Here is a 72,089-nt window from a genome sequence, read left to right as displayed (position 1 = left end):
AGACTTCACCCTATATAAATCTGCCCTTCTAAAATACAATTCATGCCTCCATGCTGCCAAACAAGCCTACTTTGTCTCTCTTATTAATAACTTGTCATCCAGTCCCTGTCGGCTCTTCTCAACCTTTAACTCTCTGCTTCGTCCCTCACCCCCTCTACCCACTAACTCACTCACTGCCCAAGAGATTGCCAATCACTTCAAAGACCAGATCGATGCAATTCGTGAGGACACCTCCACTGTGCGTACATCTCCCCCACCCAGCATACCTTGCCTAGCAGCACATTCGACACTCTCCTCTTTTGAATTGGCTACTACTGAAGAGGTTACAAAACTTTTCTCGGATGCCCACCTAACCAATTGTCCCTTGGATCCTGTTCCCTCACAACTACTACGGTCACCCTCTTCTTCTATCCTATGCTCCCTCACCCACATCTTCAATCTCTCCCTCTCTAGTGGCATCTTCCCCTCCCTTCTAAAACATGCGCAGATCACTCCCATTCTTAAAAAGCCCTCACTGGACCCTACCAACCTGAACAACTTAAGACCCATCTCATTGCTCCCATTCACCTCTAAACTTCTAGAATGCTTAGTCTACAACTGTCTTAGCTCCTACCTCAGTGAAAATAACCTTCTTGACCCCTTACAGTCTGCCTTTCGCTCGCAGCACTCCACGGAAACTGCCTTACTAAAACTCACTAACGATTTACTAACTGCTAAAACCAATAGCCAGTACTCCATACTCCTACTACTTGACCTCTCTGCGGCCTTTGATACTGTTGACCACCCGCTCCTTCTCAATAAACTACATTCCCTTGGCCTCCAAGATTCTGCTCTATCTTGGTTCCCTGCCTATTTATCACAGTGTTCCTTCAGTGTCACCTACAACTCTGTCTCCTCCTCTCCATTGCCCCTTTCTGTGGCGGTCCCCCAAGGCTCTGTTCTTGGACCCCTTCTCTTCTCTATCTACACCTCCTCCCTTGGTCACTTAATAACCACCCACGGCTTCTAATACCACTTATACGCTAATGACACCCAAGTCTATCTGTCTACTCCTCACCTCACTCCTTCAGTCCCCTCTCGCATTACTAACGTACTAACTGACATATCAGCATGGATGTCGCACCACTTCCTTAAACTAAATCTCTCTAAAACTGAGCTATTAGTATTCCCCCCCCCCCCCCGCCCATGCCCCCCTCCATGACTTTTCCATCAAAATGCAACCATTAGTCCCTCCCCTCACGCCAGGGTACTAGGTGTAATCCTAGACTCTGACTTGTCATTTCAGCCTCAAATCCATTAGTTGTCAAAAGTTTGTAGAATTCACCTCTGTAACATCTCTAAAATTCGCCCCTTTTCAACAAATGAAACCACCAAGCTCCTCATTCACTCCCTTGTTATCTCTCGCCTTGACTATTGCAACTCCCTTCTCATTGGCCTACCTCTCCATAGGCTATCCCCTCTTCAGTCTATCATGAATGCTGCTGCCAGACTTATCCATCTTACCAACTGCTCAGCGTCTGCCAACCCTCTACTCCAATCCCTACACTGGCTCCTAATCACCCAGCGAATTAAATTCAAAATACTAACCACAACATACAAAGCCATTCACAACTCTGCCCCGAGCTACATCACCAATCTTGTCTCCAAATATCACCCAAATCGACCTCTCCGCTCTTCTGTCCTCTCCCATTCTCTGGAACTCGCTACTTCCATCTATCCGGCTATCCCCTACTCTTGCTATCTTCAGGTGATCCCTGAAAACTCATCTCTTCAGGAAAGCCTATCATGTCTCCAACTAATCTCCTACCACTTCCAACAGCTCATTCCCCACAGTTACAACCTTTTGTACCACCTGCCCCACCCTATTAGATTGTAAGCTCTTCTGAGCAGGGCCCTCTTAATCCTCTTGTATTTTATTGTATTATAACTGTATTGTCTCCCTTTTATATTGCAAAGCGCTGCGTAAACTGTTGGCGCTATATAAATCCTGTATAATAATAATAATATATGTCCAAGATGTCTATGGAACTAAAACTTATATTTTGGAATATCCGGGGTCTAAATGACAAGATCAAGAGGGCTTTGATGTTCAAATATCGAAGTCATCACAAACCGCATATTTTGTTCCTACAAGAGACACATCTCCTGGGTAACAAAATTCTCGCCCTTCGAAGGTCCTGGGTGCAGCAGTCATTTCATGCAACTTACTCTAGCTATGCAAGGGGAGTGGCTATATTACTGCCCAAATCCCTTGCATATAAGGTTGTTCAGGTGGTAACAGATCTGGAGGGTCGGTATATAATTCTGTTGTTTGAAATTAAGGCGATTGTGTATGCTCTGGTCAATGTGTATGTTCCTCCTCCTTTCAACCAACGGGTCCTCTACAAGGAGACTTCAATTCCACTTTAGACCCATCACTAGACTCGTCTAATCCTAATAAAATCTGTACACCTGATTTGCTCCATTGGGCACAGGCCTTTGACTACACTGAAATTTGGAGATGGAAACATCACAATGACAGGGCATACTCCTTCTACTCCACTACTCATAAATCGGGATCCAGGATCGACCTGGTCTTTGGCAACACCTGCGCCTTGGCAGCGGTGGGGGAGGTCTCGCACCTATCTGCGGGCCTCTCTGACCATGCCCCTCTGGAGATCAGGCTGGTGTTGTCGGAGAACAGGAGTGAGAAATGCTGGCGTCTGGCAGCTAAGTGGTTGCAGGACCCTAAGGTTGAGGAGATGGTTTCCCCAAAAATACAACAATACTGGGACCTTAATGAAGGCTCTGCCTCCACACATGTGGTCTGGGAGGCTTTTAAAGCCAACACTAGGGGAGAGTACATTTCAGCTATCAAGGCAGTCAGATCTGAGCTGTCCTCTCAAATACAGCAGATTGAATCCAGAGAAAATGAGGCCGCTAAGGCTTTTTCTGACACCCCGGCTCCTGATCGTTTCAGCCAATTGATCGAGACGAGAAGAGCTTTGTCTCTGCATCTTACTTCGGCCACGCACCTAGATCTGGGTTCATTGGCTGGAAGCATCTTTAAGTCCGGAGACAAAAATGGTAAGCTTCTGGCAAATCTGGTTGCCTTACCTAAACTGCAAACGGTGGTGTCTGAAATCTGTTGCTCAGATGGCAGAGTCGTCTCTAATTCTGATCAAATCTTGCAGGAATTTAAAGAATTCTATGAAAATCTCTATACAGCTCTCCCTAATTGGCCTGCTGAGCAGATTAGGGACTATCTCCAGTCATTACATTTACCCACTCTATCGCAGGAAGATTGTGAGTTTCTGGATAGGGATTTTACTACTGAGAAAATAGAGGTGGCAATCCGCTCGTTTCCAGGCAATAAAACACCGGGCCCAGATGGTCTTCCTGGCGACTGGTACAATACATATGCAGCCCTAATTGCACCTAAACTTCTACAGGTATATGTCGAGTGTAAAACGCAGATGTCCTTGCCCCTTCTATGTACCAAGCTCATATTGTCTTAATTCCCAAACTGGGCAAGGAAAAGTCCTATTGTGCCTCATACAGGCAGATCTCTTTACTAAATTATGACTTAAAGATATTACCCAAAATTTTGGCAACTCGATTGCAGACGATTCTCCCATCACTGGTCAACATAGATCAAACTGGGTTTATATCAGGAAAATCGACAGACATCAACTTACATAGAGTTTTCACTCACCTGCAGTTATCATCTTCTGAGAACTCCAATAGGGTACTGGTGGCATTGGATATAGAGAAGGCATTTGATTCGGTGGCTTGGCCATATATGTCCTCAGTCCTGGAGGTCATGGGATTCTGGGGTGAATTCTGCAGGTGGATCGACATTCTTTATAGGTGCCCGACAGCACGGGTCAAACTAGGTGGCACCCTCTCGCCTCCCTTCTCCCTTCGGCAGAGGTACGAGGCAAGGTTGCCCGTTATCACCTGCACTTTTTGCCCTGGTGATGGAGCCACTTGCCTCAGCCCTTAGACATGCGGACATGGTCAGGGGTATTCAGGTCGGCTCCATACATGAAAAACTACATGAAAATCTAGCCATGTATGCAGACGATCTCATTCTATTCCTGAATGACCCAGGTCCTTCCCTTCAGGCAGCTCTAGGCGTTCTCTCCGGTTTCACTGCCTGCTCAGGACTCAAAGTTAACTGGGACAAATCCCAAATATTGCCGATTGACACTGTGGCAAATCTCTACCAGACCCTAATCTCCCCTTAATATGGGCCAACAAAATTAAATACCTGGGCATCTACATTTCCTCATCTACTGATGACTACTATACATTGAACCTAACTCCGTTGATAGAAAATATGAAAGTTAAATTGAAAGCATGGGCCCAGCTTCCCCTCTCCCTGATTGGACGAATCAATGTGTTCAAAATGAAGCTCTTGCCTGCTTTTCTCTATGTGCTTAGACATTCCCCTGTGTGGATACCCAAGAAGGTGTTCCGCTTGATAAATACTACCGTGCTTGCTTTTCCCTGGGGCACAAGCCAGCCGAGAGTTAAGTTGGCGGTGTTGCAGAGACCTTGGAAGGAGGGGGGTTTGGCGTGTCCCCACCTACATGAATACTTCCTGGCAGCCCAGTTGTCACACGCACACAATTGGTTAGTTTCTGATGAGTCCAACGCAGCAGTGGTTCTGGAGGCAGCATGTTTGGGCTCCTATGAGGCGTTGCGGAACTTAATCTATCGTGTACCCTCTGCACCTTTTCAACTAACAGCGGCCATGCAAACTGTCCTGAGAGCGTGGTCAGCGGCCCTTTCTCTGCACCCCATGCCTTCTGGACATATCTCACCACATACTCCCCTGTGGTTTAATTCTTCACTGTCAGAGTTTATGTCAATTCCAGATCCTAATATCTGAGCTATTAGGGGTATTAAATATATAGACCAGATTTGTGCCGGGGGTCGGTTGCAGACCTTTGATGAATTTGATGACCTTTGAAGTGCTCAATTTGAGAATTCCCAAGTGGCTTTTTATACTTCGTCTCTGGAAGACTTACTCAGAGACGAATCTGTAACCAAGCCTCTGTCCAACATATACAAAGTAATGTCACCTAATATACACACTTGAAATTCTTAAGGCCAAATGGGTGGAGGACTTCCCAGGCATGGATACAGAGGACTGGGAGGATGCGTGGGAATGTTCCTTCACACAATTGGTTTCGGCAAGAAACAGACTAATACAATTTAAGATCATGCATGGGGTGTATTACACACCCTCGCGCCTGCATAAAATATACCCGTCTGTCCCAGGTTCGTGCTAGAGGTGTGTTCCCCCGTCGGCGGATTTTATTCATATATTCTGGTCCTGTCCTCAAATAAATCATTTTTGGAGGGAGGTAGCTATGGTTGTCTCCATTGTTACCACCATCCAGATACCGCTGATGGTGGAGGTGTGCATACTGGGTCTTGTCGAGCCTCTGGCTCATAGTCGAGCAGTCAGAACCCTCCTGGGATTATTAGTCTACTATGCACGCAAGGCCGTTGTACTCCGGTGGAAATCTTCTGCTGCCCCATCCGTCAATCTCTGGAAACGATTAATTAACTCTGCCCTCCCGTTGTAGGCCACTTACATGTCTAGAGGATGTGCTAAGAAATTTCACAAAATATGGGGCATCTGGGTGGAATCCCCGTCTACAAATGTAGACTCTTTAGATGACCAGTAAATATTCCGTACAATAATTCAACCATCCTTAGTTAAAGGAACTTTGAATTCTTGCTACACCTGTCAGGAATTTTCTGGGTGACTAGAGTCTGAGAGAAGGACTATCTTTTAAGTGGACCTAATTCTGAAGTTTAACTGGACAAACATGTGTGTTCGCACTGCATAGGTGGTCCGAGCGTACCCTGGGGGGTTCTTTTTGTTTTATTGATTGTGTTTTTTTTTTCTCTATTTTACTTTCTTGTTTTAGCTATGTTTGCTGTTCTACATCCGAGCGGGGTATGCCCAATAGGCTCTGTTCTGTACCTAAATTGAAATACTGCAATAAAAATAATTTTCAAAAAAAAAATTTGGTGTAAATTTCAGAATTCCTTCAAAATGGGGCAGGCAAAAGCTTGTCAGTTAGCACGCCTAAAGTGCAGATAGCAGCATTGGGAGTTTTTCTGGAAAGACCAGTCTCTTCTGAGCCCTTAGTTAAAAGATTTTTTCAAGGCGCTTACTAGATCCAGACCAGCTCCTGCTAAGCACTTTCCCAATTGGGATCTATCAGTGGTCCTACAGGCCCTCACAAAGGAACCTTTTGAACCACTACAAGAAATTTCACTAAAGAATCTTACTCTTAAAGCGGGGTTCCACTCAAATTTTTAACTTAATCTTACCCCCTTCAGTTAATTGCATAGATGTTCAAATGCTGCACAAAAATTTTTTTTATCGCTGTAATTACCTTTATATTGTACTTTATTGTGGCACTTCCTGTCTCTCCTCCCATGGGAGTAGGCATGTTTATTGCCTTTCCCTGGCGCCGCACTGTCTCCTGGGAGCTTAGTGTCAGGCTTCCCAAGATTCAGTGCGGGAACAATGATCATGCTTGTGAACAAGCTGTGAATGAACAGCATTCACCGCATCCAGGAAATCAATGCTTGTGGGCTTCACATGCCCACAAGCAAGATGGAAACAGCCAGCATCATATTTTTAAAGTTATTCTTCAGTACGAAAACAGACAGAGGCAGAAATTTTACACCCAAACTGTGAGTATTATTTTGGGATTAGCAAAGTGTCTCAATGACCTAAGAAAAAAAAAAGATTGGTCGCCGGACTCCCACTTTAAGACTTTATTTTTGGTTGCAATAACATCGGCAAGGAGAATTAGTGAGCTGCACGCCCTATCTGTTAAAAAACCCTTTTTATCCATCTACACAGATAGGATTATACTCAAAACCGATCTGGGGTTTTTGCCAAAGGTAACGTCAGCCCACAACAGGTCGCAGGAGATCATCCTACCAACCTTTTGCTCAAACCCTTCAGGGGAGAAAGAAAGCCAATTCCACAATTTGGATGTAAGAAGGACTTTATTACATTATCTTGAAGTAACAAAGAACTTTTGGTCTTCGGACTCTTTGTTTATACTTTTTTCTGGAAAAAAGAAGGGCCACCAAGCATCTAAGGGGTCAATGGCTAGATGGCTCAAATCCGCTGTTCTGGCAGCCTACTCTCAGTCGGGGGTATCTCCCCCGGTGCTAATTAAAGCACATTCTACCAGGGCTCAGGCCACTACATGGGCAGAAATAGCTAGCTAGCCACCTCAGATCAAATTTGTAAGGCAGCTACTTGGTCAAGTTACCTAACAATTGACGGTCATTACAGACTGGATCTTCTGTCAGCAAGCGAGCAGGCTTTTGGCAGAAAGGTCTTGCAGGCTGTAGTCCCTCCCTAGTGGGTAAGTCTCTTTTATCCTCTCAAGATGCTGTCCTGAAAAACGTTAAGGGAAAAATCGAGTTAGACTTACCGGTAACTTGTTTTCCAGGAGTCTTTCAGGACAGCAGCAACCCGCCCTTATTGTTTTGAATTATTATGCTGTGACTAACCATATTCTGATTATGTGTTCCAGCTTGGGCCGGAGGTTCTCTACTACTACTGATAAGTGGGAAGGAGCCTCCTTTTAAAAGATTGGTGGAGGTGTGTTTCCTGAAAAGTGGGTGGAGCCACTCTCTCAAGATGCTGTCCTGAAAGACTCCTGGAAAACAAGTTACCGGTAAGTAGAGCTGCACGATTAATCGTCAAGAATCCTTATCGCAATTTTTTCCCCTTTGCAATCTTGAAAAAAGTGTTTCGCGATTCTTGCTATGCAAAGAATTCTCTCTGCTCTTCTGAAGCCACAGCCCTCAAAAGAAAGGAAGAGAAAAACTGGGCAGTCTGCCAAGAATTATAACATTCTTTATCAGTGAACTTAACTAGAAACATTGTAACAATTTGTCAATGAAATAGACTTTGTGTGTAAGTGAGGGAAGTTTAACCACTTAAACACTAAACCTTTTTTCTGACATTTGTTGGTTTCAAGTTAAAATTTTTTTTTTTTGCTAGAAAATTACTTAGAACCCCCAAACATTATATATATTTTTTAATAGAGACCCTAGAGAATAAAATGGTGGTTGCTGCAATATTTTATGTCACTGTATTTGCACAGCGGTCTTTCAATTGCAATTTTTTTTGAAAAAAATTACTTTAATAAATTAAAAAAAAACAAACCAGTAAAGTTAGCCCAATTTTTTTTGGGATAATGTGAAAGATTTTATGCTGCGAGAATCGTGAGAGAATCGTGATCTTTTTATTCTAAGCAAAAAAATCGTAATTCTCATTTTGGCCAGAATCGTGCAGCTCTACCGGTAAGTCTAATTTGATTTGTATGTACACATAAATGAGTTTAATGTAGTTTTAGCAAAAATATTGATAGATAAACATTTGCGCAAATATCACGCTGCTTTAAAAATCAGTAGCACCTTCTTTTTATTCTACTGGCCATGTGCTTTCAGAAAATGTATGGTTTGGGGGGTCTTTTTTACAAATTCTGAAAGCTGTAAGTGAAAAATGAAAACCTCCAGATTTTTAGAGAAATTTTTGGGTACGTTCGATTTTCACCATTTTGCAAAAGGGCGCAATGTACATGTTGGCATTCAGTGTTCCCTCAATGAACTGTAGCTCCCCACCATGAAACTCCCACCACCATGCTTGATTGTAGGCAAGACACACTTGTCTTTGTACTCCACACATGCTTGACACCATCTGAACCAAATAAGTTTATCTTGGTCTCATCAGACCACAGGACATGGTCCCAATAATCCATGTCCTTAATATGCTTGTCTTCAGCAAACTGTTTGCGGGCTTTCTTGTGCATCATCTTTAGAAGAGGATTCCTTCTGGGATGACAGCCATGCAGGCTAATTTGATGCAGTGTGCGGCGTATGGTCTGAGCACTGACAGGCTGACCCCCCACCCCTTCAACTTCTGCAGCAATGCTGGCAGCACTCATACATCTATTTCTCAAAGACCAACCTCTGGATATGATGCTCAGCTCGTGCACTCAACTTCCTTGGTCAACCATGGCGAGGCCTGTTCTGAGTTGAACCTGTCCTGTTAAATCGCTGTATGGTCTTGGCCACTGTGCTGCAGCTCAGTTTCAGGGTCTTCGCAATCTTCTTATTGCCTAGGCCATCTTTATGTAGAGCAACAATTCTTTTTTTCAGATCCCCAGAGAGTTCTTTGCCATGAGGTGCCATGTTGAACTTCCAATGACCAGTATGAGAGAGGGAGAGCGATAACACCAAATTAACACACCTGCTCCACATTCACACCTGAGACCTTGTAACACTAATGAGTCACGTGACACTGGGGAGGTAAAATGGCTAATTGTGCCCAATTTGGACATTTTTACTTAAGGGTGGACTCACTTTTGTTGCCAGAAGTTTAGACATTAATGGCTGTGGGTTGAGTTATTTTGAGGGGACAGCAAATTTACACTGTTATACAAGCTGTGCACTCACTACTTTACATTGTAGCAAAGTGTCATTTCTTCAGTGTTGTCACATGAAAAGATATAATAAAATATTTACAAAAATGTGAGGGGTGTACTCACTTTTGTAAGATACTGTATGTAAACGATTTCCTACACATTTGTAATTGTAACTGGAGGGTTTCAGACTCAGTTATGGAAAATGTCCCGCTTACCTTTTGATATATCACTTTGTAATTCAGGTATGCTGTGGAGGACGGTGTCTTTTTTGCAACCATACGTCTGTATTTTCTTTTTACTGGTTATTTGATTGCTGACCTGTATTTGTCAATGTCTGACTTTTCCTTTTTTTTTTCAATAAAACTCATTTAAAAAAAAATCTGCGCAAGGAGATCTAAAAGGGATTTAGTGCAGCAGCTCTTGCTATGGTGTAAGAAGACACTAAAAATTGAATAAATATGAAAACACTGTGCTATCACCAATCTTGTGTTAATTAACCGAATCTCGACTGGCTCACACAGATTTACTGCGGCACAATATGTACGGGTTTTCCTTTAAGAGCCGCCAGAGGGTGTGTGCGCGCCGCCGGCCACACACGATCGCGTGCACGAGGGCCAGCACTGGGATTTGTGTCTGTAAACACAGAAATCCCTGTGTTGTCAGGGCAGAGGAGACATGTCGTTTGTTCCTACTAAGTATGAATAATAATATGTCTCCTCCCCTAGTAAGTCACAGGATTTTTTTCTCTGCTTTGTAAATTTTTGCAAAAAGCTTTAATAAATATTACCTGATTCATAAAAGAAGCAATAAGATGGAAATGGGATGGTAAAAAAAGAAAATGGAAAGAAAGGTATGGTAATTGTTTTTATTATGGTCAGCAAGCTACTATATTTTTATTACTAAATGGGTCTTGATGACTGTCTCCCCCTCTTACTACCCACCCCCCGTGTTCTTTTTAACCCCCCTCCCTACCGCGTACCGCGCGGCAGGAGATTCAGTTTTCTGTTCCCGGCCGGCCGGACTGAAAGGAAGTGAGCACTCAGTGTGTGCACTTCCTGTCAGTCCGTCCGGGAACAGGAAACTGAATCTCCTGTACCACGCGGACTGCAGGAGGAAGGAAGAGGAGCTCGGCCACGCTACAGGCTGCAGCTTATAGGAAGCGGCGGCCGGTGGAGCGGCTGGGGCCCCAGGCCAGCTCGGGGCCCCAAGCAATTGCTTGTTTTGCCTGTCCTATCGCGACGGGCCTGCCAACAGGACTGAATTCAAGTCCCAAGGGTTCAGGGGGGACTTAACCGGAGGTTTTAAACCGCGTTACCCCCTGAATAAAGCTACAAACCAAAGAGTGTGAAGCAAGTGGTTGCTGAAAAAATACAGATAAGGCCGAAACCTGGTACTTGATAGTACTCAAGACTGGCTTTATTTCTAATTCCATCGGTAGAAAGTCAAGGATTCTACCTATAATATATTTCCTGGGGTGCCATCCCCTGGATTCACACCAGGAGACATATGCCTTCCAGACTCTATAATATATGACTCTGGAGGCCGGGTTCCTTGCATTAACCAGAGTAGACTCCACTGAACCTGACAGTCCACGCTTCTCCAGAATGTGGGTCTCAATAGCCAAACCCTTAAATTTAGCGTTTGTAAAGTAGGATGGAATACCAGACCTTGTGAGAGAAGGTCTGGCCATGGTGGTAGGGTCCATGGGTCCCTTACTGCCATCTTTATGATCTCTGCATACCAAGATTTCCTGGGCCATGCTGGGGGCCACAAGAATCACCGACTTCCCTTCCTGCTTGATCCTGTGAAGAAGTCGTGGAAACAGGCAGAATAGGAGGGAATGCATAAATCAGTGAGAACCGATTCCACGGGAATAGCAAGGCATCTGTTCCACATGCTAGCAGATCCTTTGTTCTTGACCCAAAGTTGTAGATTTCTTTGTTAAACCTGGACGCAACAGATCTATGTCTGGGATCCCCCATCTTTGCATATTGATATGAAGATATCGGGGTGAAGGAACCATTCTCCCGGGAAGAACTGCTGGCGACTCAAGTAGTCTGCATGCCAATTTTCTATTCCTGGAGTGAAGACACCCGATAGGTAAAGTACATTGTTTTCTGTCCAAGATAGGATATGATTCACCTTTCTCTGGGCCGCACAACTTCTTGTGCCCCCTTGGTGATTAATATAGGCCATTGCTGTGGCATTTTCGGATTGAATCCTGGCAGGACAATTCCATAAACTGAACATTCAGGCCCTCAGGACCAAGTGCTCTGCCTGAATTTCTAGAATGTTAATGGGCAAGGCCATTTCTGATCTGGGCCACTTCTCTTGGACAGTTGCCTCTTCCAGGACTGCTTCCCAACCCAAAAAAAGGTTGGCATATGTTGTTACCACTTCCCAGGTAACTGAAGAAAGGATTTTCCCCTTTGCAGATTTTTGGTTTTTAACCATAAACTGAGGCTCTGGCTCACCCAGCCTACAGCACCTGGTATTTCCAGGCGGTCTCCCATCCAGGCACTAACCAGGCCTGACCCTGCTTAGCCTCCAAGATCCAACAAGATTGGGCATTTTCAGGGTGATGTAGCCGTAGGCTTTGGAATCAGACACACTGGCAATCTAGAGCTTGAACCCTTTGTTCAAAGCCAATAGAATATTGTTTTGCAGCAGTCTCGAATGAAACTAAACACAAGGAACGGCCTCGAATGAAGCCACCATCTTTCCGACCAACAACCTCATGCAAAGCTGAATAGAAGAATTCATCTTGCTTCGACCACCTGAATCAGTTCCTTTTATGGCACTGATCTTTGCCTGGGGCAAGAATACCCTTTTCAGGGTGTATCTATGATCAGACCCAAGTATTTTAGCCTTCTTCATGGTTTTAAAGAAGATTTATTCTAGATGGGAGAATCCGACCTAGATATTCTAGGTAGTTGAATGTGGTGACCATACTTTGGTCTAAGCGGGCTACCGACTGGTCTATCAAGAACAGATCGTCTAGGTAAACCATAATCATTATACCTTGGGCCCTTAATCTGGCTAGAAGAAGAACCTTTGTAAACAATCAAGGTGCAGTAGCTAGACTGAAAAGCAGAGCTACACACTGAAAATGAAGATTTTCCACCTTGAAAAGTAGATATTACTAGTGCGCGAGGAAATAGGCACATGAAGGTATGCACCTTTGATGTCAATTGACGCCAGAAGTTCTCCTTGTAGGATGGAGATAACTGATTGGTTTGACTCCATGTGAAAAAAGAGTGGTTATATTCAGGAATAGAATTTAGATTTTTGAGATCCAGAATGTCCATTCGGTTTTGGAAAAAAAGGTTTGAACCAAACCCCAACCTCTGCTCTTACATGGGGACCACCATGATCATTTTTTGCCAAAAGATGGTTCAATGCTTGAGAGAAAGACCTCTTTTTCTCTGGATCCTTAGGAACGTTTGATCTGAGAAAACGAGGAGACGGGAACTCTTGGAACTCCAGTTTGTACCTTGGAGCTATTAAGGAAGTCCCTCATCTGTCTCGACACTCTTCCTGCCAGATCCTTGAGAACTGCAGAAGAATTCCCACTATTCGACTGAGCAGGGGCGCCTCCTCATAAGGAGGCTTCAGTATTTTGTAGGTTTCCTCCCCCAAGACCTCTTTTGCCCCTGGGGTTGACCCTGAGGATTACCTTTTGAACTTGACGGCCGAGGCCGTCGTGACTGCCTGGAGTTTTTAAAATGAAAATACATTTACTCCTTTTCTTAAATGGCAAAGGGGTACTTTTTCCACTACAATTTCTTTGGATGTATTACCCAAATCATCCCCAAATAGCTACCGCAAAAGGAAGACTAGCCAAGAGCTTCTTGCATGGTGCTTAGCGAAGGGCGCAAGGCCTGAAGAATAGAATCTCTCATAGTAACTATTGCAAACATAAAGCTGCTAGTAACTTGCCAGATCCTGAGCCTGCTGAGCAGGATAACCTTGAACACCTGTTTAAACTGGTCTCTCAACGATTAACCAGTTATTATCAGTGCAGGCTGAGACACTCAATCTACCAGAGAAAAAAGTGTTTTGTTTTTTTTAATAATAGGAATTCCAACTTTTTATCCGTTGGATCCCTAAACATTTGAACATTGTCTGCTGGACAAGTCAAACTCTTATTCCCAGAGGATATAGCAGCGTTAGTTGCTGGTATACCCCACTTTTAGTAAATTTTCTCCAATATAGGATAAAGTGTGAAAAAACTTTTTAGGAGGGAACAAAATGCTTATCTGGGTGATTCACTAAGATGCAAAAAAGCTTTTCCAGCAATGAATGGACAGGAAAGGTATGCACAGCTTGAGGAGGCTTTAGTGAACCCAAACACTCAGTTAAGGGTACATAAATGTGCAGTGCACCATCAATCTTACAGATTGTGAAAGCTGATCCACCCGCATTTGACACCTCAGAAGAGGAGTCATTAGCCTCACCACGGTCCCCTGAGGGAATTCATCTTCTCCTGCCCCTAGTTCCTCAGTTTGAGGGTCTTGGGTAATGGAAAGGAACCTGTCGCATTTTATCCCACACTGGGAAGCGACTAAAGCCGCTAACCTTTTTTTTTTTTTCAATCCTATCATGGCTGAGGAAAAAAGACTTTTTTAGTAACATAAACAGGGGCTGCAGTGTTGAAAACAGTTGCAAACATTTCATGGCCCCGATGCTCACTCTGACCAGCTACCCCCTCTCAGGGAAGGATGCCATTGTAGAGATGAGTAGGCTTTCCAGAGCTTGAGGGAGACCCTTTTAGCCCTCTTTTGGGGGTGTTTCAACCCCCCCTTCTGACCCGATGCACAAAAACAGAGGTACTATCAGAAGAAATCACATCCACTGCTTGAGCTATAGTTCAGCCGCTGCTATTAATGCTCAGCCTGATGCAAATAGTAAATGTGTCAAATAGCAAATGCCTGTGTCACCAAACCTTTCATGCCCCTCTTAGCTCTTGTGTCCCTCCGACAACTTGCAGCCAGCACAAAAGGAGTTTTTACAGCACAATCCGCGCCGGTGTTGTAGGACGCCAAAGCCCCGCCCCCTCCTTCCCATCGCGCCCCCCTCCTTTCTCTTTTAAAAAAAAAGTTTTCCCGCGTGAGCGCGGGCCTCCGGTCCGCCGGGATCGGCTTGTGTGGGAGGGAGAGATGGCGAGGAGGAGACCTGAAAGCCGCTGCAATGCTAGGGGCAGTGAAAGAAAAAACAGCATCGACGATCGTTCTTTAGCTCTCTCCTAATGTTCAGCCTCGTGAAGAAAGGGAGAGTTCAGCCCAGGTGGGGGGTGTCTGGTGAAGCAAAATCCCCCCCCGAACTTACCGGAGGTCTGCCTGCTAGCCGAAGGAAAAAAAGCCTGCTGCTTCTGTAACACAGCATGATCTCATGGGCAGCACAGTGGTGTAGTGGATAGCACTTTCGCCTAGCAGTAAGAAGGGTCGCTGGTTCGAATCCCAACCATGACACTACCTGCCTAGAGTTTGCATGTTCTCCTTGTGCCTGCGTGGGTTTCCTCCCACACTCCAAAGACATGCTGGTAAGTTAATTGGATCCTGTCTATATTGTCCCTAGTATGTATGAATGTGAATTAGGGACCTTAGATTGTAAGCTCCTTGAGGGTAGGGACTGATGTGAATGTACAATGTATATGTAAAAGTGCTGCGTAAATTGATGGCGCTATATAAGTACCTGAAATAAATAAAATAAATCTCTGAGCAAAGCATGAGAAGGTATGTGCTCCATACAGCCCCCAGTGGTGACACTTAGGCATGACAACATTTTACTTTCTAAAGGAGACATTTCATATAAAAATTAAAAAATTTCTTAGAAAAACTCCACTTACCTTTTCCGCCGCAGGGTTTTCAGTGACCATCCGTGATGGCTGTCAGAGCCGTTTATCAGTGCCGCCTCATCAGTGCCTGTTAGTGCAGTCTAATGAATGCACATGAGTGAAGGAGAAAAATTAGTTATTTACAAAATTTTATACCAGAAACTAAGAAAAACTTTTTTTTGTTTTGTTTCATTTTTTTTTGTTCAACAAAAAAAACCCCCAGTGTGATTAAATACCACCAAAACAAACCTCTATCTGTCTCAAAAAAATGATTTTGTTTGCATTACATGACCGCACAATGGTCATTCAAAGTGCAACAGCACTGAAAGCTAAAAATTGGCCTGGGCAGGAAGGGGGTGAAAGTACACTGTAGGCAAGTTGTTAAAATCCATGTAAAAAAAAGCAGTGACTGAGAAGCAGAATGGATAGCCAGATAGCAGGGTTGGCTTGTTTGGAAGATGCCAAAGATTGTCTACCAGAAGTTTGAGTATATCTACCAGGTTCTTCTGTGCCAGTTTGGTGCAATGAGAAGTGCCTTTTTTTCCCTCTAATTTGCAGAGCAAGGAATAAACTGCACTGCAGGAAAGTGATATATTAGTCAGAATGGCGTCCAGCAAATTACGCCAGTACTGCAAGATCCTTGGCTCTGGCCACAGAGACGGGTAACTCCTTGAACCTGGAGGCTAGGATGTCCGCTTCTGGAGTCCCCCATTTCTGATATAGGAAATTGAAGATAATGGTTCTCTGCCCAGGAGAGAATCAGGCCTATTTCTATTAAGGCTGCCTGACTCCTGGTACCCGTGATGATTGATCCAGGCTGCTGCTGTAGCATTTTCCAATTTTACCCTGACTGGATATCCCTGAAGGGGGGGTTCCAATGACGCAGGGTTATTTATGACTATTTCTCTGAGCCCCAGGATGTTGATGGGGATCTTTGCTTCCCTTGAGGACCAGATATCTTAAACTGTGAGAGATTGGAACACTCCTTCCCAGCCTATGAGGTTGGCATCTGATCTTATCACCTTCCATGAGCATGGAGAAAACTACTTATTTCCAAGGTTGGGTTGGAAATCCACTTTCCTTGACTGACTGAAGAGAAACATAGGAAGATCAATAGATGTGTGCTTTTTTTTTTTTTTTTTGCCTGGGCCATCTATAGAATAAGGCCTAAGTCTTCTAGACTAGTGGAAGGATGAAAGGCAGACTTTTGAAGGCTAATTACCCTGGCAAAGGCCTGACGAATCTGGATATTTTCAGATAGTTTTGATGGAGATAAATCCTTCACAAGAAGGTCATCTAGTTATCCTATGACCTCTATGCCTTGAGTTCTTAGGAGAGTGAGTAGGGGTACAGGTACCTTTGTAAATACTCTGGGGTCTGAGGATAACCTGAATGGGAGTTAGACAAACTGAAACTGTTTGTCTCCTACTGCGAAGTGCAGAAAGCTCTAATACTGATGCAAGATTTTGAGCTCCATTCACAGAACCAGATCACATTCGGTATTTATTATTATTATACAGGATTTATAGAACGCCAACAGTTTGCGCATCGCTTTACAACATGTGGGCAGACAGTACAGTTACAATACAATTCAATACAGGAGGAATCAGAGGGCCCTGCTCATTAGAGCTTACAATCTAGAAGGGAGTGTCAAGTGATACAAAAGGTAATAACGGTGGGGGATGAGCTGATGGAGAAAATGAAAATACAGTTGTTAGGTGTGGGTAGGATAAGCTTCTCTGAAGAGGAGGGTTTTCAGGGATCGTCTAAAAGCTAATAAAGTAGGAGATAATCGGACAGATTGGGGTAAGGAGTTCCAAAGGGTTGGAGAGGCTCTGGAAAAGTCCTGGAGACGAGCATGGGAGGTGACGAGGGAACTAGAGAGCAGGAGGTCTTGAGAGGAACGAAGAGAACGATTAGGTTAGTATTGTGAGACTAGGCTAGTGATGTAGCTGGGGGCTAATCTGTGGATGGATTTATAAGTAGTTGAAAGTATTATTTTGAATTTAATTAGTTGGGTGAGCAGAAGCCAGTGGAGGGATTGACAGAGAGGAAAAGCAGACACAGAGTGATTGGTAAGGTGGATGAGTCTGGCAGATGCATTCATGATGGATTGAAGAGGGGATAGACTGTGTAGAGGTGTCAGGCCTGGGCTCAGCCCTTCCTCCTCTGAGCTGGCCACTCAGCTGTCGGCTAATTGCCAGCTCCTATCTCTCCACAGTTACTCAGCTGTTGCTGATATCCTGCTCGTCAGTCTTATTTATTATTTATTTATTTCAGGTACTTATATAGCGCCGTCAATTTACGCAGCGCTTTACATATACATTGTACATTCACATCAGTCCCTACCCTCAAGGTGCTTACAATCTGCGGTCCCTAACTCACATTCATACATACTAGGGACAATTTAGACAGGATCCAATTAACCTACCAGCATGTCTTTGGAGTGTGGGAGGAAACCGGAGTACCCGGAGGAAACCCACGCAGGCACAGGGAGAACTCCAGGCAGGTAGTGTCGTGGGTGGGATTCAAACCAGCGACCCTTCTTACTGCTAGGTGAAAGTGCTATCCACTGCACCACTGTGCCGCCCTGTCTTGCCTACTTAAGCCGTCCAGTCCAGAGAAGCACAGCCTTCGCCTTAGTCAACATCACAGAGACATTCTCCTGTATTCCTGTTAAAAAACTTGCTTGGCTGACATCCCTTCTGGCTCCAGATCCTGCTTGCTGTTTTACTATGCTCATCTCCAGCTCCCTGACGTTTGGCTTATCTGACTATCCGTTCCAGTTCCTGAACTCTGGCTATGTTTTTACTACGTTTGTTCTATTTACTTTTATTATTAAACAAGTGTGATTTAACTATACTTCTGTCTCGGTCTGATTTCATGGTTTCTGACAGTAGGCGAAGGCCATGAATTCAGAAGATACAGTCAATCCACTTGTTGCAGGCCGTCCCTGCTGCTGAGCCAGTCTCTGTGCAGGCAGCCGCCTCGAGTATTACCTCTATAAGAGGTATGTCTGGTTCCGCTCCGCTTCCCCAGTGATTTGGGGGCGTTCCAGTTCAATACAGAGGGTTTCTCAACCAGGTTGAGATATACTATGAGATGCTGCCCCAGGCGTTTCCCATGGACAGAAGCAAAGTAGGTTTCGTGATAGCTTTGCTTTCTGAGAGAGCCTTGGCCTGGGCAAACCCTCTATGGTAGATGCAAAAACCTGTTGTCTTGAGTTACCCTGAGTTTGTGGCCTCCTTTAAAAGGGTATTTGACGTTCCCGCACGCTCTGCTTCTTCTGCCAAGTGCCTCATGTCCATCGAACAGAGTACAAGAACTGTTGCAGACTACCCCATTGAATTCCGTACTCTGGCAGCAGAGGTTGCTTGGAACAATGAGGCCCTTGTGGCTGCTTTTTCTCATGGTCTCTCAGATTCCATTAAGGATGAGATAGCAGCCTGAGATATACCCACTGAGCTGGAGAAGTTGATCACGTTTGCCATCCTCATTGACTTCAGACTCAGAGAAAGACTCTCTTTTAAGGAGTACTTGTGGAAGCCTCCTGTACATTTGCCTCCGAGCTTTGCAGTCCCACCTGTGCCTCCCTCACCTCCCATGCCTCCTGGTACCGAGTCGGTCAGTGAAGATGAACCCATGCAATTGGGCTTCACGCATCTCTCTGCGGATGAGAGAACCTTTAGGCAGAGGGAGAGATTGTGCCTTTATTGTGGCCAGGCAGGTCACTTTTTGAAATCTTGTCCTACCCATCCAGGGAATTCCCGAACCTTGAGGTCCTGTCACGGACAGACCTTAGGTGTCGTTGTTTCATCTCCAGTTATCCAGAAGGATAAGCATCTGGTTTCGGTTACCCTTTCTTGGGCTGAGTCGTCCGTCGAGATACAGGCTCTAATCGACTCTGGGGCTGCAGGTCTGTTCATTGATGCTGTCTTTGTATCGAAGCACTGGATTCCACTGCAGCTGCATGACACTCCACTTGCCATTGAGGCTCTTGACAGGAGACCTCTACAGCCTGCCCATGTGACTCATGAGACGGTTCCATTGTCCATAGCCATAGGGGCTCTTCACCATGAGATAATCCAATTCCAGTTTATTTCCTCATCTAAGTTTCCGCTGGTTATTGGTTATCCTTGGTTACAGAGGCACAACCCCTCTTTTGATTGGCTCCGTGCTGAGGTTCTCTCCTGGTCGCCACAATGCAGTAAGACATGCTTCCAGAAATCAGCCAAGGTCCTGTGTACCTCTTCACTCTCCTCCCTGCCAGAGGAGTACTGCGATTTTAGCAATGTCTTTGACAAAGGTCAAGCCGGTAGTTTGCCTCCACACCGGCCGTAATATTGCGCAATTGACCTTCAACCTGGTGCCATACCCCCTTGTGGCAGGGTTTACCCTTTGTCCGTCTTGGAGGAGAAGGCCATGGAGGAGTATGTTGCAGACGCACTTTCTTGAGGTTTCATCTGCAAATCCTCGTCCCCTGCTGGTGCTGGTTTCTTCTTTGTGAAGAAGAAGAGTGGTGAACTGAGACTTTGTATTGATTATAGGGGTCTCAAACTTTTCACAATTAAGAATGCCTATCCGATTCCATTGATTACAGAGTTATTTGACCGCCTCGAGGGAGCAACGGTTTTCACAAAGCTTGATTTGAGAGGGGCATACAATCTCGTGAGGATTAAAGAGGGCGACGAGTTGAAAACTGCGTTTAATACCAGAACAGACCATTATGAGTACCTCTTAATGCCTTTTGGCCTTTGTAATGTCCCGGCAGTTTTCCAGGAATTCATTAACGATGTCCCCTGAGATTTGTTGCAGTTATGTGTGGTGGTTTATCTCAATGATATCCTCATATTTTCCAAGTCACTGGAGAGCCATCACATAGATATCTGTCGTGTGCTGCAGAAACTAAGAGAGAACAATCTCTATTGTAAATTGTAGAAGTGCGAGTTCCATCGTGAACAGGTTAAATTCCTGGATTATCTCATTTCCACTGCTGGTTTTTTGATGGACCTAGAGAAACTTTCAGCAGTCCTCCAGTGGCCCCGACCCATGGGTTTACATCCTCTGCAGCATTTCCTGGGCTTTGCCAACTATTATCGGAAGTTTATTCATAACTTCTCATCTCTGGTCAAGCCCCTGACTGATATAACCAGAAAGGAGTTGGTCTCTGGAGTCCATAAAGGCCTTTGAGAGTCTCAAGGCTGCCTTTGTTTCTGCTCCTGTGTTGGCACATCCTGATCCTATGTTACCTTTTATCCTTGAGGTTGATTTTCCAAGAAATTGTCACCTGTGGAGTGCAATTACGAGATTGGTGAAAGAGAGCTGTTGGCGATCATTTTAGCCCTGAAAGAATGGAGACATCTCCTCGAAGGTACCACTGTGCCAATTCTCATTCTTACTGACCATAAGAATCTCACATTCTTGTCTGAGGCTAAACGCCTCTCTCCCAGAAGGGCACGATGGGCTCTTTTTTTGTCGAGTTTCAATTACATTGTCTCATTCTTACCCGGTACTAAGAATGTAAGGGCTGACGCCTTGTCACGACAATTTTCTCCCACTTCCGAGTTGGAGTCGGTTCTAGTTCCTGTTATTCCTCCTGATCGTATTCTGGCTAAGGTTCGCACCAGTCTCACTTCTATGCATGACAAAATTTTTGCTGCCCAGGTCCATGCTCCTCCTGAGAAACCTTGTGACCGCTGCTTTGTCCCAGAGAGCCTCCATTCTGCTGTGCTCCAGACTTACCATTCTCCCAAGGCTGCTGGCCACCCTGGTAAGAATCAACTCTTTTGGGCCATTTCCCAACAATTCTGGTGGCCTAGTCTACGTGCTGATGTAACTGCCTGTACCGTCTGTGCTCAGAGTAAGACTCCACGACACCGTCCAGTGGGCCTCCTACAACCCATACCCAATGGAGAGAGGCCCTGGACCCACCTGTCTATGGATTTCATTGTGGAGTTACCCAACTCCCAGGACAACACAGTTATCCTTATGGTGGTTGACCGGTTCACAAAGATGTGTCATTGTATTCCACTTAAGAAGTTGCCCACTTCTAAGGAACTGGCTTCCATTTTTGCTCGGGAGATCTTTCGCTTACATGGGCTACCCAAGGTGATTGTCTCAGACAGGGATAGTCAGTTTGTGTTCCAGTTCTGGTGAACCTTTTGTGCACAGTTGGGAATTCAGCTTGCTTTTTCCTCTGCGTATGACCCGCAGTCTAATGGGGCCTCAGAACGAGCCAATCAGTCCTTGGAGCAATTCCTACATTGCTATATTTCTGACCATCATAACAACTGTCATAAGTAAAAAAAAAAAAAAAAAAAAAAAAAAAAAAAGAGGGGAAGGGGTTCAACAAGGAACTCCTAAACGGACTTTAGAGGCACAACAAACATAGTCAAAATAACAAATTTTATTAAATGCATACAATACAAAGACATTGACAAAATGTAATAAAAAACCTTTTTGTCCATCATAATAACTGGTCAGACCTATTACCGTGGGCAGAGTTTGCTCACAATAGTGCCTTGAATTCTGCTTCCCGATTGTCCCCGTTTATGGTGAACTATGGTTTCCAACCTTCCATGTTGCCTGACTCATTTGTTCTGCAGAGTATTCCTGCGTTAGAGGAGCATCTCTGTTGTCTTTGTTCCACTTGGGCACAAGTCCAGGAGGCTTATCAACATGCTAATGATAGGTACAGACTCCATGCTGACCACAGACGCCTGCCTGCTCCTTCCTACCAGATTGGGGACAGGGTCTGGCTGTCATCTGGCCACCTCCGACTTCGTGTTCCCTCACTGAAGTTCGCCCCTTGGTTTATTGGGCCTTTCCGTATTCCTTGCAGGATTAACCCAGTGGCTTACGCATTAGACCTTCCTTCTAACATGCGTATTTCAAATGTATTTCATGTCTCCTTATTAAAACCTTTGGTCTGCAACCGCTTTACCACCTCAGTGCCACAACCTCACCCTATACAGGTTGCGAACCATGAGGAGTGTGAAGTACAGTCCATTGTTTCCTCCGGTAGGTTCCATAGGCGCATACAGTACCTGGTTCATTGGAAGGGGTACGGTCCGGAGGAATGCTCTTGGGTCTCATCCTCGGACATACATGCCCCTGTCCTCCTCCGTGATTTCCATAGACCTTTTCCCCTCAAGCCTGGTGGTCCTCCGAGGGGGAGGGGTCGTTGAGGAGGGGGTACTGTCAGGGCTGGGCTCAGCTGTCGGCTAATTGCCAACTCCTACCTCACCACAGGTACTCAGCTGTTGATGATATCCTGCTCGTCAGTCCTGCCTACTTAAGCCGTCCTGCCCAGAGGATCTCTGCCTTCGCCTAAGTCAACATCACAGAGACACTCTCCTGCATTCCTGTTAAAAGACTTGCTTGGCTGACATCCCTTCTGGCTCCAGATCCTGCTTGCTGTTTTACTACGCTCATCTCTGGCTCCCGGACGTTTGGCTTGTTTGACTATTCCGTTCCAGGTCCTGAACTCTGGCTACGTTTTGACTAAGTTTGTTCTATTTATTTTTATTATTAAACAAGTGTGATTTAACTGTACTTCTGTCTCGGTCTGATTTCATGGTTTCTGACAAGAGGTAAGCCAATAAGAAGGGAGTTGCAGTAATCGAGAGATGACGAGGAGCGAATTAAGAGCTTTGTTGCGGCATTGGTTAGAAAGGGGCACATTTTAGAGAGATTGAGGAGGCAAGATTTGAACAGTGATTGGACGTGGGGCTTAAAGGAGAGTTCAGAGTCCAGGACTACACCTAAGACCTTGGCATGCAGGGATGGGCTTATAGTTATGCCATCGATTTTGATAGAGAAATCGGGAATGGGCACGTTAGGGAGGAAAAAATTATAATTTCGGTTTTGGACAGACTGAGTTTGAGGTAGTAGTGTGACATCCAGACTGATATATCTGTTAGTAACAGTGATACGTGAGATGACGGAGGGAAAGAGCTGAGGGGTAGAGAAATAGATTTGGGTGTCATCAGCATAGAGGTGGTAATGGAAGCCATGGGAGGCAGTGCAGATTGAAATAGAAGAGGTCCAAGAACAGAACCAAGGAAGAGTACAGTCACAGAGACCAAAGGTGTGGAGTTTTGAGGAGGAGGGAGTAGTCAACCGTATCAAAGACAGCAGAGGGGTCCAGGAGTAGGAGTACAGAATAGCCCTGGGAGGACACAGAACTGAAGATGCTGCTGCTATGATATGCTCAAGCCGCTGAATATAGACGCTCTTCTGCCATTTTCCCCTGGAGTGTGGTATCTAAAATCTATCAGCCACTATAGACAACACCTTTGTGCGAATCAGCACAGGGATCAACCCCTCATTATGCACCAATAGTATCTCTCACACCTGGGGTGTTGTCAGTTGCTATATACCCGCTCGAGGAGTCAAGGCATAGACAACCCGAGTCTTCTGCGTCAATAGCTGACAAAGAGAAATTACAACACAGCTGACGGATGTGACGCCCTCTGTGTCTGGTCCTAACTTGCTGGCGGTCCTGGTTTTGCGGCGGCGGCGGCGCTGGTATTCGGATCTGGGCCCCGGTGGTTCACCGATTCTCCCCCCCGTCTGAGGTGGATGCCATACGGTGTTGACCCTGCAATAGCATGGTTAGGATATATTTTTTACAGATATACACCTTACCTCCAGCCCCTGAAGAAGAGGTCGCAATCCTTATATAAAGCCTCGAAACGCATTGGGCCTGCACTGTCAATTGGCTCCTTGCCGATACAGCCTCTGTGGGGTTTTGTGTAGCTCTGTCGACCTGTCGTGTATATCTTGGTTGTATTTTTCATTATTTGTTAATTCTGGCATCCATTGTTGTTTTTATTCATTATTCCCACCTTAGCACGTCTTACTTTTAAACTTGTGATATAATAAAATTTTGATAATTTTTTATATTTTTTCCTATACTTTTTTTGAGACTTCCGCCCTTTAAAATCCCACCTAAGAGGAAAAAGCATCTACCGTATATGCATAAAGGGATGCGGGCTGGTTGTCTCATTCCATAAAGCTCTTGTCACCACCAGTTTCTAGGAGTACAGAATAGTGTCCATTGGTTTTGACTATTAGTAGACGGTTTGCTCGTTTTAGGAGAGCAGTTTCTGTGGAATATTGAGGACGAAATCCAGACTGAAGGGTATCAAAAAGGCTATTATCAGCAAGGTGGCCCCTCAGTCGGTTGTAAACCAGATGTTCAAGGAGTTTGGATAAAAAGGGGAGCAAGGAGATAGGGCGTGAGGGCTTTTTAAGTATGGGGCTGACTAGTGCATGTTTTAGAGAGTTGGGGAAGATACCAGAAGAGAGGGAGCGATTGAAGATGTGAGTTAGAGAAGGAACAGGATCCAGAGGGCAGGTGGTAAGCTGGATGTTAGCAAGTAGTTTAGCAACCTCATCTATAGTGGTGGGGTTGAAAGAGAAATTATTGTAGCCGTGGGCATTAAGTGTAAAGCGTGGAGGATATCTGAACAGCAGAGGTCTCCTCACGAATAATATCAATCTTCTGTTTGAAGGGATTGGAAATCACCTGGGCAGTGAGTGAGTTAGAGGGTGGAAGACAAAGTAGAGAGTTGAAGATAGAGAAGAGTTGACGGGGACGGGATAAGTTAATGAGAGTGATTAAATAGGTCTGCTTGGCAGTGAGGAGGCTGGAATTGTATTTTTGGAGGGCAGATTTATATTGGTTGAAATCTAAGACTTAGTCTTTCGCCACGGGTGCTCATGAGCACAGCTATGTTTTTTCAGACTTCTAGTGTCATCCGTTTGCCAAGGTTGAAGGGTCGGGGCCCGCTTCTGTGTGTAGTGAGGGGGGCCAGTGTGTCCAGTGAAGCTAGAAGTGAAGTGTTGTAGACAGAAGTGGCTAGGTCGGTGCAGGATAGGGGTGAGATTTTGTCATATAGGTCGTCAGTAGAAGAGAAGGGTTGAGGTGACGTAGGTTTCTGCGAGTAACTTTTAGGCAGTTGGAAGTAGAGGAGAGGAAGAGAGTGAAACTAATACGGTTGCGATCAGAGAGAGGGAAAGGATAGTCGGAGAGGATGCACGGAGTGCATAGGTGGGAGAAAATGAGGTCAAGGGTATTGCCTTCAGAGTGAGTAGAAGCATGTATCCATTGCTTCAGATCAAAGTAGGTTAGACTGAGAAGTTTGGAAGTGGCAGGAGTGTAATGCCGCGTACACACAACCAGACTTTACGGCATACTTTGTCCTGCGAACTGGAGTCCGGACAATTCGATCGTGTGTGGGCACCAGCTGACTTTTTTTTCTCAAAAGTTTGACGAACCTAGAAATGAAACATGTTTCAGATCTGTCAGACGGACTCGAGTCCGGTCGAAAAGTCCGCTCGTCTGTATGCTAGTCCGACGGACAAAAACCGACGCTAGGGCAACTATTGGCTACTGGCTATGAACTTCCTTGTTTTAGTCCGGTCGTATGTCATCAAGTACGAATCCGTCGGACTTTGGTTGATTGTGTGTAGGCAAGTCCGTACATTCGGAAAGTCAGTCGTAAAGTCAGTCAAAGTACGGCAGTCAAAGTACGGCGGGCAAAGTCTGCCGTAAAGTCCGCTCGTGTGTACCCGGCTTTAGTATTAATAGGGATGTTGAATTCTCCGAGAATGATTCTCGTGATTTCAGAAGAGAGAAAGTAGGCTAGCAGCCAGGCAGAGAAGTCATCAAGAAAGGTTGATACCGGTCCAGGGGGGCCAGTAGATCACAGCTATCCTTAGACAAACTGGAGAGAAAAGATGAATGCAGTGTGCTTCAAATGAGGAGAGTGACAGAGGGAGGTGGATGAAGTACCTGAAAGGTGCTATGTGGGGCTAGAAGGATTCAGACACCCCCTTCCTTTACGTCCACTGGATCTGGGGGAGCGGGTCCAGAGAAGACCACTATGGGATAGGTCAGCAGAAGACGCAGTGTTGGCTTCATGAAGCCAGGTTTCGGTAATGGCGAGTATATTAGATTAAATTAGCAATAAAGAGGTCATGTAGAGAGGTGAGTTTGTTACAGAGGTATTTAGGAGTTTTGTCAAATACTGCATGCTGTCCTGAAAATGTCAATTCACTAATTGCCTTATGCTGTATTTACCGCATAAAGCAAAAATGCTCGGTAAATACAGCATATCACAGGAGTGAAAGTAAATGCACAAAAAGGAAAAAAAAAAAAAAAAAATGAATGCAGTAAATAAGTAGTGGTTCTAGGAACTGGCAGCCACCATCATCCTTAACCAGTAAACAACATGGTTGTTAAGGAGCTGGAGACCGCCGCATCCATAACAATCGATGAGTCCTCGGCTGTCAGCAGGTTTCCCCGCTGATGGCTGAATGTAGGGAAAAAAAAAAAAAAAAAAAAAAGCGTGCAGTCCCCCCCCCCCCCAAATCCATACCAGGTCCTTCGGGTTTGGTATGGCTGAGGGGAACCCCATGGCAATTTAAAAAAAAAAAAAAAAACTGTGCCCCCCCCAAATCAATACTAGACCCTTATCCTAGCATGCAGCCCAGGTGGTCAGAAAAAAAGGGGGGGCGGCGAGAGTCCCCCCCTCCTGAACCATACCAGGCTACATGCCCCCCAAAGCACCTTGTCCCTACATTGATGGGGACAAGGGCCTCTTCCCCACGATTATGGCACAGGGGTCTGAAGGAACAGCATGGCTGGCCAATCCTTCAGAGCACATGCGCCAGTGACGGGCCACATGTAATGTAAATACAGATTAGGAGATATTTACACTACCTGTAGGTAAGCCTTATTATAGGCTTACCTATAGGTAAAAGTAATGCGTGGAACTTTACTTCCACTTTAATTTCTCATTGCCGGCATTTTTTTTTTTTTTTTGTACATTTAGCGGTCAGCGCCGAACCCCGCTGATAGCTGATGACTCATCGGTTGTTAAGTACCAACTCATTTGGTGGAGGGGGGGATTATGGTGTGGGGTTGTTTTTCAGGGGTTGGGCTTGGCCCCTTAGTTCCAGTGAAGGGAACTCTTAAAGGCATTAGCATGACATTTTGGACAATTTCATGCTCACAACTTTGTGGGAACAGTTTGGGGATGGCCCCTTCCTCTTCCAACATGTCTGCGCACCAGTGTGCAAACAAGCTCCATAAAGACATGGATGAGCGAGTTTGGGGTGAACAAACTCGACTGGCCTGCATAGAGTCCTGACCTCAACCCAATAGAATACCTTTGGGATGAATTAGAGCGGAGACTACAAGTCAGGCCTTCTCGTCCGCATCAGTGACTGACCTCATAAATGCGCTTCTGGAAGAATGGTCAAACACTCCTAAACCTTGTGGAGACAGCCTTCCCAGAAGAGTTGAAGCTGTTATAGCTGCAAAGGGTCAGCCAACTCAGTATTGAACCCTACAGACTAAGATGCCAGTGGATGGCTCGAACCATTGGAGGTCATGCAGGGATGTTTCCCACACCGCTAATATGTGAACTTAGGCTCATAATCACGACAAGCCTGGGTACCCCCACAGCAGTGGTGCGAGGAATCGCACCGCATTCCTACTCAAATCTTATGCAGTTCTTTGCAGTGCGATTTGCGTACTTGACCGAAAGTATCGGTACTCATACTCAGATTAAAAAAAATAAAAAATAGAAGGGCATCGGTGCAGCCCTACAATAAATGTAACTGATCAGGGCATGAATTTTCTTCCTCAGCAGAAGTAGCATTATAATGTAAGCTGTAAATCCTGTACACCTTTCAGGAGGAATTACACATATTTAAAGCATATGAAACACTAAATAGCCCAATTAAGATTAAAAAAAGACCTATACATATTTTAAAACCACTTCATCATCAGCTTTGCGTAAATGTTTAGAATTACCAACAGGTTATAGCAATATATTTATTTTAATAAAAAAATTAGTTTAACATTTTAGTCTTTTACACTCTATGTACAACACAAACACAAAGGCTGCAAGAATATATATATGTCTCAGGTAAGGTCCATTTTGGAGCAGATGAAGGCTCCACTTCAAAACTATTTTTTTTTTTTTTTTAAATCACCGAATCTACATACCTCCAAAAATAAAATGGCCTAATAACTGTAATAAATTAATGTGTTTTTTTTAATGACTTTAAACACTATGGTCTCTACTTTAGCTTTTCCGATTAGTCTTCTTCCAGGACCACAATTTCCACATTATGCATTCCATCGTGGTGGCCCACTCCCAACACCTTTCCATCACCAAGCTCCATCACTTTGGATCCACCCTCCGGGTCTGGTGCTGGATCTATCTGAATGATTGTTTGTCCCTCTTCACCAACTCCATCCTGCTCAAGTCCTGAATCCATTGCAACAAGCTCCATAGGGCTCATGACCCCACTTAATGCTCCAGATTCCTGCATTTCTGCTGTTAAAACAGTAAGGGCATCCCCCTCTCCAGTCTTGCCCAACACTGTAGCATAACGCAAACCACCTAGAGAGAACTGCTGTCCAACGGGTGCCAAGGTGAGGGGAGATAGTACAGTGTACTGAGGCTGAGAAGTGTTTAAAGTGCCAGCAGAAGCTGGACGCTGAAGTCGTGGCCTCTTTGGTGGCTTGGGGGTGTTCACTGGCATCAACACAACATTCTGAAGAATAGGCGAGTGGTTTCCATCCTGCTTCCTTTGCTCTTCCAACTGCCGTTCAAGATCTGTTGAAAAATAAACAGAACTTTATAAACTGGGAAACACAATACAGATTAAACAATGCAAAGACCTCTTAAAGCACTTCTCCTTTAAAGTGATACTAAACCCATAACAGTAAAATCAGTCTGTATATGCAGTAAATCATGCTCGTTACACTCACTGTGGAACCCGAGGGGTTAACCCTCTGCATTGTGTTAAAAAGCTGTTTGATCCTGTCTTCTCTGATCCTCTTTTACTGTCCCCACAGTCTGCACATGCTCAGGTTTGGTGTGTATTGCTAGAGGTTTTTTTTTTTTTTTTTTTTTAGAAGGGTGCATGTGATCAACACAGGGCCAATCAGCACTGTCCAGACAGGGTTAGGGGCCATGCAGCCTCATAGGACAGCCAGAGAAGACTCAAAACTCCTACAAGCTTTAACCAGACACTGATAAAAGAGACTGCTATATACTGAGGAAAGATATTCAGCAGTTTATATTTACTAAAATAATTGCATTTCCATGTTAGGTGTACTGTGGAAATCCAGATATAGTAAATGCAGGGTCCTGGGTTTAGTAACACATAAGTCTGCCGATTTTAATCCTTTGATTGCTGGGGGGAAGCAACGGATTTTCTCTCAGCATGTAGGCTTAAAACTTGTTGGCACATTCAATGACAGAACACCAAAAAAATAAAAAAATAAAAATAGGATTTTTAAAACAGCTTACCTGTAAAATCCTTTTCTTTGAGTACATCATAGGACGCAGAGCATCAAGTAATTACTTGGTGAGTTATGGGCCTACCTTCAGGTGCTGACACTGGTATAACCAATACAGGAAGTTGACTCCCCTATATAAACCCTCCTCCTTCCAGGAGTCCTCAGTTTTTGTAGCCAAGCAATATAAGCAAAATACTCTCACCCCATAAAACAGAGGGGCGGGAGCTCTGTGTCCTATGATGTACGCCAAGAAAAGGATTTTACAGGTACAGGGGGTCCCCTAGTTACAAACATCCGACTTACAAACGACTCCTACTTACAAACGGAGGCAGACAACAGGAAGTAAGAGGAAATCTACCCCTATGAAGGGAAATTCTCTCCTGTAAGAGCTATTTTGGGGAAAAGGTACCCCCACTGATGCTTTATCACCAAGACTTGTTTCCACAACAACCCGAAATTTTCAAAATCCAATTGTCATTGGGACAGAAAGTGAGGTGAAATCTTCTGAACAGGGGCACACACAGCAAAACAAATGTTACAGGGGTGTTAACCCTTCCCTATGCTAACCAAAAAGCTTAAAAATATTTTTTTTGGCTGGAGCTACACTTAAAAAATGTACCTGTTCTGACTTACAGATTCAACTTAAGAACAAACCTACAGTCCCTAACTTGTTTGTAACCCGGGGGCCCCCTGTAAGCGGTTTTAAAAATCCTATTTTCTTTATCGTACATCATAGGACACAGAGCCTCAAGTAATTACTTGGTGGGATGTCCCATAGCAATGCTACTTGAAGGGAGGGAGACACAACCCATAGGGCACCCCCAGATCTTGAGGAATTATCCTGCTGCTTGCAGCACACTGCGCCCGAAGGCGATATCCTCATTCCATTTTACATCTACTTGATAAAATTTTGTAAATGTATGCACTGAAGACCAAGTCGCGGCCTTGCAGATCTGAGACATGGAGGCCTGGTGACGCACTGCCCAAGAAACACCAACGGCTCTGGTAGAGTGCGCCTTAACTTGAAAAGGGGGAATCTTTCCCTTTAAATCATAAGTTCGAATTATAACTTGCCGAATCCACTTAGCCACAGTGGATTTTGATGATGCCTGTCCTTTTTTAGGACCCTCTGGCAGAATAAATAAGACATCAATCTTACGAATCTGAGCAGTTTTCTTTAAATAGATCTTCACTGCTCTCACCACATCAAGACAATGTAGTGACTTTTCTTCTTTGGAACATGGTTTTGTAAAAAACGATGGCAGGACAATATCTTCATTCTTATGAAAGCCTGAAACCACCTTTGGCAAAAAGCCTGGACGAGGGCGTAACACCACTCTGTCCTCGTGAATAACCAACATGGTTTTGGAAAAAAAAAGGCAGGACAATATCTTGTTCAGGTGGAAACCTGAGACCACTTTTGGTAAAAAACCTGGACAAGGGCCCAACACCACTCTGTCCTCATGAATAACCAAATATGGCTCTTTACAGGAAAGAGCAGTCAATTCTGAAACCCTCCTTGCTGAGGATATAGCAACCAAAAATATTAGCTTCCTAGTCAGAAGGACTAAGGGAACATGCTGTAATGGTTCGAATGGCGGTTTTTTTAACACTGACAAAACTAAATTCAAGTCCCAAGGGCTTAAGGGTGATTTAACTGGCGGATTAATCCACATCACTCTTCGCATGAAACCCTGGACTAAAGAATGCATAGCAAGTGGTCTTTGAAATAAAATTGATAAGGCTGAGACTTGGCCCTTAATAGTACTCAGGGCCAACTTCATCTCTACACCTACTTGTAGAAAGGCAAGAATTCTGCCTCTAATAGATCTCCGAGGGTGCCAACCCTTGGATTCACACCAGGAAACATAAGCTTTCCAGACTCTATAATATATAGCTCTAGAAGCTGGCTTCCTAGCATTAACGTAGAAATAACTGCCATGGAAAGCCCACGTCTTTTCAGAATGTGGGTCTCAATAGCCAGGTAGTTAAATCTAGCATTCGTAAAGTAGGATGGAATATCGGCCCCTGTGAGAGCAGGTCTGGCCTTAGTGGAAGGGAAGGTCCTCCACTGCCATTTTTACGACCTCTGCATACCATGACCTTCTGGGCCATGCTGGTGCTGCCAGAATTACCGGTTTTCTTTCCAGCTTGATCCTGCAAAGAAGTCAAGGCAGCAACTGAATAGGGGGAAATGTATAGATCAGTAAAAGCTAATCCCACAGTATCATCAACGCATCTGTTCTGCATGCGAATGGATCCTTTGTTGTGGACACAAAGTTGACTAACTTTATGTTGCACTGGATGCTAGAAGATCTACATCCGGAGTCCTCCATCCTTGACAAACAGCCCGAAACATGTCGGGGTGATTAGACCATTCCCCTGGGAATAATCTGCTGGCGGCACATGTAGTGCGCGTGCCAATTCTCTATTCCCGGAATGAAGACTGCCGATGGGCACGGAATATTTCTTTATTTCTGCCCAAGTTAGAATATAGTTCACTTCTCTCTGCACTGAGAGATTCTTGGTGCCCCCTTTTGGTGATTGATATAGGCCACAGCTGTGGCATTGACCGATTGGATCTTGTCGGGACAATCCCTTAACCCGGAAGTCCAGGCTTTTAGAGCCAGACGCACTACCCGAATCTCTAGGATGTTGATAAGCAAGGCTCTTTTGGTTCTTGAACACTGTCCTTGGACAGTTGTCTTCTCTGTCATTACCACTTTCCAGAAAAGTGGATTGAAGTATTTACCCTTTAGGACATTCTTTAGTAACCACCAATTGAGGCTTTGGGACACCCTTGGGGACAGCCGCATTGGCAAGTCCAAAGCTTAGATCGTTTTGTTCCAAGAGAATAGAATACTGTTTTGCAACAGTCTCGAATGGAACTGGGCAAAGGGAACAGCTTCGAATGAAGCCACCATCCTTTCTAACAACCTCATGCAAAGGTGAATGGAGGGACTTCCTTTTGACCTGACCATCCGCACCAACTCTTTTATAGAGTGGCGGTTTTTTTTTGTTTAGTTTTTTTTTTTTTTCTGGGCAAGAAGACCTTTTCTGGGCTGTATGTATGATCAGACCCAAATACTGCAGCCCTTTTTTAGCGATTTTAATGGAGACTTTACTAGGTTGAGAATGCAACCCAGACCTTTCCAGGTAACTGGTTGTAATGCGTACACCTTACTCCAAACAGCGATTGGTCTATTAGCAATAGATCGTCTAGGTATGCCAAGACTGTTTAAGCCCTGTGCCCTTGACCTGGCTACAGGTGGGGCTAGCACCTTTGTGAACACTCGAGGTGCTGTAGCTAGCCCGAAGAGCAAGGCTATAAACTGAAATGCTGCTGTTCTACTTCGAACCGCAGAAACCTTTGGTGAGTGGGAAATATATGGACATGCGGATATGCATCCCTGATGCCGATAGGCGCCAAAAGTTCTCCTCCTTGCAGGATAGAAACTACTGACTTGATCGACTCCATAGAAAGGAGCGGATCTTCAGGAACTGATTTAGATTCTTTTAGATCTAGAATGGATCTGTTGAATTTCTGCGTGGCTCAGTACCTGTACAGGAAATGCATGAAAAAAGCAGTGAAGGTTCCAAGGAACCTAAGAAAAAACAGATCAGCTGACTCTACTGGAGGTAGCTTGAAAGAGGCAGAAATCATCTCTGTAAGAGGTTTGTACCAGCAATTTCTCAGATTGCGAGGCTGAAAAAAGTTCAAACTCTAGTACTCGGTTTGCCTTTCTTCCCGATTACCTGAGGGGAATCCTTCATCCTCTACCCACTGTCCCCTCGATAAGGGATCTCAGATGGGGGAGGGGGTCTAACACGCTTCTCATCCTTGGATAGCGGATGCGATTAAAGTCGCTAATTTTCCTTCTAGGCCCTGCACAGCGGAGGAAAAACGCATCTTCAATCATGTATACAGGGGCTGAATATTTTCTCCTCTTAGGCTCAGTTTCAACGATTGCAACCCCAAAGTTGCGTGATTTTACTGTGATCCTTTGCCACCGAGAATACGTCAGGGTGCGATTTTGATGCGACAGGAAACAATGCCTGTGTATTCTAGGGGTTTATGGACCTCAAGTCGCATCAAAGTGGTACCAAAGTATTGCAGGGACTACCTTGAAGTCGCACAGATCTGAACAGTATTTCTTGGAAATCATGCCCCAGAGTCTGACGGTGGAGGCCGTCACCACTGCCTAGAGGCAGCTGCCCCTGCGCAGGGGAAGGAATCTGTTTAAGTGACTTGTCCAAGGTCACAAGGAGCCAACTTGAAAACAAGGTCCCACGTCTTTCAGGAAGCCTCCCATGGCTACGATGGCCGTCAGAGTAGTGGCTCCTTCACTAGTGAACGCTGACATGTTGATCTGAACCCATGTCTGTCAGGAAGTCTCCCATGGCTGCACTGGCCGTCAGAGTACTTAACCTGTGAGCTGTTGTGACTTCACTTTAAATAAAAAGGACATTTATACCTTCTACTGGACAAAAGATCTTTACTGCTAGATATCATTTGGATGTATTTCACCAAACCTTCCCCAATGAAAAGGGAAACTAGTCAGACACCCCTTTTTTGCAAGATGCTTCGGCTGACCAACCCTTTTAACCACAGGGTCCTAAGCATGTGTTTTAGCACAAGCGCAAGGCGAGACGCCTGGTGGATAGGGTCTTTTATGGCATCTATGGCGAATCATAGCGCCATTGGTAGGAGGATTTTAACAAAAAAATTCCAACTCCTTATCTGTTGGATGCTTAAGCAATTATGCATCTTTATTGATGCTCAAAATCGCAGCATCTACTGCTGGTATTTCCAACCCTTGTGAATTTTTCCCCCCCAAGATAGAGAACTGAGAAATTCTTTGGAGGTAAAAATGCTTATCCAGATGATCCCATTCAGCATAAATAAGCGCTATAAAAGGTTTTTTGTTTTTTTTTGTTTTAAAAACCAAAGAAGGGACCTAGACTTTCAGCTTACTCTGTTAGTAGTATAAAAAGTGGAATGAACCATCTCTGTAAGAGTTTGTACCATCAATCTGTCAGATTGTGAGGTTGCATAAGGTTCATCAACTGTTGTTTCCTCCGCAGAGGAAAATTTAGCTTGTTTTTCCCCGTGATCACATGAGGATAACACCTCACCCTGTGCCCACTGTTCCCTTGGAAAAAGGGGTTTGAGGTGGGGGAGGGGGGATCTAGCATGCTTCCTATCCTCTTGGATGGAGAATGCGATTAAAGCCACTAATCTTCCTTCTAAGCCCAACAGGGCAGACAGAGGAGAATGCATCTTCAGTCACATACACAGGGGTTGAAGTGTGAGAAGTAGTTGCACCACCAATTGCTTCCAATGACTCACCCTGGCTTGCCATGTCAGGTATCTCCAGAGAGGATGACAGTGTGGAGGCATGACTGAAGTTCCCAGCGCCTGGGGGTGTAATCCTTGGTACCTTTGTGGTACACTGGAAATCAAATGTGCCAAGCACAACAGCAGAGGCACTTTAACAAATGATGGTCCTTGCTGAACAATAGTTTTAGCAAAAGAAAACGTCACCATAAGGATCAGCCTTTGATGCCGAGTACCATAAAATTTCTTGTGCTGGAAATGCCTGTTTACACACCTTTACATGCCCAGCGCTCCTGTGTCTTAGTGTGACAGACTTCTGTCTTCAGCATATGAACTGAGAGCGTCTGTGTTAAGCCTCAGGTGTGATCCTGATTACACATAAGTGTCAGCTGTTACCGCACCTCTCCAGGAGCAGAGGGGCGGGGAATTTTTATCAGCAGTGTTTGTTAAGCTCCTAGTTTTAAAAGAAGACTTCACTTTATACAAAAAATGCAAATTGCTGGTTTTGTATGGTCATAAACTACTGCTGTAACCCCTTTAGATCCCTCAGAAGAGGAACACCATCTGTTCAATTAAGAACTCCCCTCTGGCTGCAGGGACCACACCCGCTGCTATAGCCAGACACAGAGCTGCTGAAAAAGCATTGTACTAGGTAAGTGTAATATACTCCCTCTAGGAGACATTTTAAGTTATGAACTAGCTATATATATATATATATATTTTTTTTTTTTTTTGAGAAAAAGGCATAGGCGGACTTTTTTACAGTTCCTAGGCTTCTCCCCATAAAGACTGGGGCACTTTTTAAAGGGGTTCCGCTCCTTTGGACCTATATAGCACCCCTCAGGAACAACTTTAGGTAATATGAAAAACCAAAAAGAGTCCTGGTTCCTAGGGTCCAGCTCTCAAAGAAAAGCTTACAGGCAAAACCTTGTTCTTCAATGCAAGGCACAGGTACCATCCTATGGCCTCAGTCGCGAGTATGGATTCGGTTGTGGAGGGTTTTTTTGTTTGTTTTTTGTTTTTTTAAATCCTGCATTGATCCCTCCCTGGAGCTCCTCAGAGCACATCTTCACTCGTGACCAACACCTTAGACACTGGCTAAAAAACTGAGGACTCCTGGAAGGAGGAGGGGTTATATAGGGGAGTCAACTTCCTGTATTGGTTATACCAGTGTCAACACCTGAAGGTAGGCTCATAACCCACCAAGTAATTACTTAAGGCTCTGTGTCCTATGATGTACGATAAAGAAATAGTAATTCTTTTTTCACTGATTGGACTTTAGCATAAAAGGTACTTTATGTCAGGCAAATTGTTCAGTGAATGAACTTTTCACTGGACTCCAAAATTAGGTCCTTAAAAATACCTAGATTAGTCCAGCAATCTCTCCCGCTGAGCTGCTGTGTTCTGACAGGGGGATGGTCCCCCGCCAGAACGCTCCGATCAGACCTCTCTGCCATTGGCTGAGTCGATCGGCTGCTGGTTTCCGAGCGGCCGGCTTCTGTCAGATAGACCTACATACACATGGGCAGAATGATGGAAGTTTTGTTTTTTTCACTGGCAAAATGTCTCGACATTCTGCCTGTTTGTACAGGGCTTAAAAAGGAACTTGAAAATCTTTTCAGCACCTGCCAAGTCCCTGAATCACTGTGTATGAAACTGTGTACCAACACAAACAATAAATGCTTTGGTATTGGTTGGGTTTGTGTCATGTTGGCATTCATTTTAATAGCACGTTCTGCTAGATTGCTAATAGAAGTGTTTCCGTGATGCTGGCCAAAACAGAGGTTCAGTGTCATGCGATTCTTGAACAGAAGACCACTCTTCAGATTCACCTACAGCAGTGGTCACATGACCCATTGCTTAGACCAGGGGTCTCAAACTGGCGGCCCTCCAGCTGTTGCAAAACTACAAGTCTGCATTGCAAAGCTAACAGTTACAAGCATGACTCCCACAGGCATGATGGGACTTGTAGTTTTGCAACAGCTGGAGGGCCGCTAGTTTGAGACCCCTGGCTTAGACATTTATCTACACAATAGCCAACAGTGGTACAACAGTGTGGCAGTTCCATCAGCCAATTTTTTTTTTTGCGCCTTCTGCTATCATTTTAAGGGGATCTAATTTCTAGGATTAGTAGCAGGCATCAGCAAAGCAGGCATCAGAAACAAAGATCTTTAATAAAATCAGCACACATTACACATTGTTAGGCACATATTTAACCCCTTCCCAGCCAGTGTCATTAGTACAAGTGAGCGTGTATAGTATTTATCACTGATCACTGTATATTAGTGTCACTAGACATGTCAGTGGCAGATTGCGGCATTTTCGCAGTCCCATTATAAGTTGCTGATCACCGCCATTAGTAGTATAAAAAAAATCAAGTTAGACTTACCGGTAACTTGTTTTCCAGGAGTCTTTCAGGACAGCACCCTTGAGAGCGTGGCTCCACCCACTTGACAGGAAGCACACCTCCACCAAACTTTAAAAGGAGGCTCCTTCCCACTTAGTAGTAGTAGAGAACCTCCGGCCCAAGCTGGAACACATAATCAGAATATGGTTAGTCACAGCATAGTCATTTAATACAATAAGGGCGGGTTGCTGCTGTCCTGAAAGACTCCTGGAAAACAAGTTACCGGTAAGTCTAACTTGATTTTTCCCTTAACGTCTTTCAGGACAGCACCTTGAGAGGATAACAGACTTACCCACTTAGGGAGGGACCACAGCCTGCAAGACCTTTCTGCCAAAAGCTTGTTCACTTGCTGACAGAAGATCCAGCCTGTAATGACGGACAAACGTAAGGTAACTTGACCACGTAGCCACCCTACAAATCTGATCTGGGGTGGCACCAGCCATTTCTGCCCATGTAGTGGCCTGAGCCCTGGTAGAATGTGCTTTAATTCCCAGCGGGGGAGATAGCCCCGATTGAGTAGGCTGCTAGAATAGCTGACTTAAGCCATCTAGCTATAGACCCCTTAGAAGCTTGTTGGCCCTTCTTTTTACCAGAAAAAAGTATAAATAGAGAATCCGAGGATCTAAAATTACTTGTTACCTCCAGATACTGTAATAAAGTCCTTCTTACATCCAAATTGTGGAATTTGCCTTCTTTTTCCCCCGAAGGGTTAGAGCAAAAGGTTGGCAGGATGATCTCCTGCGACCTATTGTGTGCTGACGCTACCTTTGGCAAAAAAACCCGGATTGGTCTTAAGTATAATCCTATCTGTGTAGATAGTTAAAAAGGGTCTCTTAACATATAGGGCGTGCAGCTCACCAATTCTCCTTGCTGACGTTATTGCAACTAAGAACAAGGTCTTAAGAGTAAGATTCCTTAGAGAGATTTCTTGTAGTGGTTCAAAAGGTTCCTTTGTAAGGGCTTGCAGGACCACTGATAGATCCCAATTGGGAAAGTGCTTAGCCGGAGCTGGTCTAGATCTGGTAAGTGCCTTGAAAAATCTTATAACCAAGGGCTCAGAAGAGATTGGTCTTTCTAGAAATACTCCCAAAGCAGCTACTTGAACTTTAAGGGTGCTGACTGACAATCCCTTGTCTGCCCCCTCTTGAAGAAATTCCAAAATTGACACTAAATTTCTTACTTTTCTCTTAGTCAAATGACAAAAAGAGTTGAAGACCTTCCAATATTTAGCATAGATTTTTCTGGTCACCATTTTCCTACTGGAAAGTAAGGTAGTTACCAAGGGTTGTGACAGACCTTTGCTTCTTAACAACTGCTCCTCAGAAACCAGGCCGTGAGGCTTAGACTGGCCACTCCCGGATGCTGTATTGGACCCTGTAGGAGCAGGTCCTGCCAGAGAGGCAGCCGCCAAAATGGTTTGACTGCCATCTGTAGAATGGTGGAAAACCATGCCCTCTTTGGCCAAAATGGAGTAATTAGGATTACTGCCACTTTCTCCCTCTGTATATTTCTTAACACCAACGGGATAAGTTGGAAAGGAGGAAATGCGTAACCCAGATGGAAGTTCCAGGGCTGGATTAACGCATCTGTCCCCTGGGCTTTGTCGTTTCTGTGAAGAGAAAAATACTGGGAGTTGTGTATTTTCCGCTGACGCAAATAGGTCTATTTGTGGTTGACCCCAGGCCCTGGTAATCATTGCAAAGATTTCCGGATTCAGGCTCCATTCTGACTCCTGAATCCGCCTTCTGCTTAGATAATCTGCCACTACATTTAAGGTGCCTTTGAGGCGGACTGCTGATAAGGACCGAACATGCTTTTCTGCCCAAACCAGGATCTTTGAAGCTAGCAACTGCAGTGTTTTGCTTCTTGTACCCCCCTGTTTGTTTAGGTAGGCTATGGTAGTGACGTTGTCTGAGAGGACCCGGACATGAGAACCTTGAAGGATAGGAGAGAAGGCATCTAAAGCTAAGGCGACTGCCTTTAGCTCCCTCCAATTTGAGGGCCTCTTTGCTTCTGTCCGAGACCACATTCCTTGCGTGAAGTCTTGGTCTAAGTGAGCTCCCCAACCCCATACACTGGCATCTGTCGTTACCACTTTTTCTATTGGAAATGACCAGAGCAGGCCTTCTGACAGATTCTCCTGTCTTCTCCACCACCAAAGCGATCTCTTGACTTTGGTGGGTATCTTTACCTTTGCTTCCAGAGATTCTGACCTGTGATTCCATATTCTCAGGAGAAAGCTCTGGAGAGGCCTGAAATGTAACCTTGCCCATTGAATGGCTGGTATGGTTGCGGTTAGGGTTCCTAGGGATGACATCACTTGTCGGACTGATAATTCCTGGCTTGCCTGTAAGGACGCTACCACCTTCTGGACTTTCCCCTTCTTCTCTTCTGGGAGAAAAATCTTTTGTTCCCTTGAACAGATCTGATACCCCAGGAATAGTATTTTCTAGGCTGGATTGAAATTTGACTTCTGCATATTTATGATCCAACCCAGGGTTTCTAGATGACCTCGGGTCTTTCCGAGGTTGTCTAGCAGTCTTTCCCTGGAGGGGGCAAAAAGGAGTAGGTCGTCCAAGTACGGAATTACCGCAATCCCCTGCATGCGAAGAGGTGCAAGCGCTTCTGCCATTATTTTTGTAAATATTCGTGGGGCAGAAGACAGGCCAAAAGGGGAGGGCCATGAATTGCAAGTGCAGAACCTCTTTTCCCAAATTTATCGCCAATCTTAGGAATCTTTGGGACTGCGGGGCTATAGGGATATGCAGATAGGCATCTATTGATGCCATAAAGCATTCCCTTGTCAATAGATTTTTGACCGTGAAGATGGAGTCCATACGAAACCTCTTGTATTGGACTGATCTGTTCAGCGGTTTCAGGTTTAGGATTAACCGAAAATCTCCGGATGGTTTCTTTATCAGGAATATACGGGAATAAAATCCCTGATAAAGCTCCCCCTGTGGGACGCAAGTCATAACCCCCTGATCTATCAGATCCTTCAATAGGCTCTTCATTGCCAGGGATTTTGTTACATCTCTTGGAAGATTTGTCATCAAGTACCTTTCTGAGGGGAGATCTGAAAACTCTATATTGTAACCCTGGGCTAGCATATTCAGAATGTACTGGTTTTCTGTTATGCTTGCCCAATAGGGGAGAAAGCCTTGCAGTCTTCCCCCTACCTGTAACCGACTGTCATTGCGTCTTGCTGGTTGACGCAGGAGGATGGAAAAGGACATTTCCTTTGCCTTTTCCCCTCTGCCTTGACCAGTTTTTCTTTTTCTCTTGAGGCTTGTTTTGTTCCTGAGCCCTTTGACGAAAAAAAACGTCTGACTGGTTGTTTCTTCTGACAGGAAAAGATTTCTTTTTATCTGCAGTCCTGTCCAGAACTGAATCCAAATCAGGGCCGAACAATAAGTCTCCTAGAAAAGGGACCCCGCATAACTTGTTTTTAGATGCTGTGTCCCCTTGCCAAGTCTTTAGCCATAAAGCCCGTCTAACAGAATTAGCAAGGGCTGCCGCCTTAGCTGTCATCCTGATAGGCTACGGCTGCTGAGAGGGTGGAAAAGGAGTCAAGGATTTCTTGCTTAGGGGAATCTGCTATTATATGAGCTTTAAGCTGATTTACCCAATACTCCAAGTTCCTGGAGATGCAAGTAGTTACCATTGCTGGCTTAAGGTTGCCCATAATGGATTGCCAAGTCCGCTTGAGCTGTTGATCCATTTTCTTATCCATGGGGTCTTTTAAGATCCCCATGTCCTCAAATGCTAGGTCAGTAGATCTTGACACTTGAGAAAAGGCTGCATCAAGTTTTGGAACCTTATTCCAAAGAGCCGCTGGGTCTTCATCAAAAGGGAACCTTCTCTTATGAGCCCTGGAGAAAAATGGTTTCCTATCAGGGTCAGCCCATTCTTTTCTGATTGTTTCAGAAATCACTGCATGGACTGGAAAGGTACGGACTTAGACTCGCTAAGCCCTGCATACATCTTGTCATGTAAAGACATTTCCTTATGCTCTTCCTCAAGGCCTAGAGTAGCATAAATAGCCTTAAAAGGCCATCCACCTGATCCAAAGACAATTTATACTTGGAAGACATATTTTCCAGCTCATCACCATCCTCATTTGATTCATTAGAATGGGATGGGGAAAGCCCTTCCTGGTTCAGAGGACCCATCTCTGCCTCCACTGCTGGGATTAACAGTGAGCCTTGAGAGGACTGTGAGGTAGTGGGCTGACTTGCAGATGGATAGGTGAGTGAGGATCTGAAGGAATGAATGGTAGCATCCAATTCCTTTTTAGCAGATGCGATTAGATCACTACATGCGGAAGTGGTTTCTTCCCTCACCAAGGAGTCATTACATGCTTGACATAAAGCCTTTTTCCAGCCTTCATTTAACTTAATTTTGCATGAAGGACATTTCTTTCTAATCCCAGGGTCAGAGCTCTTGGCCTGCCATGATAAGGGAAAAAGAGAGAGAAAAAAGACAAACCATCTTTTAGAGTCAGCTTGATTACTCAAGGTTGCTCACCACAGGTGCACAGTGAGAAAAGCTATCAGACTCATGTGCCCTGACAGGCCCCTCCGCCACCAGGGGGAAAAAAAAATACCCTCAAAACCTCACTAACATTAGAGAGAGAAGAGGGCTAGAGAGAGACCCCACAGTAAAGCTGAGCAGAAACTACAGTCTGCTCCTTACCTGGGCCTTGCTGGTGCCTGTTCCACTCGCTGCGGTTCCTGAATCCATGCTGAGGCAGCAGCGTGATGCCTGTGGCGAAAACGCCGGTTCCGGACTCCAATAGCACCTGTGCGCCAGACCGGAACTAAATAAGCACCAGACCTATTCCTCCCTCTGCGCTTCCGGCGGAAATGACGCCTGGCGCCTGCTCCATGGATGCCGCCCCACTTCAGGATACCTCACATCCGGCAGATGCAGTCCTCTGACTGCCCTTCCCAAGATGGCGGCGGCGTCAGGGAAAAAACATGTGCAGGCAAGAAAAAAAACAAACAAAAAACGCCTGACGCCCCTGCCTGGGAGCAGCAATACCCGGAGCAGTCCTGGCTCTCCCCGAGCACTGACGAGGGAGAAGGAGCCCATCCACCCGGCACCCGTAAGCCTGTGGAAAATGGGAGGAATCGGCTCTCCTGAGGTAGGTAAAAAAAATAGTGGAGTAGGGAGCCTGTTCTCTCAGGACAGAACCTTGAGAGCTCCAAACTCCCACATGTGTTCCCGCCGGAGGAAACACATAAACCATATTCTGATTAGGTGTTCCAGCTTGGGCCGGAGGTTCTCTACTACTACTACTGATAAGTGGGAAGGAGCCTCCTTTTAAAGTTTGGTGGAGGTGTGTTTCCTGTCAAGTGGGTGGAGCCACGCTATCAAGGTGCTGTCCTGAAAGACGTTAAGGGAAATAATGACTAAAAGTTCCTACTATAGCTCTATATCTATATAGATATCTCTATATCTACACACACCATAGTTTGTAGACGCTATAACCTTCATGCAAAGCAATATACACTTACTGGGATTTTTTTTTTACCAAAAGACATGTAGCAGAATACGTTTTGGACAAAATTTATGAAGAAATTCGATTTTTTTTATTATATATGTTTTATAGCAGAAAGTAGAAAAAAAAAATAAATAAAAACCCAGTGGTGAGCAAATACCAGCAAAACAAAGCTCTATTGTGTGAAAAAAAGGCATGGTCATGAATATAGCAGTTGTAAATCACTGAATTTTTAATTATTTTCCCCCCTTACCTGCAAGGCAAAGGCATAACGTGCTAGTATGCATCGCATACTAGCACATCATGTAAAACTTACCTGAAAACAAAGCTTTCCAGCAAGGCAATTTGCTGGAGACAGCTTCCATTCTTCACCCGTCTTGCTTCCGGGTTCGTGGATTCTGGCTCAGTGACTGGCCAGAGCCGCAATGACGTCACTCCCACACGCCGCTGGTCACGGCACAGAGCTCTGAAGGATCGGCACAGGTGGCCGTTCCTTCAGAGCGCATACGTCAGTGATGTCACTGGCTGCATGTACAGTAAATATCTCCTAAACGGTGTAGTTTTAATAAATATTTACACTACCTATAAGTAAGCCTCATTATGGGCTTACCTGTTGGTAAAATGCAAAGATGGAAGTTAACTTCCTCTTGAAGGTGGTAAAACCTTCCAGAGCTCAAGTGGATAAAGAAAGTGTAGCTCTGTGGCTCTAAGGGGATTAGGACTCACATATGTCTCTAACAAATAAAAAGGTAAAATAAAGATAATAAAGATAAAAAAAAAAAAAAACAAACACAAACACAAGAAGCCTCTAAATAGAACTTTTACCTCACCTGCCAGTGTATACTGATACTGTTCATTCTGGTCTGTTTGACTCCTTTTTTGTTCCAGAACTTTTTTCACTGTATCCAGGAGACCAAACGTATGAGAGATGTTACTGAGTACCGTGACATCTACAAAATTAAAAAGGAAAATATGTTAGACTTTCTATTAAAGCCCAACACCAGGTAAAATTTTTAGTGGTTGGGTCAGAGATTATAACCGGTTAGGTTTATAGTACTGTGCATATCTCTATTGAGAAATTTTCACCAGGTACAAAGACAGCAGAGGGTCTAATCTTTCTTTTTTTGATAAAGTGGAAAAACACCTGTATGAAGCTAGTCCTTGTGAAAAACAAAATTGTGACTCATTAGCTGAAGCACGAGAAGCTGTGTACCTGAACTACCTTGAATTTAGGACATTTTTTTCCCATTGGGTTTCTGTTAGAAAGTCCAAAAGATAGTGGGTGGAGGAAAAAAAAAAAAAAAAAAAAAAAAAAAAAGGAAGAATAAAGTGGCTAGCAAACTTTAGGTCCACTGTATGTACTATATTAATAAAAGTCCAGCATTCATCAGCCATGCTCAGCAAATCCTCTTTAGACAGTACAACTTGGAAGATAAAAGACAGACGTACAAAGATGATCACTGCCATGCACCACTGATCCCAGCAGTCAGAACAGTGGGGCCGGGTGAATGTACACTAAGGACTGTTCAATGTCCGCGACTGATCAGCCGTGTACTCTCAGTGGAGAGAGAAGTAGGGTGAATAAAAGGGGAGACTGTATAATTTACTAACAGAGTAGGAACATTTCACTAGGAGGAAATACAAGACAAAAAATAAAGTAAACAAGGTTTTTATTTCCTTCCAGCAGTGCACTAGGTCAGGATTTGCAACTCTATACCCCTCCAAAAAATTCTGTTGGGCCTCATCTGGAAACAGTGTAGTCAAATATAGCAGACTTATGCCATGCTACTAGGTGGGGTGGGGGGTTGGATAGGTTCCCTAGCTTAGCATTTGAGAGGTGGGCGAAATACCTGAAGAATAATGGGAAGGGGCATTGGAATCCGTGCTCTTCTCTGAATGTCACCCAATGACTGTCTCAATTATATTTCATGTTGAGAGTGCATCATACCCCATGTAAATTACATGACATGGGCCTACGCTCGGATCCTATATGTGTTCGATGAGGCAGAGAAAGGGGGGACCTTATCCACTTACTTTGGCGGTGTCCAAAGCTGCATCACTACTGAAAAACGCGCTGGTTCAAATCCCAAACACAACACTACCTGCCTGGAGTTTGCATGTTCTCCCTGTGCCTGTGTGGGTTTCCTCCGGGTACTCCGGTTTCCTCCCACACTCCAAAGACATGCTGGTAGGTTAATTGGCTTCTGTCCAAAATTGGCCCTAGTATATGAATGTTAGGAACCTTGGATTGTGGGCTCCTTGAGGGTAGGGACTGATGTGAGTGTGTCATATGTGTGGAGCGCTGCGTAAAAATTGACACAGCGCTATATGGGTACCTTAAATAAAAATAGGGATAATTGTAGACACGCACTGACTTAAACACACGCTGAGGTTGAACTCGATGGACTGGTGTCTTTATTCAACCTTACTATTATAGAATTGTTGACATTTTTGCAGATTAAAAAAAAGACAAAAACTGAAATATCACATGGTCCTAAGTATTCCGACCCTTTGCTCAGTATTTAGAAGCACCCTTTTGATCTAATACAGCCATGAGTCTTTTTGGGAAAGATGCAACAAGTTTTTCACACCCGGATTTGGGGATTCTCTGCCATTCCTCCTTGCAGATGCTCTCCAGTTCTGTCAGGTTGGATGGTAAACGTTGGTGGACAGCCATTTTTAGGTCTCTCCGGAGATGCTCAATTAGGTTTAAGTCAGGGCTCTGGCTGGGCCATTGAAGAACAAGCCACTCCTGCATTATTTTAGCTGTGTGCCTAGGGTCATCATCTTGTTGGAAGGTAAACCTTCGGCACAGTCCGAGGTGCTGAGCACTCTGTAGAAGGTTTTCGTCCAGGATATCCCTGTACTTGGCCGCATTCATCTTTCCCTCTATTGCAACCAGTCGTCCTGTCCCTGGAGCTGAAAAAACACCCTCACAGCATGATGCTGCCACCACCTTGCTTCACTGTTGGGACTGTATTGGACAGGTGATGAGCAGTGCCTGGTTTTTTCCACACATACCGCTTAGAATTAAGGCCAAAAAGTTCTATCCTGGTCTCATCAGACCAGAGAATCTTATTTCTCACCATCTTGGAAGTCCTTCAGGTGTTTTTTAGCAAACTCCATGCGGGCTTTCATGTGTCTTGCACTGAGGAGAGGCTTCCGTCGAGCCACTCTACCATAAAGCTCTGACTGGTGAAGGGCTGCAGTGATGGTTGACTTTCTACAACTTTTTCCCATCTCCCGACTGCATCTCTGGAGCTCAGCCACAGTGATCTTTGGGTTCTTCTTTACCTCTCTCACCAAGGATCTTCTCCCCTGATAGTTCAGTTTGGCCGGACGGCCAGCTCTAGGAAGGGTTTTGGTCGTCCCAAACGTCTTCCATTTAAGGATTATGGAGGCCACTGTGCTTCAAAAGGAACCTTTTTTTTTTTTTTTTTTTTTTCACAAGAAAAAATGTTTGTTTTTTCAAGATATTTAACAGTACAAGCAATGCATAGACACAGGTAAACATAGTAGTATTATTACATATGTAGTCACAAGGTAGGTAATTAGTTTGTTCACATAGACAGTAGGAAGATGTTTAAGAGCATTACATGATACTGTAGTAAAACATGTGCATAGAGGCCACAGGTCGCAGCAAATTAACCAAGGAGGTCTTGTGGGGAAAGGGGGGGGGATTGGGGGGGGACAAGGGAGGAACCACAAGTACGTTATTAGTTTAACTAAGAATAGACAATAGGTGCTAATTTAAGAGATTTTAGCCTTGGTGTGTAAACATGGAGCTGGTACATCAGCATTACCACGAATATCATCCACAGCCCCAGCACCTCATGCATCTATCCATCCTGACCATATCTTGTCGAATTTTTTAGGGTAGTTACGATTAACATGTGAGTTTGTATAATGGGAGTACAGAGTTCATTGCTAGGCGCCATGAAGATACCTTAGGGGGTGGGGCGTCCTTCCAGTGGAGGCATAAAATGTAGCATAACTCAGAAATAGTTTGGTATATTTGCCCCGTACACTGGGATTGAAAATATTCCACAGCATCACTTTGGGGTGAGCCCCCATATCCAATGAGGTAACCTGACCGAGGGTGTTAACTATTTCCGACCAATAGTCCCCGAGACGGGGGCAAGACCACACCATGTGTAGAAAGGAAGCGGACTCTAGACCACACCTGGAACAGACCACCGGAGTGTTAGGTGCCATAATTGTCAGTCGTTTCGGGGTGTAATAGTCCCTGTGGAGGAACTTGACCTGCATAAAATCGATCTCTAGCCGAAATCACATTGATAACAAAGGAGAATACACCTTTCCCATTCATCCTCTGACAAATCGGGGATGTCTATTCTCCACTTGTCCAAAGTTTTCTCAAGTTTCTCTGTAGGGGGCATGGACAAATGGAAATATAGAGGATAACGGTTTATCTATTAGCTTTGCGGTAAGTAGTCCGTCCCACAGGGTCTGACTCTAACTTAAGGAGTAATGGAAACTGTTTCCTATAAGCATGTCGTAGCTGGTAGTATCTAAACAGCATCCATCCCGGATGCTGTTTAGATACTACATATCGTTGTAGGTTTACCACCTACAACGATATGTTTTAACTTAAGAATTCCCTTCCTTGCCCAAACTTGGGGATCAGGAACCGATTCCATGTGCGGTAGTCTAGGGTTGCCCCACAGGGGGATGTGGGGGGAGAATGTCCCTGGGGTGTTAAAGCGGGTCCTAGCCCTGTTTCAAACTGCGATTGTAGTTCTCAGCTCCGTAATGCCAGGGTGGGATTTCATCCCTCTGAACAGCACGTTGCTGAGAGAGGAGTAGGAGCCCATGATAGCGGCCTTCAAGGTCACTGCTGGGTTATTGTGTGGTTGGGAGAACCACTATCTAACCGTCACCAGGACAGCCGCCCAGAAATAGACCTGGAAGTCCGGTAGAGACAGACCCCCTTAAGTGATGGGTAGCTGGAGGGTAGTAATGGCCAGTCTTGGGGGCCTGCCGTTCCAGATAAAGGAGAATATTATACCTTTTCAGTTTGGCAAAAAATGAGGCGGGGGAATCAAGGGTGAATTCTGAAAAAGGTACAGAAATTTAGGTAGGTATATCATTTTAATTAAGTTTACCCTACCCACCGGGGAGAGTTTTCCAGGCTGCACATTTCTGCAAGAGGTTTGAGTAGTGGCTGGAGGTTTAGCTCAAAATATGAAGACAGCAAGCTCCAACCTTTACTCCTAAATACTTGAATTCAGTTGTCCAGTTTAGGGGGGTGCCGGACAGTATGTTTTGACTGGATGCGTTTAGTGAAAAAAAGAATTGATTTCCCCCAGTTTACCTTGATTCCTGAGAACGTGCCGAACTCGTCTATTATTTGAAGTGCTGGTGGGAGGGAGGAGATGTCTTTAAGGAAGAGAAGGGTATCATCGGCATATAGGGATATTTTGTCCATTATTACCCCTACTTGGATGCCTTGTACTGAGGGGTGGATCTGATACGGGCAGCCATGGGTTCCATGGCCAGGGCAAACAGCCCTGGAGAGAGCAGACAGCCCTGTCTAGTGCCCCTAGATAGACGGAAGGGCGATGACAGCGAGTTATTGGTACGTATGCGAGCCATAGGGTTATGGTACAACATTTGCACCCAGCTAATGAAGCGAGGGCCGAATCCAAATTTGCGCAGGACAGCCCAGAGGTAGCACCACTCGACCGAATCAAAAGTTTTCAGCGTCAAGAGGCTACCACCTCCGGACTGTCCCCGCCCGCCCTAGAAAGATGTGTAAGGAGGCGTCTAATGTTAATATCAGTCCCCCTTCCTGGCATGAATCCAAACTGGTCTGGATGGACCAGTGCCATGATCAGTGTTCAAACGTCCAGCCAATACTTTGGCCAATAGCTTGGCGTCAACGTTAATGAGTGAAATTGGCCTATACGAGGAGCACTGATCAGGGGGCTTACCAGGTTTAAGAATGACCACCATTGTCGGGGGCAGCGAGTCCTCTTCCATAGCTATTTGGAGCATTAATTTAAACGATGGGAGTATTTCTTCAGTGTATGTTTTCCAGAATGCCGTCTGGACCTGGTGTTTTACTATTTTGTAAAGAGGCTACTGCCCGCTGAATTTCCTCTATTAGGATCAGGCCATCTAATGCTTCCCTACCTGTGGATGTCAGGCAAGGGAGCTCCACCCCGTCGAGGTATGCTGTCAGCTCCTCATCCGAGCACCCCATCCGGGAGCCATAGAGCTCTTTATAGAATGATGCAAATCTGTTATTAATATCTGTGGGATCGGTCAAAGTCATCCCGTCTGAATCGCATATGCTTGAGATAGTCACCTGGGGGAGGACCTTTCCCTCGCCAGCCATGCCAGCATGCTGCCCGTTTTTTCTCAGTGTTCAAAAATTCTTTGGGACTGGTGTAGAAATGTGTTTTTTGTGGCCGCCGTGCGTAGTAAGAGAACATCCCACAAGGCTGCCTGGAAGTCTGAGTACACCCCAGGGGACCCCGTCGTGGAATATTCCGCCTCTAATGCAGCTACCTTCTCCTCAGCCCTCTGTTTCCTTCCTCAAATCTGTCCGGATCCTACGGATGTGCTTTGTAAGCTACCCCTAGTGAAGGCCTTAAATGCATCCCAGGATGTGGTCAGAGTCACAAAATAGTCAAGGTCCCGCCAATAATGTATCGCCTCGGATCTATATGGTACAGATATCCTGGAGTTGGACAGCCAAAATCTGGACAGTCTCCATAGACTCTCCCCCGGAGCATTATACACACAAAGCTTTAAAGCAAGCGGAGCGTGATCGGATACTCCACGGGGAAGTATATTAATGTCCCGGACCCTGGGCAAGACAGACCCCCCCCCCCACACATATGCAAGATCTATACGCGATAGGGTCTTGTGTGAGGCTGAATGACATGTGTAGGCCCGCCGAGAAGGGTGACGCCACCTCCACACGTCAGTCAAATTAGATGCCTCAGCCCATGAGACCAGCTCGGAAGGCGAGCCCACTCCGGGCGTGAGCCTGTCCAATGCAGGATCCGGGACCAGGTTAAAGTTCTCTAGTATTACCACATTATCTGTGCCAAAGGCAGCTATTTTTGAGATAAGTTAGTTAAGTATTCTTATAGAGGCCGGAAGGGGAGGGGGGGGGGGGGGGGTTGGATAGTAGGTACAATCCCACCACCACTAGCTATTGGTGTCCCACCCAGGGTCGTCTAAAGGGCCGTACACACGATCGGACTTTTTGACAACAAACATGCAAATTAGCTGTTTTGGAGCAACATCCGACTGTGTGTACGCTGCATCGGACAAACTTTTTCTGTTTCCATCGGACTTTTGTTGGCTGTGCGAACGGACAAACTTTTCCGCAACAAAAGTCCGATGGAGCAAAGTCCGATCTTGTGTACACAAAAGCATCGGACTTTTGTACAAACTACAGTACGTAGCCACGAGAATATTTCCAGTTCTCGGCGACAGTGTACTGTACATCTCGTGCTGGCTGCAATAGGAAAAACACATTTTCCTACTGCGGCGAGCGCGAGAGGGAATTTCCCTCTGGGGGAATACCAGGCCCTTCGGTCTGGTATGGATTTTAAGGGGAACCCCCTATGCCGAAAAAACTGCGTGGGGGGTCTCCCCAATCCATACCAGACCGCAAGCACCCCCCCTCCTGAGCCGTACCAGACTGCATGCCCTCAACATGGGGGGTGGGTGCTTTGGGGGAGGGGGGCGCCCTGCGCCCCCCCCCCCCCCCCACCCCAAAGCACCTTGCCCCCATGTTGATGAGGACAAGGGCCTCTCCTCAACAACCCTGGCCGTTGGTTGTCGGGGTCTGCGGGCGAGGGGCTTATCGGAATCCGGGAGCCCCCTTTAATAAAGGGGGCCCCCGAATCCCAGCCCCCCACCCTTTGTGAATGAGTATGGGGTACATCGTACCCCTACCCATTCACCTAGGGAAAAAAGTGACAATAATAAAACACACTACACAGGTTTTAAAATTTATTAGGCAGCTCCAGGGTCTTCTTCCGACTCCGGGGGTCTCTCCGGCGTCTTCTCCTGGTGTCCGGATCTTCTGCCGGCTCCACCGCTATCTTCTCCTGCTCTTTTGCCAGCGGTGGCCCGGACCTCTGGATCATCTTCTTCCTTCTTCCGATGTGGACACGACGGCTGGAATGGTCTCTGAGCGCTCCGCGATGGACTTATATAGGCGGTGACCCCACCCCCCTATGAGGTCAGAGTCCCTGGGCATGCTGGGACTGTGATCTCATAAGGGGGCATGGTCATGTCATCCTATGACCACGCCCCTTTATGACCTCACAGTCCCAGCATGCCCCGGGACTCTGACCTCATAGGGGGGCGGGGTCACCGCCTATATAAAAGTCATAGCAGAGCGCACAGACAGCATTACAGTCGGAGAGAGCGTCGTGTCAACATCTCTGGAAGAGAAGAGGGAAGAAGATGATCCAGATGTCTAGGCTCCTCCGCTGGCAAAAGAGCAGAAGATAGCGTAGGAGCCCGGCAGAAGGAAGAAGGCACCGGAGAAGAACCAGAGAGAGCAGAGACGACACCGGAGAGAGGGAGAAGACGCCGGAGAGACCCCGAAGGTCAGAAGAAGACCCCTGAAGCTGCCTAATAAATTAATTTTAAAACCTGTGTAGTGCGTTTTATTTATTGACACTTTTTTCCCCTAGGTGAATGGGTAGGGGTACGCTGTACCCCATACTCATTCACATAGGGTGGGGGGCCGGGATCTGGGGGCCCCTTTATTAAAGGGGACTCCTGGATTCCGATAAGCCCCTCGCCCGCAGACCCCGACAACCAATGGCCAGGGTTGTCGGAAAGATACCCTTGTCCTCATCAACATGGGGACAAGGTGCTTTGGGGTGGGGGGCCGCAGGGCGCCCCCCTCCCCCAAAGCACCCAGCCCCCATGTTGAGGGCATGCGGCCTGGTTCAAGCGGAGGGGGGGGGGGGGATGGGGGGGGTGCTCGCTCGTCCCCACCCCCTTTCCTGACTGGCCCGGCTGCGTGCTCAGATAAGGGTCTGGTATAGATTTGGGGGGACCCCCACGCCGTTTTTTTTTTCGGCGTAGGGGGTTCCCCTTAATATCCATATCAGGCCTGGTATGCCCTTGGAGGGGAACCCATGCCGGTTTTTTATTTAAAATTTGGCACGGCGTTCCCACTCAGGATTCATACCAAACACAGTGCCTGGCATTCGCAGGGATCCAACTAGGATCCCCGCACCAGTGTGAACCCGGCTCGCAAGGTGTCAATCTCGCCAATAAAAGTGGCGAGATTGACACAATATCAGACAACAATACAGAAGTTGACCAAAGGGTGGTGGTAAAGAGCTGAAAAACCACGTGATATGGTGACAGTTGGCTGGAAAATTCCTGTCGTCTGTATGCAAGACAAACTTATGGGCAACGCCCTTTTTACAAAAATCCAAGGGAAAGTTTGCACAAAGTCCTATCGTGTGTATGGGGCTTAAGACTCAGGAGTATGCTTCCCGTCAGGTGTGTCTCCTGTAGTATACAAATTTGGGGGTGGTATGTTTTAAGGAATTGGAACACCAGTGACCTTTTAACAGAGGAATTCAAACCCCTGGTGTTCCATGAGATTATAGTACAATCAGCCATCTATGCTCGGTATCACATTTTCTATCCATAGATCACCCAGCAAGATCAGATGCAAGGTCTGGACCCCCAAAAAGGTCAAAACGTAGCATCCTGCATATCTTGTGACAAACATAAGTGCATCGCTTGTGAAAAAACAATAAGACAGGTTATAACAGAACATTCCCAACCATGCCCCCCCACCCCGCCAACCCTGACCCAAACCCCGGGGAGGCTTGGGATCCCAACCCAGAACCAAGGCAAACATGCCTGTAATGGGGTACCGTGAGCGGAACAGCATCCACAGTTCAGCGGTCAGATGAGGAACATCTAGTCCTCTGCTGGAGATCGGATCACAAGAAGCGGGTGCAGTCTCCCGGGAACAGCCGGGGGTACAATCTTGAACTTCAACGTTGCAGAAACCGTTATATTTTCCTGGCCATGACCAACATAGATAGGAAGGAATAGGGGAAAGGGGGGGAGAAGGAGGGTATGCAAAGGAACAATTAACTCCCGCCTCCCCTGCTAGAACATCTCAAGGAACTATGCAATAGGGTGGGGACCAATGAAACCCCGGGCTCCCGTGTACCTTAAGGCAAGGTGACTTGTAACACATGGGGAGCCTTCTGGGCCAGGAGTAGTGATCAGGCCAGTGAATAAAGGAGGCACATCTTTAAAAGGCACCAGTTGGTCATGGCTCACTCAACTAGAAATAAACAGCTTCCCTTGTTTAGGGTAACTTATCTGCGGGGTAGCATGTAAAACCACGTGGAGGCATCCTCAGGAGTAGTGAAGAATCGCACCGATTCACCGTCTTCCACCCACAGCCTGGCCGGAAATATACTTGATATGCTTGGCTCAGAGTCTGGCCCTCACTGCGTCGAATGATTTCCGCTGTTTCTGCGTTTCCAGCGAATAATCTGGGAAGATCAGGAGTTTGGCATTTTCAAAGCGGAGTTCCCCCTGAGTCCTCGCCTCCATCACCGTGTAATTTAAAGATGAAGGTGCGGGGTGGTGCTCCCTTTGGGACCCTGGTGGAAGGTATGAGATGTGCTCTTTCCACGGTGAAGAATGGGGAAAAACATGCTGAAGGGAGCAATTGTTGCAACAAACGTTCTGCAAATGCGGTGGGGTTCGCACCCTCTGGAAGGCCCAAAACGCGCAAGTTGTTCCTTCTGTTGCGATTTTCGGCACCCTCTGCCCTGGCCTCCAGCACATGTAAATCAGCCCCATGATCACGTACCATGTCTTCATTATGGGAAACCCTCTGCTCCACCTCCTGCATGCGGCCTCTCAGGGTTATTTAAAATCCTTCCTGATAAACTCCACGTGGGTCTGTATATGGTCCACTTTTTCAGTCAAGGAGGTTATGGCCTGCATTACAGCCTTGAAGTCCGCCGCTCCGGTTCGTTCGATCCAATGGTCTGGTTCTCCATCTGGGCAGGAGATTTAGGCAAGGCCGCAGCTTCGACCTTGTCCGCGGTGCGGCCTTTTTCCGGGATTTTAGCTGAGATTTCCTCCTGTGCATACCCCAGGGGTGTCTCAGGAGGTAAGGGGGCACAGGAGGGTCGTTTTGTGGCCGCTGCACCCCAGAAAAGAGGATTTAAAAGCCGATCTGTGGGAGCTCAGAACTTACATGTCTGCTCCCTCTGCCATCCCGGACACGCCTCAGCTCTTAGGAACCTTAAGACCCCTTTCACACTGGGGCGTTTTTCCAGGCACTTTAGCATATTAAAAAAAAAAAAAAAAAAAAAAAAAGGCACCTGAATGCCTCATCTGCAATCCCAATGTGAAAGCCCGAGCCCTTTCACACTGCTAGCGCCTGAAAAACGCTGGTAGAGCTCGGCTTAAGACCCCTTTCACACTGGGGTGTTTTTCAGGCATTTTTCGGGAGTTGGCAGTGTGAAAGGGCTCGGGTCATCGGCACACCCAGTCCAGTGGCAAAAACACGAATGAGCTGCAAAGAAGCTGCTTGCAGGACTTTTTTTTTTTTTAACGCCCTGCCAGCGCAGCGCCACAGTGTGAAAGCACTCGGGCTTTCACATTGGGATTGCAGATGAGGCTTCTTTCAGGCGCTTTTTTTAACGTTAAAGCACCTGAAAAACACAACAGTGTGAAAGGGGTCTAAGTGCAGCAGAATTTTTTAACCTTGGCCAGATCTGTGCCTTGCCACAATTCTGTCTCTGAGCTCTTCAGGCAGTTTCATTTGACCTCACGATTCTCATTTGCTCTGACATGCACTGTGAGCTGTAAGGTCTTATATAGACAGGTGTGTGGCTTTCCTAATCAAGTCCAATCAATATAATCAAACACAGCTGGACTCAAATGAAGGTGTAGAACCATCTCAAGGATGATCAGAAGAAATGGACAGCACCTGAGTTAAATATATGAGTGTCACAGCAAAGGGTCTGAATACTTAGGACCATGTGATATTTCAGTTTTTCTTTTTAATAAATCTGCAAAAATGTCAACAATTCTGTGTTTTTCTGTCAATATGGGGTGCTGTGTGTACATTGAGAAAAAAAAAATAACTTAAATGATTTTAGCAAAATGGCTGCAATATAACAAAGAGTGAAAAATTTAAGGGGGTCTGAATACTTTCCATCCCCACTGTATAGGAGCAGGGAAGGGGGTGCCCCCTGTATGTCTTATATGATCATCTTGTTCTGATGGAAATGCGAGTACAGTTTCTTGCATATATATGGGAGAGATACTACCTCAGGAAAAACACTAAAATATTCTTCCACTAACTTTATTAATCCAACAATACTTTGTGCTCCAGTCAATGAAAAGTATTGTCAGGGCTGCCCTTAAAGCAGTATTAAATCGATAATCAAAAAATGTAATATATTGCAGCTTACCAGTCCTTAGATGTGGTGGCTGCGTTTGTTTTCTTTAAGGGTTTTATCTCTGTTTTCACCTGGTGATCTGGCCAGTAACAACTCCTGCATTAAGAGTGCCCCCACTCTTGATGAAGGGGCAAAGTTATCCCCTTTGGACAGCAGCATTGTCAGTCTGGGAGAGGGGAGTGTTAGATGGACTAGCCAATTTAGTTACACTAATTGAAGCCAAACTCAAACTTGCACTGCAGTTACAGCAACATTTATCTTTTGGGATAAAGGTTTTACATGAATAAATATAAGCTAGTCATTGTAAGCACCCGCCTGACCGTAAATGGTTTGTCTCACTCTAATTGCTACATTTAAAGGAGAGCTTGTTCTGTTAAAAACAGACTTACTAGCCATATCACCAGGTGAAAAAGGGAAAGAACGCCGCATCTAAGAACTAGTAAGCCGCAATAAAATAACATGTTTGCTTTTAGGTTTAATACACCTTACACCCTAAATGCAGTAACCCATAGCAACCAATCAAACCCAATGTTTGACTTCAGCGGTGTAAATTCTGACTAGTTGCTATTCTTGAAAAAAATAAAAAACAAACAAGAACCCGCGGAATCCTATACCCTTCCCCTCTTTTCGCTCCCATTTTACTCTTATTAGTTTCCCTTTGCATAGGCTTCAGAGTTGGTGACACAATGTACCACACCAGACATTTAACACATTCCTGTTGAGTTCACGAACCAGGACCATGTGTGGTTACTTCGTTCTCTGAATAGTATGCAGACTGTAATGTAGGGATATAGCATCAGTTTGATATGCCACCCTTTACCATATGCTACTGCATATTTCTGTTACAATATATGATGCATTATATTTTTCAATAGAAAAAAAATTGAACAAAAACAATAGCAAAAAAAACCACCACTGCTACACCTGTGATTCATGCCTGTTCCGTTCCACTCAGCATCAATGGATTCTATCAAGAATTTTATTTTAGAAGTGATTAAAGTGGGGTTCCACCCAGGGGGTCCATAAAAAAAAAAAAAAATGAAAAGTCAGCAGCTACAAATACTGCAGATGCTGACTTTTAATTGGACACTTACCTGTCCCTGGGTCCAGCGATGCGGGGGATCGAAGCCCCGCTCGTCCCCCCCCCCCCCCCCGCTCGTCGGCATTTCAACTGTGGGCGCCAGGCTGTGGCTTCACAGCCTGGCACCCACTGCGCATGCGCGAGCGGCGCTGCGCGCCGTGATTGGCAGCTCAATCACCTGGGACCTGTAATGGGTCCCAGATGATTGACAGGAGGGAGGGAACAGAGCGGAGCCCTTCCTGTGCCGAGGCGGGAGTGATGTCACCAGCCCAGGCAAAGGAAGAGGCAGACTACTAGGGACCACCTAGCAACAGGCTTTCAGATATGTAAAAAAAAAAAAAATATCCAAAATGTTTTTTTTTTTTTTTTTAATTTTTCAGGAATGTTTGTTTTTATGGGTGGAACCCCACTTTAAATCAGCTGCTGAAAGTGCTTAACTACTGGAGGATTTATCACCACTTTACTCGACCAAGAGATAAATAACCTGAGGTCTGCAAAGGTGTTTGGTCACTTCGTTGCTCGACACCACTCAAGAGATCTTCAATTTCATTCTGGACCTTGCTGATAACTTCATCCATGAGTCCCACATCAGAGATTCCCTTCCAGAAAAGCAGTGTCTCTTCTAAAAGAGGAAAAAAAAGAAAAAAAAAAAATTACAAAGAAACCCCCCCCGCACAACACACACACACACACACACACACACACACACACACTAAAGCAGCACGGTAGATCCTTATGATTTGTTGCTCTTGTCTCCAAGTACAGCTGCGGCTTTTATTCACTCTTGCATGGTACACCCTAAAAAATAACTTACCAGGGCATGGACATTTTAGTATTAACATATCCTTAATTTGTGAATGAACTTTAAAAACAAGTCCTTGTTGACCTTTGTGGTTGCAGGCTCTGTTGACCAGTTCATCCTTACATTTTACAGCAAAGGCAAAACAGGTGACGGGGGAGCAGCTCATCCTACTTCCCCCTCCGAACAGTGACAAAGGAGCCTTCCAATTTGTAATTTAAACACAAATATTGTTCCTATGGTGGGAAAGAGGGCAGGATGAACTAAGCTACTGAGACAAAGTGCTTTTACTGTAAACTTTGAGGATAAATTGCTCAAATTTGTTAGGGTTTCCTCTACCCACTGCACTGAAATACCTCCTTCCTTTCCCTCCAGAACCTAGCATCTAAGGAGCTCTACACTGAACAATGTTAAATACTTACATACACAAGTTTGTAGAGTCATCTATCTCCAAACTATTTCGCTCTCCATGTCAACAGGAGAACAAAAGTAGCTTGAAGCAGCTCAGAAGGCACTTAATGAAAAAGTCCGGGAATGGCAGAACTTTTCAGAATGTGCCAGCTTGCAAGGGGTTAAGTCTAACGAGGTGTAAGCCATCTCCCGGACATCTCTTCTAGTTACATTTTTACTGAGGGCCAGGAGTACAGCTGTTGCTATACTTCTGGCACACCAAATGCTGGCCTTTCAGTGTCCCATAATGAGTTGCATGCAGACACTGTTTGTCCAGCTCCTTTTGAGAAATTTATATATGGGTAAGATTGGCGCTGCTAAGTGTTACCAATGTGACAGAGTACGTGATAAACATCCTTGGAAGATTAAATGAAAAATAGAATGAAAAAAATGAAAGTGTACTGTCACTTTAAGACATCATAAGGTGCAAATGTTTTAAATGTGCAAATACATTAAAGTGTTAAAAAAAATGATCAATGAGTAGGTGTCCAAGTGTCCATTTCTTTAGTGATTCCAAAGTGTATAGATCAGCAAAAGAACATCAACATAACAAAAAATCCATACAGAATCCATTCAATTTTAAAAGTTCATAAATAGGGATAAAGTGAAATTTGTCAATTTTAAAATAGTTTTTTCACGATTTTTTCTGAACTTTAAAATTGAATGGCTTCTATATGAATTTTTAGCAAAGGTTAGCGGAGGTCTACAGATAAGTGACAGTGTGAAGCTAATGGTTTGACATAGGCAATCTATAAAGGGACACCTGTGCACACACAAATTCCAATTTGTTTTTGGTGGCAAAAGCTCTGGGCTTTATTCTAGAATGTAGAGCTCCTGGGCCAAAAGTACTGGATGGCTGTATGGTTTCTATCTTGCCTTACCCGATATCTCTTCTCCATCTTTCCTGCTTTGGTCATCTCGGTTTACTTGCAGTGTGGCAGTAAGTCCAGAACTCCACTCTGTACTGCCATCCTCAATGGTCTCCTCAGACAAAGTAACAGAAGAAAGACTGCCTAGCAAGGGAAAAACAAATATGACTGGATAGTTAGTCGTGCACTTGATGTTTAGAATGATTTTGATAACAATGCTGATGCTTGCAAAACCATATGCAGGACGACTTGTGATGCATACAAAAAATAAAACATGCTAGTGGGTACAAGAGTGAGTCCTGTGGAACTAGAGAACAAAACACTGTTATAGGTCTCTTATAAGCGGCTAACTTTATAGCCAAAAGCAGGCCAAATTGAATGCAACTTTTACAAGAGCAGGGAATAATTTAATCCCACAAAATGTTTACTGTAACAGAGAAAGACCCAATCAAATTATCGAACTGTGTAGCTTGCAAATAAGAGAAAAATGTACTCCTCTAATAAAAACAAAATAAAAAATTCCAGTGGGCAAAAACCCTTGAAAAAATTCCCATGGAGACTAGGGCATGCTTCCCAGAAGAGTCATTTGGAACTCTTCACCAGGCAAGTGACCTGCCACACTCCGAAAACTTTGGAGAAGATGAACCTAACTGGCTCCGCACCAGTGTTAATTTTGACGTCAAATTTCTACTCAGTTATAGTCACAGTCTTGACCAAAATGCTGTTTTAGTTGTATTTTTTTTAGTCATATGAATGGTTTTGGTCATATTTTAGTTGATGAAAATCTCCAGTACTTTTTAGTCGACTAAAATCGAATGGGCTTAGTTAAATTGTAATGCACTATTTAAGCATTTCTCCAGAATTTCTAAACTCATACTAGAGTAAAAATCGAAAAACTATATTTATGGTATTAAGGTTTGAACATGAACTACACAGATTTAGCCATTGTTATATATAACCAGTGTTAATGTTTACGTCAACTTTCGATTTAGTCATAGCCTTTTGACTAAAATGCAGTTTTAGTCATCTGAATTGTTTTCATTGGATTTTAGTCCAAAAAACAAAAAAACATTCATTTTGTTGATTAAATTAACACTGCTCCACACCATGCCATGTGTCTTATCTGTATATGACACAGAATGCAGAGGAAGCTGGATGCTGCTTCCCCACAGTCTACAGAGTGCATAGGGTCAGCTGTTCATTATAAAACTAAAAAAAGTCTAAGGAGAGAAGTCATTAATGAATACTTCGAGGTTTGGTCACTATGAAGGTTTAGGGAGTGTAAGGAGGAAGACTACGTATGCCTACTATGGGACAGAAAGGAAGTAGAAACCCTGTACTTACGACTATTGTTTGGAGGAGGAGGGGAGGGGGATATATTTGGGGGAGTGCATGTTCATACTCAAAGCAAGCTAGCCATCTCCTAGATTTCAGAAAGAGTTCCACAGACCTGCCTTATTGTAATTACGAAGGCCATCAGGAATCAACAATAAAGGTCCTTTAAAACTAGATCTCAGATATTTAAGTGAAAAAATAAATCCATACCTTCTGAAGTTGGGGTCTGTACCACACTAGTTTGTCCAGGAACAGGAGCCCGAGCGCTGCTGATCAGAAGGTCAAACTTTGTACTTCGGCAAGTGTTCGTGCAAAGTTTATCATGCTGATAAAAGTCAATCTGCCCTGAATCCATCATTTTTCTGCAGAAAAGAGAAAAAAAATATTGATAAATGTCATTGCTCTTCCTGATAAAAGTATATTGGCACTTCCTGTGTTCTGCAAATATTTCTTACAGAAACATAATTAACTCTGGTGGTATACAAAAGGCAATGTATACACCAGACTCCTGACAACAGTTTGTATGGAAAACATCAGGTTTCCAAAGCCTTTGTGTTCGGTGGGGATCATTTAAAGCAAACTTTTCATAAGAGAAACGAATGCTGGCTCTCCTAAAAAAAAAAAAAAAAAAAAAAAAAAAAAAAAAAAAAATGTTGGCTAGCGGTCACTGGCCATCTGTTTAAAATGACTATCACAGGATCACATACATATATACACACACAAAAACAAAAAATATGAGATAGAGAGATCTTTATCAAAATATCTCTCTCTCACTCTACTGGATCAGTGAAGTTGACGCCAAAGCTAAAAACAGCCAGGCAACTAGCGTCTTCAGAATTAGCAGAAGATTGCCCCAGAATTTCTCTTTAGAAGTTTAATTCAAGAAGGCAAAGATTTTCACATACTTTAGAATTTAATGGTTGCAAAGGACAATGATGCAGCCATTTTGCAAAGGAATGTTCAGAGGTGCCCACCTTAGCATGACTCCCTCCAGGCGGATGGCTCGCTTCCAATCTTTCAGAGTTGATTTTCCAGCCAAATGTACAAAGTGTTTTGGACTAATCATCTGTTCATTAAACTGCAGTGAGACAGTGGCAGGTGAATAACACATGTAAGTACTGTGTGTTTTATACACACAAGTATAGAAAAAAAAAAAAAAAAAAAAGGGAAAGAAAGAAAGTACTTATCCAATTACCTTGACACATTTGACATTGATTCCAGGACAAACAAATTTCTTCCACAGTAAAACAGCCTTGCTGTCCCCACAGGTGATGGGATATGCAATGTCAATGTCCTCACCCAGTTCTACTGTACCACCATCTACAAGTGAAGGGAGTTAGTTTATTAACAGCAGTAAAGAGAATTTCTCAAAAAAAAAAAAAAAAAAAAAAAAAAAAAGGTAAGTACAGCAAAAGTTTGTTCACTAACCTAAGGTATCACCCATCTTTAGAGTGTGAGTCTCAAGAGACACAACAGCTGCATTGGTATCCGACATCTCCTCGTACATTCTGTATGGCCAGAACATCATACTGTTAGAGCCATAGATATATAATATGCAAACAGATAAAATATGAGAATCAATGACGATACTTTAATGGGGAAAACACACAGGCTGAGCTTGCTGGCCTCCAATTCTGCAAATGCTTTGTCTTTGACTCAATAACTTCATTAAGGCCCTCACACATGATCAGAAAAGTATACGAAAAATACCTCTTTTGAAGTGATCGTACAATAATCTGATAGTCTAAGAGATAAAAAAAAAATAAAAAAAGGATTTTGATTTAAATCTGATTTTTTGCAAATGTATTTTAATAAAATGCTTTTGGAGTAAAAATCTAATGATAGTTTTCTATTTAAGATACATTAATAATTTTGCTTATTCAGCATGAAATGGAGCTTAGTTATGTAGCATGAGGCTGTATATTCTGCAATATTTAAATTTTTTGGTAAACTCATTCAATGAATCCAAGCTCTGCAAGCTGAGATAACATGCACTGCATTGATGCAGTCTCACAATAACCATAAGATAAAACAAAATTCAGGAATATACTTTTATCTCATTGTTTTGCAAATCTATGTACACTACAAACTGTATGAATGAAATTGGCTCCAATATCGCTGTTTTACTAACCTGACATATTATTCTAAATAGGAAACCTTCATTTTGTTTGCAAATATTAAAAGATGCTAACTACCAGCAAGAATGAGTCCTTACATTTAAAGAGAAAATGTAATTTCAGATCCATCATGGCTGAAGTAGTGACGTCGCTCTGGCCGTCCTATGGTATGGAGACGGGTGGGCGCCATCTTAGCCTCACTCGTCTCCATACTGAGGAAGTGAGAGGACCCGATTGCCTCCACCACTACCGGCGGCTCCGGTAAGCGGCGGAGGGCGCGGGAGGGGGCACCTCTCCCACCGCAGATAACGGTGATCTCGCGGTGAACCCACCGCAGAGACCACCATTATCGTGTACAGAACCGCCGGCCCTAAAGATGGATACCTCGGTTGTGGCACCAACTGCTGCCGTTACTGAGATATCCATCTTTAAAGTAATGACAAAATATATGTATATATATATATATATATATATATATATATATATATATATATATATATATATATATATATATATATATATATATATATATATATATATATATATAGTGGCCAGTCGGTAAGTGGTTAATCAGTACAGTTGTCGTTCAAAAATACAATACAAATACATTACTTCCAATTTTTTATTCTGTCATACAAGAATTATTGTAACTTTAATAAACTCGTCATTTTTGATATGAGACTAGCATGCAAAAAATAAAAAAAATAACCTCATCATGTGTAGCAGGCATTACTTTGAGTGACTAACCCCAAACAAGTATGGAAAGCAACTAATTATGTAATTGGGCAGTGAAGGGCCAAAAGAGGCATGCCCTCCCAGTTTACCAATTTTAAAATATAAGGGCGGGACTTTTAAGGTGCTGAAGAATCACAGCTTATCACATAAGATAAGATGTAAATTTAAATTTTTATTTCATAACAAAATTTAAAAAAGGTACTAAAAGTTATCACATGAACATGCGATCCATGCAACAATGCAGCCACTTTTGCTCTACATTTTTCGCCCATTAGAGCTTCCTCAGTAGTCTTAAGAGTGCTGCATAGAACAAAACATTTATAAAACATTACAAATATTTCATATCAATATATGGATTACATAATTTCATTTCACAAAACTTTCCCTATAGGTCTATAGATAGGATTAGGGGGACAGGCCTACCAGATGCTTAAAAACAGGAACTTGTCGAGTCAATCGAGTACGAGAGTTCCAATAGAAGCCGAGCTTGTGGGACGTTATGCGACCATAGGAGGAAGATGAGAAAAACACCCATGAAATCTTGACCTTGGTTGTAACCAATTGGTTCACTTTTTCCACTACAAAGCGTATTCAGCTACTGGAGATGGAAGAGGAGGGGGATCATTGGTAGTAAATAAGGGTCCTTTCACACTGGGGCGGTTTGCAGGCGCTATTGCGCTAATAGCGCCTGCAAACTGACCCGAGAGTGCCGCTGCTTTCATTCCAGTGTGAAAGCCCCGAGGGCTTTCACACTGGAGCGGTGTGCTGGCAGGACGGTAAAAAAAGTCCTGCTAGCAGCATCTTCGGAGCGGTGAAGGAGCGGAGTGTATACCGCTCCTCCACCGCTCCTGCCCATTGAAATCAATGGGATGGCGCGGCTATACCGCCGGCAAAGCGCCTAACCGCCCCGCTAGCGGCCGCATACCGACGGTAAAGCGCCGCTTACAATAGCGGCACTTTACCGCCGACGCCCGCCCCAGTGTGAAAGGGCCCTTAAGGAGAAGGTAGCCCAAATGATTTAGAATCAGTGGGAGTCAGCTCCAATGTAGATGCTTATAACAACCACCCTCCGTGCAGAATCCAACCAAAGATTCCTAAGGAAATAGATATGCATGTACAGATTCTTTAGTATCCGACATTCAATATGCTGTGAATATTGCCAAGACAGAACCCATAAATCATTGGTTACAACCTAGTATAACACAACAAAGGTAAATATTTCATACAAAGACAGGCTAGTTCCTGTCTGGATGGTTTAGGTTACTCAACTATTCCTTATGTTTTAGGTGTTTTTCCTCATATTCCACTAATGGTCATATAACGTCCCACAAGCTCGGCTTCTATTGGAACTCTCGTACTCAATTGACTCGTCAAGTTCCTGTTTTTAAGCATCTGGTAGAACTGTCCCCCTAATATATAGACATATACAAAAAGTTTTGTAAAATGAAATTATGTAATCCATATATTGATATGAAATATTTATAATGTTTATAAATGTTTGCCCTTTTCATCTATAGCATCAACTATATGCAGCACTGAAAGTGTAACTCCACTTTTGGAAAAGAAAAAAAAAAAAAAAAAAAAACAACACACACACACACACACACATTACCCTCTGGGTGTGATCAATGTACATTGCAAGGATTATAACAAGCTTTATTGCAGATGCCTACGCTTTGTTATTCTGAAGAAATTCCTCTGTGCCTCTGTTCTGAGTGGGTCTAATGGGAGTGGTTTCATAATTAACTGTCAGGTGTGCAGCTACAGGGCTCTAATGAGGAAATATGCTTGACCTGCATCCCTTTAGACGTGTTCTTATTGAAAGTATCTCACCAAAAATGAGATTTTGTTGCAGGGGATGCCTGAAATCTGACTTGTATTTTAGGCAGACTTCTGGGAAAATTGATAAGCCAATAACACAAGCAGGAAATGATGAAATCTCTGGTGGGGAATGTGGCGCTGTTCAAAAATATATATAATAGGATACTAATATCCTACAAAGTGGTGGTAGTATATAAAAAATCCTGTGAAAAAATCATGAACAAATAACATATCAGGTGAAAGTGTCACAAGTGTCAAACAACATATAATAAAACATAAGATTGAAAAATCAAGTGCAAATGCGGTGTAAATAATCCTAGAAAAAAAATATATATGTGCACTCAAAAAAGGACAGCAAAAATAATAGTACTGATCTGCAAAATCGCAAAGGAAAAAGCATAAAAGATACCAAAAAAAAAAAAATTATATATCCAAAATATGTGCAGATATGAACAATAGTATGATAAATAGTGTAGTGATGTAGCAGAAATAAATCACCATCCAAAAGATATTAATGTCCGAGCAGATTTAAAGTTCTATATATATAAAAATAAAAAGGAAAAAAAACTCTGAGAAGTGACTTTGCTTCCAAACGAATCCCGTGTAAATAATTGATCGTTGTTTAATCTCATTCTCTGGAACCCCCAATTGTGTCCCCACTCACCGGAAAGCCCAACCCCTGCAGGGGTAATGGGCAAATGAAAGTAAATCCACCAGCAGGAAATTGATCGATATTCCCCTCTGTGTTGCCGTGATCTTCTTCCTGGTTGGGCTGTCAATGGTCTGTCAATGGTCCTCCAAAAAAGTCCACCAGATCATGTCCATATGTATGGGGAAGAGAGGAGCCTCATAGTGTAAATCCAAATTAACTTTTATTCAGTCCACTTACAAAGAATAGTTAAAAACAGTGACTAACAGATAAACCTGTTCAGCCGGCTAGTGTAAGGACGATGGCTGGAACAGTTACTGTTACTGTTATATATAATATATAACAGTAACAGTAACTGTTCCAGCCATCGTCCTTACACTAGCCGGCTGAACAGGTTTATCTGTTAGTCACTGTTTTTAACTATTCTTTGTAAGTGGACTGAATAAAAGTTAATTTGGATTTACACTATGAGGCTCCTCTCTTCCCCATACATATGGACATGATCTGGTGGACTTTTTTGGAGGACCATTGACAGACCATTGACAGCCCAACCAGGAAGATCACGGCAACACAGAGGGGAATATCGATCGATTTCCTGCTGGTGGATTTACTTTCATTTGCCCATTACCCCTGCAGGTTGGGCTTTCCGGTTAGTGGGGACACAATTGGGGATTCCAGAGAATGAGATTACACAACGATCAATTATTTACACGGGATTCGTTTGGAAGCAAAGTCACTTCTCACAGAGTTTTTTCCTTTTTATTTTTATATATATAGAACTTTAAATCTGCTCGGACATTAATATCTTTTGGATGGTGATTTTTTTCTGCTACATCACTACACTATTTATCATACTATTGTTCGTATCTGCACATATTTTGGATATATAATTTTTTTTTTTGGTATCTTTTATGCTTTTTCCTTTGCGATTTTGCAGATCAGTACTATTATTTTTGCTGTCCTTTTTTGAGTGCACATATATATTTTTTTTCTAGGATTATTTACACCGCATTTGCACTTGATTTTTCAATCTTATGTTTTATTATATGTTGTTTGACACCTGTGACACGTTCACCTGATATGTTATTTGTTCAGGATTTTTTATATACTACCACCACTTTGTAGGATATTAGTATCCTATTATATATATTTTTGAACAGCGCCACATTCCCCACCAGAGATTTCTTGATTTTTTGGATTCCACCTCGGTGGCTTTTTCCATTTATTTTGGGGGGGCTGCAGTTCTCCTTTAAAACATTGTCCTAAGCGCGGGAAATTTTGAGTTTGTGTAAGCAGGAAATGATGTATCTGGGGACTGGTCAGTACACACTGTGGTACAACAGTGTTTCTCAACTCCAGTCCTCAAGGAGCCCCAACAGGTCATGTTTTCAGGATTTCCCTCAGATGAAATGGCTCTGGTAATTACTAAGGCTGAAACTGATCAAACCACCTGTGCAAAATAATGGCAGGCCTGAAAACATGACCTGTTGGGGTGCCTTGAGAACTGGAGTTGAGAAACCTTGGTGTACAGAACAACTCCAGGTAACCATATTGCAATGCATTCGCATAAAATTACAGCAGCTGGAGATTGAAAAGGAAAGATAAATTTTTTAATAACATTTAATTACAATATGATTAGTGTCGCAATTTTATGCACTTTATTAATTTTTCTTTGCTTTTTTTTCCCCCACAAAAGCGGAGTTACCCTTTAAGACTCCTGAGGAAGCTCTTCTGGGCGAAACATGTAGAGCAGAAGTGACTGCATTGTTGCATGAATTGCATGTTCATGTGAAATAAAATGTAAATTTACATTTTACCTTGTGATAAGCTGTGATTCTTCGGCACCTTAAAAGTCCCATCCTGGTCTTTAAAAAAGTATGGAAAGGAGGCAAGGACTACACTCTGACCTAGAGCTGCATGATTAAAGAATGGAAATCGTGATTCTATTCTCCTCATCTTAAAACAGCATTTTCCCGATTTTATGCAAGAAGTGCAGAAAGTTCTCTGCTCACTTCTGACAAAAAATAAAAAATAAAAAATCCAGGCAGCCTGCCAAGTTTTTCTCATCATTGGAGATAAAAAGAGAAACATTTCCTTCTTAGATCAAAGGGATGAACTTCGGTCTGTAAATGAGGTCAGTTTAACCACTTAAAGATTAACCTTTTTCTGACACTTGTTGCTTACAAGTTAAAAATCAGTATTTTTTTGCTAGAAAATTACTTGGAACCCCCAAACATATATATTTTTTTTAGCAAAGACCCTAGAGAATAAAATGGCGGCTGTTGCAATATTTTATGTCACACTATTTGCGCAGCGGTCTTTTAAACGCAATTAAAAAAAAAAAAAAAAAAAAAAACCACACACACTTTAAGCACTTGCCGACCAGCTGCCGTCATTATACTGCGGCAGGTCGGCACGATCCCGCAAATCGCCGTAGGTGTACATTGGCACCTTAAAGGGCGATAGGCATGCGGGCCCCCTGCATGACAGGGGACCCAATGCACGTGACCGCCGGCAACCTGCGATCGCGGGCACGAGAGCCAGAACAGGGATGTGTGTATGTGAACACACAGATCCCCATTCTGACAGGAGAGGAGAGAGATCTGCTGTTCCTCCAATCAGTCCCATCCCTCCACCAGTTAGAAACACATGAGGGAACACATTCAACCCCTTTATCGCCCCCAGTGTTAACCCCTTCCCTACCAGTGACATTTACAGTAATCAGTGCATTTTTATAGCACTGATCGTTGGATAAAAGTCAATGGTCCCAAAAAAAAAAAAAAAAAAAGTGTCAAAAGTGTCCGATCTGTCCGCCACAGACCCACCTCCATTACTAGGGAAAAAAAAAAAAAGAAGGCCTTGTCATTAATGTTGAGCATGTTACACAGAATCATGATATTTAGCAAAAAAAAAAAAAAAAAAAAAAAAAAAAAAAAAATTGTGATTCTCATTTTAGCCAGAATCGTGCAGCTCTACTCTGACCCCTACTGACCTGCATACATAGTACATGTCAATAGTTGATAATGCACAGAAGGCAAGGAGCTTGCCTTTTCAAAAGGATGTCATCCCCCATATCCCCTTTAAAAAGTGAAGATTTGCTATGTTATAGGGAACATTCAGAAATATTGTGTGCCTAAGCAATACCCTCAAAAGTGTACCTTAAATTTCTCCTGAGAAAACAGAGCACTTTCATATATGTTAGGGCAACAAGGGGCATGCCTGTGCCCATAGTCTTATAACTGTATATCTGCAGTGTAAAAAAAAAAAAAAGAAAAAAAAACCTATTTATATATAATGCACTGCTGCCTCGGGCTGTTACTCATGAGACTTGGTGATGACATTACCATTTTGCTCACGGTTCTGGCCCTGCCTCTACAGGGATGGTCAATTCTATACAGCAACACAAGGCACAGTAAGACAATATTGAAGAAAATTTGCTTCATGAAGGTCACAGAAAATACTGGTGAGAAGTTATATAATGAAAGCTGCCCCCATTAAGGATATGTATACCAGAATATTCAATCCATATAGCTCTTTATTAAAAATACATTTAAAGACACTATACAGGCTCTTTTTCAAACATGAAGTACTGTAAGCGTTTAAACAATTTTTTTTTTTTTTTTTTTTAACATACATGCCTATACTTCCCTGCTCTGTGCAATGCTTTTGTACACAGCAGTCCCGATCCTCTTTCTCTGGGCTCCTCAGCCGGCACTCCACCTGGTGCCCCCTCGGAAAGCCTCTTTCCATGGGGGCACCCCACGGGCTTGCTCGAGTCCCTCTGCTAATTTCATTGACACAGTCAATGGCTCCTGCTGCTATCTGTCCAATGAAGAGAGCGGCAGCAGCTGGAGCCGTAGCGCTCAAGTACATCACTGGATCAGATCGGGCTCAGGTAAGAAAGGGGGGGGGGGGGCAGAAGGATTTTCATTTTAATGCATTAAGGTGAAAAACCTTAAAGTGGTTGTAAACCCTCCGAGTCAACTTAATCTTAACAGATAGATAACACAGGCAGCTGATCGCTGCCTGTGAAAGTGCACTTACTTGTATAGTTTCAATGTAAATCGTCTGTTTATCTTTGATGAGGTCATGTGCGATTGCGCAGTATGCTCTTTCATTAACGGCATGTAAATTGTGCAGTTTCTGGATTTCCTGCATGTCGGGAAATTACAGTGAGCAAGATTCCCCTCTGAACGGCACAGAAGTCTTGCGATGCAGCAATGATAGTAGGGGTGCAACGGATCAATTCTCGCAACAGAGTCACGGATCGGATCATTTTCGGATCAGCAAAAAAAAAAAAAAAACAAACACACAAATCTTGTTACACCCACCGGAGTTTTAGATTTAAAAGCTATTTTCAACACAAAACCGAGCTTATATGCATAAATACAGTATTTGTGCATATAAGCTCAGTTTTGTGTTGAAAATGGCTTTTAAATCTAAAACTCCGGTGGGTGTAACAAGATGTCCACTTGTCCCCTTCTCACTCTATCATTATTGTACTGTGCAGGAGTGTGGGGTGTAGCAAGATGGCGGCGACGAAACGTCACTTCCTGTCGAGACAGCGGCCGCTTCCGGGTGTACTAAGATGGCCGCCGGCTCCGGAGCTAGGCCGAAGCCACGGCCTTTCCTATGGCTGAGGCCGAAAAGTGCTCCTTACGGATCACGGATCGGCAACGATCCGTTGCACCCCTAAATGATAGTCATTTCATGTTTTCATTGAGAATGCTCTGTTGCCGTAGTAACGACAATCAAGATCGAGGTCTGGTTACAACGCTACGGCGCATGCGCGAGATTTCGGCAGGGATACATACTAAGGGTGGAAATGACCTCCGCATCGGCTTTGGAAAACAGAAGAAAGAATGGCGCGGACAATACTGCAAAATCAAACGCAAAAAAAAAAAAAAAAAAAAAAAAAAAAAAAAAGGTACTTCTAACGCTCGTTTAGGAGTAATTTATATATCTCTTGCTTGGCAATTTAAAAAAAAACATTGCAATATTATTAAAATAAGAAATCTTTTGCGGGGTTTACTCCCTCTTTAAGGCTTTACAACCACTTGAAGCATGAGGTACTCAATGCTAGAAAAATAGTTGATGGCAAGAAAGCGGATCCCCGTAACATCCCTTACCCATCAGATGGGTGCAGAGGTGGCCAAGCTACAGGTAAAATATAATAAATTTCAGAGTACTGCTACTAAACATATTCAGCATGTGCCTAAGGGCAGATACTGCCTGTTACCTCTGCAGTGTCTCCACCTGGCCAGTGGAAACACTAGAACACTAGGCCCCTGTGCCTCACTGATACAATATTGATCTTTTTATGTCCAATAAAATCATATCTCTGTAGGTGCATTTTTACGCGTGTATTTATTTTGAATGGTATAATATTGGAAGCACCTCCCTTCAGTTTTCGGTAGGGTTGCCACCTCATCCCTTTAAACAGGTTCTGAGGGGAATTTAATGCAGGTAAGGCACAGAGTTTAATTACCACTTTAATCAGCCACAATACTTGTTTAGCTTTAAAGGGATGAGGTGGCAACACTAGTTTTAGGGTACAGGCGCCATTTCAACCCGTCACTCCCTGGATTCATTCAGTTTTGGGTTATTCAAAAAAAATAATAAAATGCAGCGTGCAAGGGGCCTAAAATGAAAACAGAAAACGCTACGTTAGCGTGCAGTCATTTACAGGCATACGCACATACATAGCAACAGTGACAATTAGAAGAGGGAGAAGAATCGTATGCATGTATACGCCTTTACATGTGTATGAGCAAGGCCTTGATCTTTTCTGTCAACAAGATCCTGAGTTTATACATCAGTAAACGATTACGTCTGCGTGCAAGAGAGGCCTAATGCTGCGGACAATGAAATGTTTCCATTGCACACACACTTACCCATGGGGAATAGATTGCAGCTGCAGGATAACCTGCGTCTTGGTGTCTTCAGGGTCCTCGCCCTCCGTACAATCGCTAGGAATCACCACAACATCCCCCATGGGGACAGTCACCTCCGCGTTGGCCATATGTCACATGGGTGGCTTTGCCGCATTCAGTAATCTGGTAATTAGAAAGTTTGTCAACTATGTATGATCAGAAGACATCTCATGCAGCTGGAAACACCCCCCATCTCTACAAACATTGCACAACTCTCCCAGCCCTCATTCCACTCACAGAATACCAGCTACACGAACATGAATCACAAGAGAAATAAAAACAAACTCTGCCTTATTTCCCCACACCACTGACACACCTGCGGGGCTCAGCTCCCTATAGAGAAAGCTTCAAGCCTCCTTTCACAGTGGTACATTCCACTCCATAATAGCGGCTGACTCCCTCCTCTTCCCCCGATTGCTCACTACTACTCAACTCCCCGGGATTGTCCGGACCTCACCAGAACGCGCATGTGCTATTCACACCTACCGAGCCGGCGCACTCCCGCCACTTCCGGTCAGATGAGCGCGCGCACGAGCCGAGGAAGACGCTTGTTCTCCCAGCCAATCAGCGCGCGAGATACAGGAACGAGGGTGTCAGTATGGTGTGTCCCACGCTGCTCAGCTCCACGCATGTCTGCTTTTATTGACTTGCCCTATAGGCAAATGGCTGAAACTTTATATCATTAAACATTGTTTGAGCACACTGTCAAGAACAATTGCCTTTTTTTCCCGTTAAAGAAGCCCATTTTTATTTGTTGCATTTCAGTTCTGCTTTTTGCAGTCACTTCCTGTTTACATGCAGGCAGTTTTTATTGTGGGGGTTGCTGATGGTGACAACGGTGGACTGTGCATGTGCAATGCCATAGCTCCCAACTGTCCCTGATTTTGAGGGACTGTCCCTGATTTGGAACAAAGTCCCTCTGTCCCTCTTTCTTCCTCATTTGTCCCTCATTGTGGTCTGAT

The 72,089-nt window shown here is 44.2% G+C and overlaps 1 protein-coding gene and 1 pseudogene across 4 annotated transcripts; both read right to left on the bottom strand.

The window, feature by feature from the left end:
* Positions 1-11,940: 11,940 nt before the first annotated feature.
* LOC141131043 (5S ribosomal RNA) lies at positions 11,941-12,059 on the bottom strand (annotated as a pseudogene).
* A 16,077-nt stretch (positions 12,060-28,136) lies between these two features.
* Positions 28,137-71,693, bottom strand: GMEB1 (glucocorticoid modulatory element binding protein 1). Of its 4 annotated transcripts, none has more exons than XM_073616204.1 (10): positions 71,614-71,693; positions 71,089-71,250; positions 61,301-61,401; positions 61,068-61,192; positions 60,847-60,950; positions 60,083-60,234; positions 58,550-58,681; positions 56,904-57,041; positions 43,708-43,827; positions 28,137-28,940 (listed from the first exon to the last, which is right to left on the bottom strand). In XM_073616204.1, exons 2-10 carry the CDS (start codon positions 71,214-71,216, stop codon positions 28,417-28,419), a joined length of 1,524 nt encoding a protein of 507 aa, XP_073472305.1. In that variant the 5' UTR covers positions 71,217-71,250; positions 71,614-71,693; the 3' UTR covers positions 28,137-28,416. The 4 variants fall into 4 exon arrangements, with proteins under 4 accessions (XP_073472305.1, XP_073472306.1, XP_073472304.1 ...); XM_073616205.1 differs by having other exon boundaries at positions 71,585-71,664; XM_073616203.1 differs by lacking the exon at positions 71,614-71,693 and adding an exon at positions 71,444-71,606.
* Between the last annotated feature and the right edge of the window lie 396 nt (positions 71,694-72,089).

The sequence above is a fragment of the Aquarana catesbeiana genome, linkage group LG02 (assembly GCF_042186555.1).
Source record: "Aquarana catesbeiana isolate 2022-GZ linkage group LG02, ASM4218655v1, whole genome shotgun sequence".
Classification (NCBI taxonomy): domain Eukaryota; kingdom Metazoa; phylum Chordata; class Amphibia; order Anura; family Ranidae; genus Aquarana; species Aquarana catesbeiana.
Note: the sequence above shows the minus strand (reverse complement) of the source record. Positions and strands in the feature narration are given on the sequence as shown.

Excerpts from the sequence above, each read along its gene's own strand:
- GMEB1 (XM_073616204.1), bottom strand. The coding sequence starts at position 71,216 with ATGGCCAACGCGGAGGTGACTGTCCCCATGGGGGATGTTGTGGTGATT. Across the intron at positions 61,402-71,088 it reads CTGCAATCTATTCCCCATGG|TATGATGTTCTGGCCATACA; the intron begins GTAAGTGTGTGT and ends TGGCTCTAACAG. Across the intron at positions 61,193-61,300 it reads AAAGATGGGTGATACCTTAG|ATGGTGGTACAGTAGAACTG; the intron begins GTTAGTGAACAA and ends CTTCACTTGTAG.